This window comes from Asparagus officinalis, chromosome 8 (assembly GCF_001876935.1).
Source record: "Asparagus officinalis chromosome 8, Aspof.V1, whole genome shotgun sequence".
NCBI classification, from domain to species: Eukaryota; Viridiplantae; Streptophyta; class Magnoliopsida; order Asparagales; family Asparagaceae; genus Asparagus; species Asparagus officinalis.
This window is the reverse complement of record NC_033801.1, coordinates 48,166,327-48,238,415: the sequence shown is the minus strand read 5'-3', so window position 1 is coordinate 48,238,415 and position 72,089 is coordinate 48,166,327. Positions and strand designations below refer to the sequence as shown.

Genomic DNA, 72,089 nt, shown 5'->3' with positions numbered 1-72,089 from the left:
CTGCAAAAGGTCGAATACATGCTTCGATCGATCTCATCGAGCCTTGATGCCTCTAATTTCCTCTTCCTTCCCATTTGAATCTCGATCGAAATCCAAGGATCGATTCAATTCAAAAGTCGAAACCCTAGAACTTTACGAGAGAGAGAGAGAGAGAAGATTTTATTGCTGACATCGGGTAATCGCTGGAGCTTGCAGATGGATTTGAGAGAGGAGGCGGTGGGAGGCAGGGAGGGAGTGGGAGAAAGAGAGAAAGAAATAGGGTTAGGGTTAAACGGCTGAAGGGGTTTGTAAAATTGGGGCTTGTAATGGATTATTATTGCGGTTAGAGGATGATTAGGAGTTAAGGGGTTTGTAAAATTGGGGCTTCGGGTTTTAATGTGGGGTTTCGGGTTTTAATGTGGGATGTGTTAATAGCAATAGGTTAATTTTAGTCTAATTATGATTAGGAGTCCCATCAATGAAGGTAATGGATCCCTTCGTTTTTAAGGAGACCCAATAACGACGGTATTAGGATCAAATCAACGAAGGGATTAGAAATCCGTTATCCCATATCATATTATTTCTCTAATATTTGTAATTACTCGACGAAGGGATTAAAACCCGTCGTTATTGTATACACATTAATGACGGTCAACTGGTCCCTTCACTAATTTTGGTCGTTAAATACCAGATTTCTTGTAGTGTTTTCCCTTAGGAATTCACTTCTATTTGTGATTCCTTGTATCAAGGATCTTCTTGATTACTTGTTGATGAATGAGAATTCTGTTTGTGTAAGGATTCTATTTTTGATATCTAGTTCAATTAGGATTCTGTGATTCCTAGTCGAATGGGAACCCATGCATGTATCTACAGATACATCGTGACAGAGAGAAAAAAAAATGGTTGCTTGGAGATCTCTAGGATTTTAGAAAGAGTTTTGTAAAAAGGTGAGAATTATTTCAAAGGGCTTTTCGTGGAAAAGTGGTGATCCAAATTTTGGACTCTTCTTAGATTTATTTTCTGGAAGTATTATGTTTTTCTTCAAACGAATGTCTTGTATTTTCCTTTTTTTATCTGAAGTTTCTCTATTGATAGAAGTTGCAGCATTGTTGGTGGTACTTATTCATGTGCCTAGTGACATTTCTCATACCAAAAGGAGGCGTCTTTTCTGTGCTACCTCTAACACCCTACAATATGTCATGATACCATAACTTTTCAAATGTGGATGATATTTCCATTCAAGTGAATATGATAATAATACCTAAAAGATCAAATGTGAGGCATGCTTCCATTAAAAGGTGAAATGGAATTAATACCTGAAAGAGCTTGGGTTCCAGTCAACAGTCTAATTTCCTCTTGTCTTCAGATTGCACTAGCAGAGATAGTTGGTCATTCCAGTCGATGATTTGGTCTTCAGAGGCGACAAAGTCATTCCCATATCCTTCCAAATCGAACAGACCATGCTTTAAGTTGCTATACTTTTGTTTCTCTTTGACTGGAAGCTTAAAGAATTTTCTTGTTATGTCCTGCAACTCATCGAGAAAAGAGGGTGAGACTATGGGATAAATAACAACAAATCAAATACCAAGATGTAACAAACTAAAATAATCAATTAATTAATTGTTAAAAGTTAGTTTTCTCACGTTCTCATGAACCTGAGGAATTATTTAAGGCTAAAAGATCTCTTTCTTCTTCATAACAGGATTTTTTTTCCTTATAAAAAGACCCTGTGAGGAGATAAAATATATACAGAAACTAGAAACTCCTCATTTCTTTTTTTTTTATTCCTCCATTAAATATTTGGTATAGTTTTTTGGCTGCTTACGCAAGGGTCTTCATCCCCAAAGTGGTCATGCAAACTAGGGTTCCGGTAGAGAACGGATCGTACCGCTAAGGAGTATTTTGCCTTGGCTGATCACACGAGATCGATAGATATCTCTTTAGGGTAGTGGTTCGTCACACTTTCCCAGAGGCCTATAAAATTGTTCATTTAATTTTCTCTAATAAATATCAATAATTATGATTTCTAGTCCAACAATCTAAAGAGATATTCTGATCATTCGAAATTACTATTCATTCATAAATTTATTTTATTCAAATTCAATGTTCATTACAAAATACTATTTATTCGTGCCAACTTTTATTAGCAGGAATCACTGTTCACTCATACGATTACTTTTTATTCGAATTACTGCTCATTAGCATAAATTGCTCTATCGAATTTACTTTTCACTCATATAATTTATTGTTTGTTCGGCTTTATTATTTATTCTCTGTAATTACTGTTCATTAGCATAAATTGCTTCTATCCGAATTTACTATTAATTTGGAATTACTGTTCATCCGTGTAAGTTTTACTTTCATATCGAATTACTGTTCATTCGCGGTTACTGTTTATTCGTAAAAAATTGTTTGCTCGAAATTACTGTTCACCCGAATAAGTTAGTGTTTATTCGTAAAAAAATTGTTTACTCAAATTTACTCTTTTATTCGCAAAGGTACTGTTCATCCATATAATTACTATTCATTCAATTTTGCTATTCGGTCGTGTAATTTAGTGTTCATTTGTGAAAGTCACTGTTTGCTTAACAAACTTTAGATGCATAATATTTGTTTATTGCTTTTATTAACATCTTTAAATAAAAATGATGAGGATTGTAAAGTTTGTTAGCATCTTTAGAATTGGCATTAACTTTATTATCATTCTGTACAGATTATTTATTTTCCATTAGACCTTAATTTTTGATCTTATAAAAATATCCCCTAAGGATGAAATTTTAAGTGCTAAACCAAAAATAAAAATAAAGGGTTATATTTTAAAGATGGAAAAACCAATTGAGATTCTGGTTAACTACTCTAGATCTATACTTACCTATAGAAGGATCTACATCTCAGGGACAACTGTATCTAGTTCCCCTATTACACCTTCACCTGCATCTAAATCAGCAACTCCCTGTTCTAAACCAATAACATCTGAAGATATTGACTAGCATTGCTCCTATAGGATCTTGAGTGCTCTTGATGATTAAATTTACGATAAATATTGTAAAATAAAGGGCGCCAAGGCACATGGGATGCTCTAGAATCTAAATATGTTCTTGATGCTGCAGGAATTGAAAGGTTTAGCTCCTCAAATTTTAATTGATTTGTGATGGTAGATAACAAGCCTATAAATGAACGACTTCATGAGTTTTAGAACTTCATTAGATATATTCAAGCTAAGGGTGTAATATTTTCTGAAGATCATAAAGTGGCTTGTCTTATTGATAAACTCTCTTCTATTTGGTCTAATTTTGGTTGAGAGCTTAGACACAAACAAGGAGACCTTACCTTAATCCAAACTAATCAATCAATAAGAATTAAGGATGAACATAGAAACAGAAATAAACCAAAATTAAGAATAAAGCCAAAATAAATCTAACTGGAAATAAGCCTAAGAAAATTTAATATCACTTCAAGCCAAATCATAATAAAAATTTCAATAAGCATAGCAAGAATAATTATAGGAACCAAAATAATAATAATAGAAACCCAAATCGGCAAGGTAAAAATCCTAGGGTTTCCAATGGAAAGAATTTCTACCTCATTTGTGGTCAAATCATGCTTTTACCGTAAGACTGGACCTAAAAGGCCATATAAAAAGAATGGTGAACTAAAGCCACAAACCAATATGATTGAGACTGAAACTTCTGATCCCTCCTTTAGGTCTACTTCTACACCTCCTATATGTAATTTTACCTCTTATTTTGATTGGTGGTTAGACTTTGGAGCAAATGTACATGTGTGTTATGATTGCTCTTGGTTTACTAACTTTCAGGAACCAAGTGGAGGAGGTATGACTTTAGAAGATGATATATCTGCACAAATAAAAGGGAAAGGACAAGTTGACCTTAAGATGACATCTGGAAGATCCTTACCCTTCATGATGTTTTATTCATGCCAACCATTAGGAGAAATATTGTTAGTGGATCTTTGCTGGCTAGGTTAGGCTTTAAAATTTTCTTAGAAATAGATAAAGTTATAATCAAATAAAGTTGAATCGATCCATTCCATCTAATCCAGAACTTTGGCATCATTTATTAGCTATGGAGGAAGTCTATTGCTCCCCAAGGGTGTTCATATTAAACCTACTCATACGAGATATTTTTTCACAAGCCCATAAGCATTAGATCTTTTGGCTAGTAACAACGCAAAACACCGATGTCATGTTCATAAGTAACTCAAGTGCAACTACAAAACCTTGGCATTTTCTCAAAACCCAAGGCTAGAGAATCATTGTGTATGCCCCTATCATGAAGGCGAGTCGGCCAACAATCTAAGATTCGAAATCAAGTCATCTCCATTTCAAACGCTCAAAGTATAATTCAACATAAAGAACGCAAGATACACATCTCTGATTGGCAAAACAATTCTTCTAATTCATGTTCTCCAAATGATTACAATACACAAAAAGAAGAAAAGAAACAACAAATGACAAAAATAAAGATACAAGAACTAAGAAGCAAGATTTGGGTCGACACCAAGATCAAAGGACGAGAGCGAAGAAGCATTGACAGTAGAGGGCACTTGAGTCGGCTGAACTTCAGACTCAGTGCCTCCACTTTTCTTCTTTTTTGGCAAGATCACCCAACTATCTTGAGTGCTTGACCAAGCCCTCACCTGCCTTCCAGACCTCTTTGGCAATGCCCTAGTCGGCCTCATTGTCCTCCTCCTCATCCTTGGCTCCACTTCCGCCACATAGCTCAAGTCGCCCTCCCTATTTATCTATCTCTAAGAGCGCCTCCAGTCAGTTAGAAACGCTTGGAGGGTTGTAAAAATAGTTAGGATCGCTCCTCATATTGGTTGGAAGTTGTGCCTCGAGATAATCGTATCCCGCCTTGTAAGCCAGCGCCACCTCCACTTCCCAATAACATTGTGGCGATAATCCTCAACGATCTCAAACTGATGAGCTTCAGAATCCAGATGAGTAAGGTGGTCTTGAAAAGCTCAAACTGTTGTGAGGGATGACTCACGGTGTGGCTTAGCCAACAACGTGGCTTGAGCACTTTCCTCTTGAAGCGCCTTATGGGCTGCCCTCTCCTCCCCCAGCTCAGCTTTCAAGCGTTAGGCGGCATAATGATCTGACTTAACTTTTTCAAAGCTCGATCCCTCTCTCACCTCCCAAGTGTGACCTCCTCAAATAAATATCTTATTCTCTTATTTTGTTTATCGATCTCGCACTTGTGCTTGTTGATCTCGGCCCACTTCTGGCTGTCTAAGGACTTCAAGTCGTCAATCATATTCTCCCGCACTTCCATCACTGGATGCTAGTTGCCCAGTTCATCTTCATTAGATGACAACTATAGGCACTAAAAATGCCAAGAAATAAAGTAGGGTTGAACCTCGCCACATACATGACAAGGGACATCACAATAATGAACCTCGTCTCAGACAACAAAGCTTGTCATTGGAGGTGAATTATGTAGCTTGTCATTGGAGGTGAATTATGTAGCTCGTCAGTTAAGACGAAGCTCAAACTCATCGATGAAGACGAAGCTCAAACTTGTAAGTGAAGACGAAGCTCAAACTCGTCAGTGAAGATGAAGTTTTCTCAGAAGACGACGTTCACCATATAGTGAAGCTTGTTTTGTTGGACGAACCTCACTACGTATCGAGGTTCATTTTGTCAAACAAACCTCGTCACGCAGTTAGGCTGGTCATACCAAGTGAGACTCGATGTAAGGCGGTTAGCGGCCTTAAAGACCCAGTCAGCCCACGTGGGCTAAACTTGAGGAGTCGGTTACGCCCTGACTCCATGATTTTTGTGAATCAGTTACACGCTAAGGCCTATAAATAGCCATGAGCCGCTATGAAGAGTCTAACTTGGATATTCACACAAGGAGCACTTTGGGAAGAGCCTTTGCATTCAAATTTGAGATCCGAACCTCGGTTCTTACGATCTAAAATCAATAGTAGCCACCATCGGCAGCTCAAGCCATCAACAGAGGTTGATTCTCCTCTCGAGTTGAAGCGATCTTGTTCTGATCATCAACGGGAAGCAAACTCGATTCAAGCATCGAGTGAGGCATCCTTTCGCCACACAGAATCCACGTTAAACAAAGGAGAAGTAGAATCAACATTCTCCTCTTCTGTACTCGAAAAAGAGCGATTGTAAAGAGATTCTTACCAAGCGATAGGATCTTGTTTTCGAGGCTAAAACAGTTAAGAGAACCAATCTTTGTTTCAAATCTTTTTTTTTTTTGGGAACCTACAGATGACATGTTCGTGAAGAACCCAAAGCATGATAGACCTTTATACTTCACGGGGTATATTAGCTCTGTTCAGGTAAACCGAATCTAGGTTGACCCTGGTTCTGCCCTAAACATCATACCTTTGTGGCTTATCCATTATCTTGGGGTCCCGCTCCACCGTTTGTCAGTAACAGGGACTATCATTTATGGCTTCAATACCTCCAACACCCGTCCTCTTGGCAAGATCAAGCTCAAGTACCAAATGGAAGACTTGAAAACGGATGTCACCTGTTATGTCATCAATGTGGAGCCATCCTATAATTTTCTATTGGGTCGACCATGGATCTACAACAATTTGATTGTCCTATCCACTATTCATTAGTGCATGAAATATGTGGATGAGAACGATGAGGTTGAAACTGTAGTCGCAGAAAAGTAACCATTCAAGGGGGGTAGAGAATTATTTTACTGATTCTATCCACTACCTAGACATTGAGCCAACCGATGCATCACTAGGTGAGGACATCGACAGTGGTAATGAGGCTGATACCGTGCCGGAATATGAATTTCTTCTGTTTGGGCTGGGTGTTGAAAATGTCAAAATCGACGAATTCATGAGCTATAGCCCACTGTTTCTGACCAATTTGGGCTGTTAGACGGCCCGTGTCAAAAAAATTTTGCCGAACATGAGCTTGTCTTTAATGACATTTATCCCGTTTAGATTGGTCTTGAGAGCCTGGATGTAAATGACACTGTTGGTGATGGCGACGAAGTTATCTTCAATAATATTGATAGTTTAGCTTACTTGTCGTGCATTGAAACTAATTCTGATGTATCAGGTACAAGTGCCAATGCATCGTCAAATCCTCTATCATGACTATACACTGAGTTAGCATTATACATCTCGATTCATTCGTCCTTCGCAACAAGTCAGCGACGCATCGAGTCCTCGCAGATCATCTTTGTGGTTCCCGCTAGAAAAAATAACCAAGAAGATATCATCTTCGGACAAACGGAGGTTCCGCTACAAACTCTTTCGGATGAATCCAATGAAGAAATAGGAATCCCTCAATTCTCGCACTTCAGGCCGACAACACGCCGTATAATAGAGAAAATGGGGTATGACTTTTCCCATACATAATGCCTCAATTTTGAAGAAGGCCGACACACTCCGCTAACCCCTTTTGTCCTAAAAGGGAAACCTGACAATTATTACGACAAGACTCGCAGGGGATTGGGATATGTATCTCCACCGCCAATGCAATGCTTTGAAGCTAGTGAAGAGTCAAACGACTACTTTGTTAGTTCTTCTTCTGAATCAGCCTGTTGGGATTCGGACACTAGTACAGGAGCCATGTTCAAAAAACTCATGGCTAACATGACCTCAGCCCTCCTAAGTGAAACATAAGAGGATGATCAGTTACCTCTATTCGAGGATCCATTGAGTCGACAACTTAGCATGCAGTGAGAAAACTACTTCGAATAGCGTGAGCCTCCTACTGACGATAAGGTAATTCAAGTGAACATAGGCGATGAGTCTAACCCTATGCCCATATTCATAAGTGATAGCTTATCATCCGAAGAAAAGGAAGACCTTATCGTTCTTGTATGTGAATACATTGATGTCTTCGATTGGAATTATGAGGACATGCCAGACCTTGATCCTCAGGTGGCCATGCACCGCCTTAACATCAAACCAGACACCAAGTTTGTCAATCAACAGCAACGACGATTTCGTCCACAGATCACAGAGGCAATCGAAGCCGAAGTTAAAAAGCTTATTGATTCAGAGTTTATCCGAGAGGAGCAGCATTCGTATTGGGTGGCCAATATCATTTTGGTTTTGAAAAAGAATAGGAAGGTTTGAGTTTGCATCAACTTTCGAGATTTGAATTCAGCATGTCCAAAAGATGACTTTCCCTTACCCATTACAAATGTCATTATTGACAACACGTGTGAATTTGAAAGGATGTCATTCATGGATGGATTCTTAGGATACAACCAAATTAAAATGTATCCAGAAGATGAGAAACACACTTCCTTCCGAACACCTTTAGGGATATACTACTATACAGTAATGTCCTTCGGATTGAAGAATGACGGTGTCACCTATCAGCGTGCTATGAGTACTATTTTTCAGGAACACTTGCAGAAGACTGTGGAATGCCACGTCGATGATTTGGTTGTTAAAAGACATAGCAAAGGTGATCATCTGCATGACTTGAAGATAATGTTCGAATTTATGCTATCACATCGATTGAAGATGAATCAAACCAAGTCCTTCTCGGGAATGGCCAGTGGCAAATTTCTTGGATTTGTGGTAACAGCTAACGGAATCCACCTCGACCCCGATAAAGTCAAAGCCATTCAAGAACTTCCACCTCCCAAATATCTTAAGGAGCTTCGTGGTCTACAAGGACGTTTGGCTTACATCTGTAGGTTTATTTCCAACTTGTCGGGCAAATGCCAGCCATTCTCAAAACTCATAAAGAAAGGCGTATCCTTTGTATGGGATGACGCCTGCCAAAAAGCATTTGAGGAGATCTAATTATACCTCTCTAGTTCGCCAATATTAGTTTCACCGAAATGAGGGAAGCCATTCCTGATATATGTCTGAGCTATCGAGCATGCCTTAGCAGGACTCCTAGCGCAAGATGATGATAATGGCCATAAGTAAGCTATTTATTATCTTAGCAGAACTTTATCAAGAGATGAACACCGCTATCCTCCCGTCGAGAAGGAATGTTTGGCCTTGGTCTTCGCAATTTCAAAAGATGCGATACTATCTAGTTGTGCAGACCATATATGTCATCTCCAAGGTAAATCCACTACGGATATTCATAATGCAGCCCGGCGTATTGAATTGGTGACTTGTGAAGTGGGCATTGTTGCTGTCCCAGTATGACATCTACTTCACACCATAAAAGGTGGTAAAAGGTCAAGCTATCTGCGACCTCCTTGCCAATCACCCCTTGGAAGAAAAAGTTGATTTATACCAAGATATGCTGGACGAAACCAATGAAGCTAATGTGGCCTCAAGAGAACAGGTACGAAAGCTATTGTTCAACGGCGAATCAAGAATAGGCCCTAAAGCTACAAGCATCCTTGGAGTGGGGGTAGTCTTGGTTTCTCCGCAAAATCATGTGTTACCTCAAGCCATCTCTTTGACAGAGTCGTGCTCTAACAATATAGCAGAGTATAATGCTCTGCTAATTGGCCTTGACCTAGCCAAGAGGTTGAGGGTAAAACACCTAGAAGTATATGGCAACTTCAAGCTCGTCATTAACTAATTAAAAGGGGAATTTGAAGCCAGATATGAGTAGGGGTGGGCAAAAACCAAAAAAAAAACCGGTTCAACCGAAAAAAACCGCCCGAAAAAGCGGGCCAGTTAACCGAACCGGATTAAATGGATGAGAAGAAGACTCTAAATCGCCCGAACCGAATTAAACCGGTTTGGATCCGGTTTGAACACCTGAACCGCCTGAAAAAAAACCAAACCGAATTTTCTAATTCGTTCTTTGTCGGATATTCATATTGCTCAAAATGGGAAGGACTTCGTCGTTCGGAATTCGGTCAAAATGGAAAGGACTTTTGGTTCGGACGAACTCGAATGGAATAGCTTTCTTATTAGTGAGTCGTCACTTGAACATTAAGCTATATAATTGCTCGGTAATTTGATTGTTATGTTTACATACATGTTTATATTGTATAGTTCCTTTTTCATTGGGCCTGCTAGCGTATATGCCCGCATTAAAATCGGTGAAACCTCATATAAGCTTTCAAATTCTACTAGAGGCATGTTAAGTTGTTTTCCAAGAAATGAAAGATAACCTTTTGATTATAGTTAATTAATATTTGAATGTTATGTAACCATATGTACTTGTTGATATGGTTTGCGCTCATTTCACTGATTTCGGTTTTTTGTTAGCTGTGGCAATGATGTTACTTCAAACAAGCTCCACATTTCATTGTTTGGGGGAAAAGTTAAGTAGACAAAATGGACAAATAATGATACTTCATCAGAAATTAATAGGTAATGATCTCAGGTGTGGGCAGATTTTTGTGAAATAGTATTAATTCGGTCCAAAACCAAAACCGATCCGAACCGATCCGAATTTCGGTTGGGCTGAATATTCGGATGAAGGGAAAAAATTTGGATCTGGATGAGAGTTTTGAGAATTCAAAAAATTCGAATTGGATGCGGATTGAGCTTAAAACCGATCCGAACCGAATATGCCCAGCCCTAGATATGAGGACCTAGTCCCTTACCATGAAGCGGCCATCACATTGGCCAATTCTTTTGAAAGCTTCTATATTGATTATGTGCCTCGTCTCAAGAATACATATGCCGACGCCTTGGCATCACTCACAGCCACACTAGCTTTGCTCGAAGATATTACTTAGCAGATCACTGTAGATAGAAAACAACTTTTTCGACCTAAATATACATTGCAAGTCGACGCGATCGGTGATGGGCCCAAGGCATTCGAACCCATAGATTAGCGATTCCCGATAATCGACTATGTCTTGTATGGTCTGTTGCCTGAAGTCATTAAAGAAAGAGAATTTGTATGCAGATGAGCACCAAGATTCTATTACGAATCCCTGTCGCAGACCTTGTAGAGGAGATCGTACGATGAGTTATTTCTTTATTGTTTGTCTAACCAAGAAGTAGAAGAAGCCCTTAAAGAAGCTCACAACGGCATTTGTGGAGCTCACCAGTTAGGATCTAAACTGTGGGACTAGCTGCGTAGACTTGGCTATTACTGGCCAAATATGATCAGAGACGCTGTCGCTTACGCCAAACTGTGCCATGCCTGCTAAATACATGCTAATTACATGCATCAGCCGCCGAAGCATCTTCATCCTTCAGCCACTTCATGGCTATTTGAAACATGGGGTATGGATATTATTGGCCTAATTTCCCCACCTTTTGCAAAAGGACATCGCTTCATCTTAGCGATAACCGACTACTTTTCCAAATGGGCCGAAGCAATCCTATTGAGATTGGTTAAAACAAGTGATGTAATTAAGTTTATCAAATATCACATCATATATAAGTACGATGTTCCAAGACGTATCATCCATGACAACGGACCCCAGTTTGTCAGCCAGTCCTTCACATAATTCTGTGACAAATTCAAAATCATAAACTTGGCATCGACAACCTATAACCCTGGGGTAAATGGACAAGCAGAAGCTTTTAATAAGGCCATCATCAAGATTCTCACCAAGTTAGTCTCCACAAGCAAATGAGACTGGAATGAGAAGTTAAGTCAAATCTTATGGGCGTATCGCATGACAATTCGTACTCTAACAGGTGCTACGCCATATTCCTTGGTGTATAGATGTGAAGCTGTATTACCATTGGAAGTCCAAATTTCCTCCCTTCGCATAGCACTTATGACTGGTATGTTGACGAAAGAAAGTCATCGTCGACATCTTGAAGAACTTGAAGTGCTAGATGAAAATCGACTGCAAACTCAACAGCATATCGAGTTCTACTAGGCTCGAACCTCTAAAGCATTTGACAAGATAGTCAGACACCGTATTTTCAAGTAATGTGACTTGGTTTTCACCGTCTGACGCCTAATAATTTTGAACATAAAAAAGAAAGGCAAGTTCGAACCAAAATGGAAAGGACCATTTGTAGTAGAGATGGTCTACTCGAATGAAGCATATCGCTTAATCAATCAAAATGGCGATAAGATCATAATACCTATCAACAGTAAATTTCTGAAGAATTATTACCCGTAAGCTTCTCAACCTCTGACTCCCAAAGGGAAATTGAGGTAAGGATTTTATTTCTTGTCCATTTCCTCCAAATTCACCCACCAATCCCCTTTAATGGGATGGCAGGCCCATAAAACTATCATGTTAATGATTACCTCTGATAGTCAATTTCCCACCAAATTCTCTCATCAATCCTCTTCAATAGGATGCTGGGTTCATAAAATACTATCATGTTAATAATTAACTCTAATAGTCAACTCTTCACCATCCATTTAAAATACTCTATCAAGTAGTGGCCTACCATGCGATGATCCCCTACTTGTCACACAATCAGGATAGTGATCTACCATGCGATGATTCATTATCTAATCTTTTTTTAATGTTCTATGTCCTTAGAATGATCGAAAATAACGGCCTACCATGTGATGTGTCTTTATTCCAATCACAGTCGTTATACTCACATGTCACTAAATGGCTTGATTATTTTCACATCATCATTCCTACAAATGACATTGTTCAAGTAGTAGCCTACCATACGATGAGCTCCTACTAGTCATTCAATTAGGATAGTAATCTACTATGCGATGATTCACTATCTGATCTTGTCCGAACGTTCTATCTCCTTAGAGTGATCGAAGATAGTGGCCTATCATGTGATGTGACACTATTTCAACCATAGTTTGTTATACTCCCATGTAACTGAATGATTTGGTTATTTTTACTTTGTCATTCCTACAAATAACGTTGTTCAAGATAGTGGCCTACTAAGTGATGTGCCCCTATCTATCCCCTTATTTCCAAATAGTAACCTACCAAGCGATGAGTCACTACTCAAATTTGAGATTGTTATTGTATTAACGATATCATCATACTCCTCTGGTCATTCCCACAAATGACCACTTCTTAAAATAGTAGGCCTACCATGCAATGAGCTTCGTTTTCAAATTTTTAGGTTGAGCTGTTATACTGAATGGCAAAACCAAACTTGATTACAACTTAACTATTGTAATCATGCTCAAACACTTAATCCAACGCCTTGAATGGCTAATGATAGATGAGAAATCTCAGCATTAAGCCTGAGAGAAACTTCTTGACAACTTATCATGCTAAGGATAAAAGCATGGCTAGTCCAACTCAAACGGTGGTTGGTAAAGATACATCAAATCCGTTGATAGTTAGGGATTTGCTAAAAATCCTAAGTTACGATTATTGATTGTACAGAAGAAGTGAAAATTGATGAATAGAACTACAATTTTATTCATTGAAGCTACAATGAAAAAATTGAAATTACACGGATTGAACTCAGAGGAATGGAACAACATTACGAAATTCGCCTACAAGTTCATCTGATGATCTTCGACACTTTGCTTCGGTGTCTTCCAACACCTTCTTATGCAACTTATCATTGTAAAACATCATCGAGTTTCTGACGATAGTATCAAGCTTCCCCTTCACCCAATTCTTCAGTTCTTATTGTTAAAATTCCATCTCCCATTTCTTGGTAAAAATCATCACTATTTCCCGACTTTCAACTGGGAGAATCGTAAGTTCACTAAAACCATTGAGCTTCAGATTAATTGAAAGAACTATGACCCTCAGAAGGATACACATATTTCGAAGCCCAAGATGTAGGTTTGCATGCTTGGGGATGCTCAACATGTTGAAGGGGGTAAACAGGATTGGACCTAGAATATTTCCTCGGGGTTGCATTCGAAAACCCAGCAAGTTGCTGAAGCACTTCCTGACTTCGATTCTGAAAGATTGGGAGATTCTCAAGAATAGGATGGTGAAGCTGATCCACTCTGGTCTGGCTACATCTGAACCAATATCACAATGAGAAGAAACAGGAACAGGCAGATGAACAACTGCAAAGAGCAAGATAGCTCAAAAGGGCTAAATTGGGCTACAAGACGAGCCTCACCTAAATAATGATGCGAGCTTCACCTATCAGATGAACCTCGTCAATAAGACGAAGCTCATCAGCCAAACGAGTATCGTCGAACAGATGGACCTCATCAAACACACAAGCCTCGTTCGACAATGAACTTCGTCAAAATTGACAAACTTCATCCATCAAGCGAATCTCGCCTATTTGACGAACTTCGTCACATAAGAACTACACTGAGTGGTTAAAGGAGAAACTGTTCATCTCCTAGAAGAAGCTAAGCCACAAGCGGTAGATTAACCTTCCAATCATAGGAGGTTCAAATGTTCTAGCACAAACTTCACGCTCGTGTGACTGAAGTCCGATTGGATGAGGATCTTACCTAAGATGATGGGTAGAGCGACGACGCCACCTGAAGAACCCATAATTTTCATGCCCTTTACCCCTACCGGCGGCAAATGCTAGAACTATGGAGCTTAACGAGATCAGAATAGCTTAAAGTTTTGGGGGAAAAAAGGGGAGAAGACTGTAAAGCAAGAGCCTTTCTAAGTCATTTTGACTTAGAGATTGAAGAAGAAAATGATAAGTCTTCTCTAGAATCAGTTGCCTACATATAGGCAGAGTGTCCAACTCAGCAGCTACAATCTGCTACGCAGATCTCCAAATGCTAGATGGCCAAGAGCGTTTGACCCGAAGAGACGTAATAAGTAAGTGGTACTTAATGCTGATGAAATTCATTGGCAGATTCACATATATCAACAAAGACAAAGCAACGAGGCTTGCTAAATTGTCGAACCTTTCTTCAAAACATTGAGACTCGTTTGAAACAAGTCTTAAAATTCCAAAGCGATGAAGCTCGCCGAACTCTTGAACTTCGCCTTAAAACACCAAGAATTGCCTGGCACAAGTCTCAAAGTTTCAGAGCAGTGAGGCTTATTAAATTGGTGAACCTCACCTCAGAGCGATGAGGCTCATCTAGACAACTCCAAAAATGTCCAAGTATTTTGACTCGTTGAATTAAGTCTCATTGCATCACACGAACCTCGTCAAAATAAAAATGGTGGGAAAAATCATGATTTTATTGATAAAGAAACTACTACGACAAAGGCTAGGTTACAAAAGTGAAGCTCAAGGATATTCAACAGTCTTGCGAATTTCTTCCACAAGTTTGTTCAGTGATTCTTAGTACTGCGCTTCGACTTCTGCCATTCCCTTCTTACGCAGCTCCTCATCGAAAGACACCTCTACCCTGCTTATAGCGTTTTTTAGCTTTTCTGACTCATTGAGCTCGACCTGAAGCGATGTCTGATGTTTCTCCTGCTTGGCTACCAGTATCTGCCACACTTCCACCATGGCCCTCAAATTATTTTCTACTTTTGCCAGCTTAGCTTGGAGATCAGTAACAGTAGCCCTGTAAGATTCAATCAGGAGCTATTAATTTTGCTCAGCATAAGCAACCTTTTTGTCCTCACTTGACAACTTCTCGCTCATCCCGTCAAGCTCTTTCACTCCTAGCTTCTTTTTAAGCACTTGACGCTCAAGCTCGAACAGAGAATCGTCCCTTTGCCTCAAATATTACATAGTCCCTTTGAGTCTCATTCCATCACACGACCCTCGTCGAAATAAAAATGGTGGGAAAAATCTTGATTTTATTGACAAAGAAACTACTATGATAAAGGCCAGGTTACAAAAGTGAAGCTCAAGGAAAATTCAACAGTCTTGCGAATTTCTTCCACAAGTTTGTTCAATGATTCTTAGTTCTCCGCTTCGACTTCTGTCATTGCCTTCTTACGTAGCTCCTCGTCGGAAGACACCTCTATGCTGCTTACGGCGTTTTCCAGCTTGTCTATTGTTCCACAAGTTTGTTCAATCATTGAGCTCGGCTTGAAGTGATGTCTATTGTTCCTCCCGCTTGTTTACCAGTATCTGCCACACTTCCACCGTAGCCCTGAAATTATTTTCTGCTTTCGCCAGCTTAGCTTGGAGATCAGCAAGAGTAGCCCTGTAAGATTCAACCAGGAGCTGTTGGTTCTGCTCAGCAAAAGCAACCTTTTTTCTCACTGGACAACTTCTCATCGATCCCATCAAGCTCTTTGACTCTCTGCTTCCTTTCAAGCACTTGACGCTCAAGCTTGAATAGAGAACCGTACATTTGTCTCAAATATTGCATAGTCTGTTCTTTAGCTAGAGGGATAATGGATCAATTACGACGATCATGCCATCTTCTGAAGAGGTCTTCCACCTTTTCCGTATGCAATCTATATGGAACCACGGCCATACCACTGGTCAAACTCTGCATTAAGTTCAAAAGAGCTTCTAGCACCACCTTGATCCTAGTGAAGTAACCACCTTGATCCAATACTTGAGAAGGAGATTCCTTTAAAATTGTAAGGAAGTTCTCCCGAACCTTCAACACCCCAAAGTTTTTCCCCAAAACGAAAGAGGAAAAAGGTATGGCTCTAGAAGGAACCATCTCTGAGTGACCGGTAGAAGAGCTTATTGCTTCTATGGAGACTAACGACGAAGTAGATACGGTGGTTACAACAACGGCAACTGGGGCAACAATCATGACAACGGCTATTTGAGATTCCGTTGAGAGAGTAGGGCTGGTTGTGACAATAGCTGTTGTCGCTTCAATTTCAATAGCCATGCCATGAACAACTGTCGCTTCAGTTGAAACAACTAAAAAGGATGTTCACCCCATGATAATCCTATTAGAATAATTAAGAAAGGCAATAACATATGTGAAACTATTTTACCTGGGGGACGAGTGGCATCCTCGGTGCTCACACTGGGTTCAGGATGTAATCTAGTATGACATCGAACCAAAGGATCATCCCTAGATTCCGACTCCACTTCAGCTGTGATGTGTTCCATCAATGGGGCGATAACCACTTAAGATTCTCTCTGTGATTTCTTTTGTGACGTGTTTCGTCAAAGGGGCGATAACCACTTGAGATTCTCTCTGTGATTTCTTCAAAACAAGACACTTTGACTTCCTAACCGGCTCGTGTCTCTTGGACTTCTGTCCCACTTGCCTTGATGCTCCATCTTCTTCGACATATTCTATGAAATCATTAGAAGATAAGCGTAAGAAAATGATAACTCAAAGTTCAAAACAATGAGTTAAGGTTGACGTACCAGTGGATTCCATAGCTGGAAGTGTTTCCTCAAAGGCAGCTGACATCAGTATTGTTTTCATCGAAAGTTACTTTTTCCATTACTGTTAAACCTGTTACATTGTTTATCGATTACAAGTTCAAACTAAAAAAAAAGTCGATCTATTTATAAGATCTTCTTATAATAAAAAAGATAAAAATTACAACTTCATCAAACAAAACGTAGCAGTAGTTTATCTCATGTTGCTTTGCGTGGGATTTTTGCCTATGCTAGGGACGCGTTAGTCCATGGACCACCACAAATCAGATCAGGTTGACAAAATAGTTATCCTCTTGCTTCATGAAGGAAACAATCACGACAATGACAATCACGACCAAGCGGGATTATGGCTCTTCTCGAGATTAAAAAAAATTTAATCCGGAGGAAGAGGGGAGAGAATATTGAATCTTTCGAATGGTTTTTCTTTATTAAAAAGTTTGCCAAGATTTGCTGATTCTTGTTTGTGGAAAATTTGCAGTAAAAGAAACAAAGGAAAATTGATTTGTATTCCTTTAATCTCAATTATAATTGGACTTCCTGATTACAAAAGAGAAGAGGATTGATGCAAATCCTCTCCTTTGTTTAAGTCTGGGTTCTTCACGGTGGCGATGGAGTGCCTCCCTCGAATGCTCGTATTGAGTTTGCTCTCCGTTGACGATCCGCACGTCTTGATTCACTGGAATGGTATCTCCTCCTCACGATTTGACGTTGTGGAGAACTTGCGTGATAAGTCTTAGAACTCTTGATGAGTTGATTGATCTTAACCGTAATTTGTTAGACAAGCTAAGGATCTCTTCTTTGCTGTCCAAGGAGCAGGATCTAAAAGCCAGCCTCCAAAATCTAGCCCCAAAGATTCAGCCCCGAACTAAGTTGATTTCTTAGTTATTTATAGAGTATTAAGGGGTGTAACTGCCCCCTTAATTCGCTCCTAAGTAGGGCTAATGGGATGTAACTGTCCCTTAAATTACTCCTGAGTGGAGTTGTGATCCCCTCAGATCGTGGGAAAACAGTTGTGAAATCGTTTAGCTCATATTTGAACGAGTCAAACGCAAAATCCGCACTCTGGCATGAATTCTGTGTTCAAACGCAATGTTTGGAAGCTCAGACGCAACAATTTGGAAGCTGCGCTGGCATCTTGTTGAAAGCTGCGTTTAGCAGCGATTTGAAGCTGCGTTGGGCAGCAGTTAGAAGCTGCGTTGGCAGCAGTTGGAAGCTACGTTGGGCAGCGGTTGGAAGCTGCGTTGGTAGCGATTGGAAGCTACATTAGCAGCAGTTGGAAGCTACGTTGGGCAGCGGTTGGAAGCTGCGTTGGCAGCGGTTGGAAGCTGCGTTGGGCAGCGGTTGGAAGCTGCGTTGGGCAGCGATTGGAACCTGCGTTTTGCAGCTTTTAGGAGCTGCGTTTGCATAGCTTTGACTCTGGAATGAGACCACTTGTGCTTCAATGCTGGTACGCGGGGAGGACTTCCGCGTCTTGGTTTGAGGAGACCGTCGATTTGTAGTCTCTTTCTGTCAGAGCGTTGCAAAGATCGTCGTTTTGTAATCTTTGCTTTAGCTCTTTGATATGTGAGAGTCGTCAGATTATAACTCCTGATGTTGATTGTGAAGGTTGTTGATTAGAGCTTTCATCAGTTGTTGTGAAGGTCGTCAGATTGTAACCTTCATCGATCTACGTGAAAGTCTTCAAATTGTAGCCTTCTGGAAATCATCAGATTATAACTTCCATCATCGGTGTTTGATGGGGAATCAGCTATCTATTGTGATTTTTAGACAGCCTACAGAACCCCCTCTAAAGTTTTCAAAAGTTCGCGGTTGACTGGGACGAATTTTCGAAATACTTTGGATCTTAACTCTGATCTTGGAGCTTTTGATTCCTTGTCATAAGGAATTGTTCTTTGCACCCGCTTCAAAGGTATCTTAGTTGAAGGGATTTTCCACGCATGACCTATGTTATGATGAGCTTCAAAGAGAAACTGTAGTGACGGTACAAGTTACTCATGAGCAGAAGCCATCAAACGTCACGTCACGGCTCACCTCCATTAAACTGATAGGCTTGCAAACATGCATAGGATTTTTAGCAAACCCTCAGCCATCAACGCATTTGATAAGCTTTTACCGACTACCGTTTGAGTCAGGCTAGCATGTGGATTATCTAAGTCCGTTCCACATGTAACGTTGTGCTAAGAGAATGAACCCTCTTAGACTTGATGCTATGATTTTGAATACATAGACTTTATCATTTTTAAGGAAAAATACTAACCGGCAACGCGTATTAGGCGTAGGCTTATCCCTACTTAGGATTTAGGATAAAGTTCCCCATGCGTGAAAGACATGGATTTTTGGTGCTATGATGTTGAATACGTAGACTTTGTTGTTATTTCTTCCTATGTTACTTGAAACACTAAAAGAAAGTTGGAAGTGCCAGAGGTGTAATATTAACTTGGCATGAATTTTCACTTAGAGTGAAATTCAGAAATTTTCTTTATTATCACTAGGATAATTCCAGGAAATCTTTAATCCACTGGGGATTTTATAATGACAACTTGCTATTCTTATTGAAAAAGGATTAACAAGTTTATTAGGAGGTTTGACTATTAGAGGTGTGATGTTAACCTAACAGTATTTTTATGGACCTATCGCTCCGTTGACGAGAGTCGATAAGTGGAAAGTGTTGCGATCGGAGTAACTTTGAGGACCTATCGCTCTATTGACGAGAGTCGATAAGTTGATTTTGTCAGATGTGTTTGATATTAACGTGACAAGAGAATGTTGCGATCGGAGCAAATTTATGGACTTATCATCCTATTGAAAAGGATTAATAAGTGGATTGTCAGAGGTTTGGTGTTAACATGACAGGAATTTGTTACGATCGGAGCAACTTTGAGGACTTATCATCCTATTGAAGATGATTGATAAGTTGGTTTTGTCAGAGGTGTTTGATATTAACGTGATAAGAATTTGTTGCGATCGGAGCAACTTTGAGGACTTATCATCCTATTGACGATGATTGATAAGAGGGTTTTGTCAGAGGTTTAGTGTTAACGTGACAGGTTTTGTGTTGCGATTGGAGCAACTTTGTGGACTTATCATCCTATTGAAGAGGGTTGATAAGTGAATTTGTCAGAGGTTTGGTGTTAACGTGACATGATTTGTGTACTCGTGATTTGAACAAGAATTTGGGGACTAGCGTCTCGCTGGGGAGAATTGCTAAGTGAGTTTATCATCAGGAGCGATGAATTTTGATACTAAGATTTTGAAGACTTAGTGTCTTGCTAGGGAAGATTGCGATTTGAGCAATTTTTAGGACCTATCATCCTATTAAAGAGGATTGATAAGTTGATTGTCAGAGGTGTATTGTTAACGTGACAAGTTGGGAGTAATGCAAACTGAATTCATACTCCGTGGGGGTGATAATCGTCAGAAGTATAATGTTAACTTAACGATGTGAAAGATTCGCTACTCTTAATCCAGTAGATTCCAAGTAACCAACCCCCAGTCTTAATTAAGACTTAGCAGGGGAAGAAAAATAGGGGTAGACATGACATACCGCCTTGTGGGGCACTATCCATGAAGTCGGAATAGAAGCACATCACCTGGTAGGCCATTATCTGATGAGTTTGACTATCAGAGGTAACTGTTAACGTGATAGTTTTGTGGACCCGCCATCCTACTTATCAGAGGTAACTGATAACGTGATAGTTTTGGGGACCTGCCATCCTATTTAAGAAGATTGGCAAGTTGATGGACTATCAGAGGTAACTGTTAACGTGATAGTTTTTATGAACCTGTCATCCTATTTAAGAAGATTGGCAAGTTGATGGACTATCAGAGGTAACTGTTAACGTGATAGTTTTTGTGAACCTGCCATCCTATTTAAGAAGATTGGCAAGTTGATGGACTATCAGAGATAACTATTAACTTGATAGTTTTGGTGGACCCGCCATCCTATTGAAGAGGATTGATGTGGGAATTTGGAAAAAATGGACTATCAGAGGTGATCATTAACGTGATAGTTTTGGTGGACCCGTCATCCTATTGAAGAGGATTAGTGGGGGAATTTGGAGGAAATGAACTATCAGAGGTAATTATTAATGTGATAGTTTTGATGGACCCGCCATCCTATTGAAGAGGATTAGTGGGGGAATTTGGAGGAAATAAACTATCAGAGGTAATTGTTAACGTGATAGTTTTGATGGACCCGTCATCCTATTGAAGAGGATTGGTGGGGGAATTTGGAGGAAATGAACTATCATAGGTAATTGTTAACGTGATAGTTTTGATGGACCCGCCATCCTATTAAAGATGATTAGCTTCAGTGGCTGTAGTATCTTCTTCTTCTGACTGAGAAGATTGGGTTTGGTCCGATTGTTCAGGTTGATCCTGCATACTTTGTTCTTCAGCTTTGATCCTGGCAATAATCTTTTGGGACTGTTCTCCTTGAGAGATTAGTTGTCTCCAAGAATGACATCCTGCAACTCCTATTCGGGCTAGGAGGTCGGTTTGCAAGTTGTGTCGATAGGTCTCTACTAGTGTAGACTGTATCATACCTAACGAATATCGCAGAGCCATGTTTCGAAACCTCTTGACGAAGGCTTTGACGGACTCTCTCTTCTTCTGCTTAGTGGTGAGAAGGGTATGGATGGAGACTTCTGTATCCTCTTCAAAGAATCTCGACAGGAAGAGTCTCTCTAGATCCGCCTATTTTTGGATACATCCCGCAGGTAGTTTCCTGAACCATTCAAATGCAACTCCCTTTAGGGTGCCAATGAACAATCGAGCCAGTATGTCGTCGTTTTATATCACATTCCCAGTCTGTGACTTGAAATGATAGATATGTTGGTTCGGTTATCCCGTTCCATCAAAAGTTTGTAGCGTCGAGACTTTAAATTTTGGAGGATAAGGGGCTGCATCCCATTCGGCAGGATAGGGTCTGATAACTCCCTCGTCTTGGAGCTCGCTTCTGTTGGTAATAACATTGAGGCAGGCTTCCAATTCTTTCATTTTGGCAGACTAGAGATTCTGTTCGTTCTCCGTCTCTCTTCCTTCATCAGAGGAAGATTCTAGGTTGTGGGCTTCTTGGTCAGAAGCCGTGTCATCAACCACTTTTTCCTTCCCTTTGCTTGTGTGAGGTCGGGATGAAGACGTTTTTCCTCTCCGGGAGGATTCTTGCCTAGGTGGCGAATCTGTCTTCTGAGATTTGGCCTTGTCTGCGATGAGTTGATTCAACAGGGCCATGAGTTCAATGATGGCCTCCTGCTGAGATTTGAGCATGGCCTCCTACTCATCAAGTCTCTTCACGAGATCTTCATGGTTTTTCGTCATATAAGCGGAGCTCTCATGTTCAACAAAAGAGCTTGATGATTGGGACTCTGCAATAGCTGAGTGTTCATCATCGGAATTGGTTCCTCTAGCTAGCCTCCGATAGTTGATAGGGAGAATGGCTCCTGTTCGCATCCGAGTGCGTTGGTAGACTCCTTCAAACTCGTTAGCGATTTTTATGACGTTCGGTGAACGACTTGTCTCAGAGTCATCGGAACTAGGACCTGAGGCTTTCCCTCTGCCGATCACATTGATAGTGACCCCAGGATACTCGGTCTCTGGAGACTTCTTCCTGTGCGAATGTCATCATTGGTTAGGCAAAGCAACGTTTGTTAATTGGTCGAACACCAACAGTTTGGCCGCATATAAGCAGCATTGATATGGCAAAGCAACGTTTGTTAATTGGTCGAACACCAACAGTTTGGCCGCATATAAGCAGCATTGATATCCCAAGAGAACCGTAGGAATCAGTCGTTCACATTGGAATGAACGAATGACTTGTTGTATCGGTCTTTCTCTCGATATGAACTCTCTCAAATCTGTTGTAAAGATTCGAGGAGAATTACTCACTGATCATGAGGTTTGAACTGGAACCCCCAGTCTATGATTGGACATGACTGGCTCTTGGTAGACATGAATCTGGTTGAGATGCCTTGAATCCATGGACTTTTTACATCCACCCCTCAATCTAGTCACGCTATGCAGAGTATTCGGGGGTCTCGCCCCTGGTTGGGGGGTCCGGGGGTGGAGTACCCCCCGGTGGGGTTCGGGGCAGCGCCCCGAAGCTCCACGATATACACCAGGTTCGGCCCGGTGGGGTTCGGGGCAGCGCCCCGAAGCTCCACGATATACACCAGGTTCGGTATTGAATTTCACCACCCAAACGCATGCTTGAGCTCCAGGTGTTGCTGGTGAAACGCAGTCCCGAGATCTGCTTTTTGGTTTTGAAATGCATGATTGAGAGTTGCGTTTAGTTAATGGAACGAACTCCTGAAGGCTGCGTTTTGACTGTACAATGTACCACTAAGGGCAGCATTCAGTCTTATTCACACAGAGCCTATGTTTGGGCTCATAGACATGAGGCTTGCATTCTGAAGAAAAATCGTAGAGCACCTGGTCGTGTTTAGGCTCACGAACGCGAAGCTCGCGTTGGTTGGAGGATCGATTTTCTCGAAGTTGTGCTCGTCGTCGGAGGATCGATTTTCTCGAAGTTGTGCTCGTCGTCGAGATCTTCTTCTTCGTCGAGCGGCATTCTTGTTAGCCTGTTTTAAGGCCTTTGCAGCGATGTCGTCGACAGAGTTGGTCGTTGTTATGGGCCTTTCGTGACCCGAGAAATGTCGTTTTGGCACGAACGTAGAGCCTTCAACTCGGTGGACGAGTTTGGCCGAAGCTGAGCCCACTCCTTCAGAGGAGGGGCCGTTCGAGCATTCTTGGTTGAAGGAGAAGGCTTCCTTCGGCATAGGAGCAAAAATTGGGGCTAAGGGATCCGGATGAGAGAGCCTCCTCAAACTTGGCTTGATCAAACTCAACAAAAAGAGTTTCGACGGTTGTTCCAGTGAAATGAACATCGGATTGCGCCACCACTTCTTCGTCAGAGAAGCTATTCCCTAGCGGAGTGGCCATCTTTTGTTTGTGGAAAATTTACAGTAAAAGAAATGAAAGAAAATTGATTTGTATTCCTTTAATCTCGATTACAATTGAATTTCCTGATTACAAAAGAGAAGAGGATTGATGCAAATCCTCTCCTTTGTTTAAGTCTGGATTCTTCACGGTGGCGATGGAGTGCCTCCCTCGAATGCTCGCGTCGAGTTTGCTCTCCGTTGACGATCCGCACGTCTTGATTCACTGGAACGGTATCTCCTCCTCACGATTTGACGTTGTGGAGAACTTGGGTGACAAGTCTTAGAACTCTTGATGAGTTGATTGATCTTAACCGTAATTGGTTAGACAAGCCAAGGATCTCTTCTTTGCTGTCCAGGGAGCAGGATCTAAAAGCCAGCCTCCAAAATCTAGCCCCAAAGATTGAGCCCCGAACTAAGTTGATTTCTTAGTTATTTATATAGTATTAAGGGGTGTAACTGCCCCCTTAATTCGCTCCTAAGTAGGGCTAATGGGATGTAACCGCCCCTTAAATCACTCCTGAGTGGAGTTGTGATCCCCTCAGATCGTGGGAAAATAGTTGTGAAACCGTTTAGCTCGTGTTTGAACGAGTCAAACGCAAAATCCGCATTTTGGCATGAATTCTGTGTTCAAACGCAGTGTTTGGAAGCTCAGACGCAGCAATTTGGAAGCTGCGTTGGCATCTTGTTGAAAGCTGTGTTTGGCAGCGGTTGGAAGCTGCATTGGCAGCAGTTGGAAGCTGCGTTGGGCAGCGGTTGGAAGCTGCATTAGCAGCGGTTGGAAGCTGCGTTGGCAGCAGTTGGAAGCTACGTTGGGCAGCGGTTGGAAACTGCGTTGGCAGCGGTTGGAAGCTGCGTTGGGCAGCGATTGGAAGCTGTGTTGGCAGCGGTTGGAAGCTGCGTTTTGCAGCATTTAGGAGCTGTGTTTGTATAGCTTTGACTCTGGAATGAAACCACTTGTGTTTCACCTCTGCGATGCAGGGATGAGTTTTGCGTCTTGGATTGAAGAGATCGTCGATTTGTAGTCTCTTTCTGTCAGAGCGTTGCAAAGATCATCATTTTATAATCTTTGTTTTAGCTCTTTGATATGTGAGAGTCGTCAGATTGTAACTCCCGATGTTGATTGTGAAGGTTGTTGATTAAAGAGTCGTCAGATTGTAACTCCCGATGTTGATTGTGAAGGTTGTTGATTAGAGCTTTCATCAGTTGTTATGAAGGTCGTCAGATTGTAACCGATTAGAGCTTTCATCAGTTGTTATGAAGGTCGTCAGATTGTAACCTTCATCGATCTACGTGAAAATCTTCAAATTGTAGCCTTCTGGAAGTCGTCTGATTATAACTTCCATCATCAGTGTTTGATGGGGAATCAGCTATCTATTGTTATTTTTAGACAGCCTACAATTCTCCTCTGAATTTCATGGTTCACTGTTCAATTCAACAGCACCTCACCCTCTGATTTTAGATCCTCTCCAATGAATACCCTGGGCTTTTATTTATAGGCTTTTGTCATCGCGTTTTCTGATAAGATTAAGTGTTTTGACATTATCTGCAGTTGATAACCGCCCAACAGCACTTAGAGATAGCTTCAAAACATTTGGGGAGGTGCTGGAACAAAAAATCCTTAAAAACATCGAAACCTGTGTTTTAGGAAGTTTTGGGAGTAGATCACCACCTGGTGGCTCGGAGCTGTGCGAGCCACCAAATGGTTGCTCGCAGCCTTGTAAGCCAGTTTGTACCACCTCGAGTATTTTAGCTCTAACTCACTCGTCCGATCTCGGAATGAGTATATTTAAGATGCGTTAAAAATCAGACGAAAAGACCTACAACTTTTGTCTTTTAAGTTTTTTTAGAATTAAATCGCATCATGATAGAAATGTCACTTGTTTATGCGAGCCACCAAATGGTGGCTCGCAGCCTTGTGAGCCAGTTCGTACCATCTCGGGTATCTTAGCTCTAACTCTCTCGTTTGATCTTGGAATGTGGTGATTCAAGATGCGTTAGAAAGATGATAAAAAGATGTACAACTTTTTTTTTGAGTTTCTTTAGAATCATAACACATTATGGATGAAATGTCACTTTTTGTGCGAGCCACCAAATGGCGGCTCGCAGCCTTGCGAGCCAGTTCATATCACCTCGGATATTTTGGCTCTAACTTTCTCATCCGAACTCAGAATGAGGTGAATCAAGATACGTTGGAAAGATGATGAAAGGACCTATAATTTTGTCCTTTAAGTTTTTTCAGAATCAAATAATATCATGGAAAAAATGTCACTTCTTTGTATGAGCTACCAAATGATGGCTCGCAGCCTTGCGAGCCAGTTCGTACCACCTCGGGTATTTTGGCTCTAACTTTCTCGTTCGATCTCGGAATAAGGTGATTCAAGATATACAACTTCTAATAGGCGAGCCACACATGGTGTGGGTGAGTCACACATAGTATTTCACCCCTTTTGGGCAAAATACAATTCCTAGGTGAGTTGTTTTGCCATTTCGCGTGTCACGTTGACTCGTACGCTTCACTGATTCACTTTATATATTTCGTTTACTTAGAGGTGATAGGTAAGCATGCAGGCTATTTGGAGTTGGTCGGTGAGCGTGTGGGCCACTTAGAGGTGGCTGATGACCGCGCGGACTACTTGGCAGTAGCTGATGAGCAGGCGGGCCACTTGGAGGTGGCCGGTGAGTGCGCGGGTCACTTGGTTTTACATTCCGATGCTTGTTGCTATGTCATCACAACTTCACCGATCCTCTTTATGCACTTGTTGACATCAGATAACCCTTATTGATTTGGATAATGACATTCATCATCTTCTCTCCGTCTTGAACTACGTGCATGAACCTATAGGTAATTTTTGACGCCTACAGATACCCCCTCCAAAGTGTTTCAGTCTTGCTTCTTTTATAGAAGAGCCTGAAATACTTTGGATGTGATAGGCCCAACCTTCAGTCGGTGTGAAAAGACCTATAATTGGCTTTAGTTCTTGATTTCTTTATTTTTTAGTCTATTCAGTATTTTGTCGAATAGTTGAGATTCTACCGGTGTTGCGTTTATCGTCTGACCGTTGTTGAAGCCTCGAACTGAATTTAGTGTATTGTTTTTTGATATTAGCTCGTGTCATTGAGTCGACGTTGAACTGATTATTTTTGTTAGGAATTCATATCTGAATTACAATTGAACTCCCTTGGATCATCCTTTGACCTGAAATTGATCCGAGTCTTGTTTTGGCAAATCTATCGATGCGTTGACCGGCGTTATCACAGTTTATACTCATATGTATTTGAGTCTACACAATTTAAGATTTTAAGGTGTTGGAGCATGGCGGTCCCAAATGCTGGGGCTGTAGGACCAACCATTAAAGCTGATTCATCTGTATGTATGGATCTTATCCTGAAGTTGTCGGATCCTTATGTCACGAGACCAACTAATGGAGCTGGTACGTCAATGACTCTCACATTTATAGGATTTTTAGCAAACCCTCAGCCATCAACGAGTTTCAAGAGCCTTTACCGATTACCGTTTGAGTCGGACTAGCATGCAGATTGTTTAAGTCTGTTCTGCATGTAACGTTGTGCTAAAAGAGTTAATTCTTTTAGTGCTACGCTATTGAATACGTAGATTTCGTCTTTCTCACAGGAATAGAATATCCAGCAATGTGTGTTAGGCATTGACTTATCCCTTCTTAGGATTCGGGATAAAAGTCCCTAGACTTGGATACTGGTATATTTTTCACTCGGTGAAAGACTAAACCGGCAATACGTGTTAGACGCTGACTTATCCCTATTTAGAATTCAGGATAAAATTCTCCGTACGTGTGAGGCATGGATTATGGTGTTATTAATAACAACCTGTCACAATGTCGAATATGTGGGATTTTGTTCTTTTTTTACGGTCAAGGACTAACCGGCAACGTGTGTTAGGCACTGACTTATCCCTACTTAGGCTTCGGGATAAAATTCTCAAGACTTGGATTCTGGTGTTTTTTTCACTTAGTAAAAGACTAAACCTGTAACGCGTGTTAGGCGTTGGCTTACCCCTACTCAAGATTCAGGGTAAAATTCCTCGCGCGTGTGAGGAACGGATTCTGGCATAATTAATAATAGTCTGCCACAATATCGAATATATGGGCTTTTATCCTTTTTACGATCAAGGACTAACCGACAATGCATATTAGGTGCTAACTTATCCCTACTTAGGCTCCGAGATAAAATTCCCCAGACTTAGATTCTGGTGTGTTCTTCACTCGGTGAAAGACTAAACCGGTAACACATGTTAGGCATTGACTTATCCCTACTTAGGATTCAGTATAAAATTCCTTGCGCGTGCGAAGTATGGATTTTGGAGCTGAAGGATGGTGTCTTCTCTTGGGGCAAAGATGAACCCGATGCTGGGGAGGAAGAATTTTATATTCTATCTCCTGCTGTAAAAGAGACTCAAAGTGGGATCTCCACTTTAAGAATTCAGGAAGATAAAACTAAGAGTGGGATCTCCACTCTGAGGATCGAAAAATGTTCGGGTAATCCTAACTGTCTTAAGGTTTGATTACCGAGCTAAAGGTTGGTTTCTCATCTATCGAGAGTGAAGTGCAGTTCTGGCCCTAACTGTAGGAAGGTATGACCAAGTAGGAGTTTGAGGCGACCCTAACTATAGGAAGGTTTGATCACTCGATTTGAAAGTGGACCTCTTATTCATGAAAGGAATCGGGAGGAGATTTTGGTTGTGGTCCTAATTATAGGAAGGTTTGGCCAAGTGGGAATGGAGGAACAACCTTAACTGTTTTAAAGGTATAGTCGCTCAATTTGAAAGTGGACCTGTTGTTTGTGGAAGGAATCGAGAGGAGATTTTGATTGTGGTCCTAACTGTAGGAAGGTTTGACCAAGCTGAATTAATGGGAGTGAGAGTGCAAATCACAGTGGAAGTGTTGATTTGTAAAAGTCGCTCAGCAGAATTTTTCAATGTTAAGTGATAATAATTTAATATAAAAGGGGTCTGCCGCTTGCCATGAATTTACAGCTAAACTATGAGAACACTGTATTAGGACTTAACCTTAGGCGTGCTAAGTGCGCAAACGTAGTGGGAGTTTGAACGGATTTGACCAAAAGGACTCTGATAGGCTCACTATCAATTGATCTGATCAGTAAGGAACAGTGCGAGTTTCGTATTTATACCTGTTTATAGTAACCGGGTTATCCACCCCCAGCTTTCCTTACGAAACTGGGTCTAATGAGGAATACTTTGTATTCAGATGAATGGTCAGGTTATCCTTAAGAATATCACATACGATATTCTTCCAAGAACTTCCATTAAAATTAGGAAATAGTTTAGACTCGTATACCTATTGGAGTATGCAGGGAGTAGTTTACCCTCATGCACCTATTGGAGGACTTAGAAGTAGTTTATACTCGTATACTCTTCTGAGTGTTGAGAAGCAGTTTATACTTGTATACTCTTCGGAGTGTTGAGAAGCAGTTTATACTCATATACTCTTCAGAGTATTGAGAAGCAGTTTATACTCGTATACTCTTCAGAGTGTATCATTCTCATTCGGCTCATTTCGGCGTTATGATGCTAGCATCGACCAAGGCTTGGATGTTGTTCTTGAGAGTGAACCAAGCCTTGGTGAGATGAATGATCCTCCTGTGGTACGCACAGTACTTTGGATTCAAAGTGTTATTATCTTCCTCCTGATTCGTAATAGATGGCAGCTTGATTTTGTTGTTTTCAAGAAGGTATTTGAAGATAGCCGGAACCTCTTCATTCTTGAAGGAGTACTCTTTTTTGAGTCTAGGATCCAGAGTCTTTCGTTGTTTCTGAGGCTGCTGTTGTGATGTCTGATTAGCGTTAATAACCACTGCATGTGCCTTTCCATTACCACGAGAAGAAAAATTCGAGTACAGGGGGTTAGTCGGCTGTTGGCCTTTTTCAAGCTCTTTTCTTTTGAGAAAGCGTTCAGCATGTTCCCCTCACAGTTTTAATTCTTTCTATATTGTGGATGGTGCTACTCCCATAACTTCCAAGATATCAATGGACAAGTTATTATGACAGTTTTGGAGGATGAAGCCCTCTGTGATCGGATCTCGGCAATTCATCGCTTTATTCCGGAAGCGCTTGACGAAATCGTCAACTGCCTCTCCGTCTTCCTATTTCTCCTTAAAGAGTATCCTGATTGATACCTCGGGGTCATCATCAAAGAAATTGTCGAGAAATGAGTTTTTCATGTCATCACAGCTGTTGATGCTTCCAGGCTTGAGATAGCGGTACCAATCGAAGGCAGCCCCACGAAGGGTGCTCATGAATAACCGAACCATAAAAGCTTCATTATCAGAAATCATGCCTGAGTGGGACTTAAAGTAGATCAGATATTGAGTAGGTGAGCCCTTTCCGTCGAACGGCGTGAAGTTGATCAGGTTAAACTTCGCCGGGTACGAGATCGACTTCCACTCTCTTGGGTAAGAACACGAAATACCGGACTTCTTCACCTCTCGAGCAGACATCAGAGTATTGATTTTTCTCTTAAAGTATTTTATCTTTTCATCCTCATCTGTATCATGCTTTGGATGATTTCTGAGAGGAACAACGCGGCCACCCCCGACATTATCATCTTTGGTGGGACCACCCCCAACATTATTGTCTTCACTGGGGCCACCCCCAGCATTCTGGTCAACTGGAGGGTTATCTGTATTGAGATGTTCATCCATGTTTGAATCACCACCTGTCCGGTAGGCATTGTTGTGATGACTAGATTCCTTAATCTGATTAGACAAAGCCCGAATCTATTGGTCATGTGTTTCCCTCATCTGCTATATAGCCATTTATATTTCAAATTTAAAATTCTCTCTCTGCTTGGCCAGAGCATCTTCGAGGATTTTAGCCATTTGTTCGACCTTGATCATGAACACCTAACGAGATTGTCCTGTACTGGACACCATATTGTCGGAAGCGAGTGCAGAGTTGACATCTGATAATTCATCATCTGAGGATAATCCTCTATTCATCCTTTGATAGTCCCTACGTCTAGTAGTCCCCACGCTTAGTCAAGTTAGACGATGTGATATGAGGGGGTCAGAATTGGAAGATCGAATCGACTTTCCCTTATCAGCCATGTTAATTATGACTTCTGGAAGTTCGTTATCTTGAATGGCCGATCGTTTCTTGTGGAAACACCTTGGCTTGGTTTTTGACACTTCAGAAGAAAGTCTTTGGGATACCGAGACCCTCTGTAGAGCGGCCTTGGGGTAGCTACATACTGATAATACTGTCTTGATAAGCTTGGTGCACGGACAATGAGAAGCCGCTTCCCAAGTATTTTCCTTCCGAGTCTTTTTCATACTCGCGGTTCGATAGTACAACTCATCGGCATAATTACTAGAGTAAGCTATCGTATGTTGGTCATCTTCTTTTGGTGAAGATAATTCCCCAAGAGTCACACATTTAAAACCACACTTTCGTGAGTGTGGGACCTCAATGGGCTCTTGAACTTCAACTCGCAACCCGAGACGATTAGTCGCAGGTACTATCTCTGTATAAGTAGCCTTCAACCTATTGAAAAGGTGCGTATATCTCCCAATCTAGCGTGTTGTGCATAGCTTATTTGCTAGCCCTGGACGCTCTCTTGCTTGGGTTTCATCTTGATTTTCATGCAAAGGACCGAGACGGTCCGTGACCTTCACTCTGAATTGAGACAAGTCCACGCTTTCATGAAGCTTAATCAGAGACTCCGAACTTGTGGGGACGAGAACAGAAGCCATCAGAAGCTTTGAAATAACTGTGGGAACTAAAATTTCTGCAACAAAAGGTTGGCCGGGTTGAGACTTAGTTCCAAACGAACAAATATTTTGTGGTTCAGATCTGACTGAACCAGTCTTTAGCGGTTCAAGTCTGGCTGAACCAGTTTTTGGCGGTTCAAGTCTGAATGAACAGTTTTTAGCTGTTCAAGTCTGACTAAACCAGTTTTTGGAGGTTCAAGTCAGACTGAACCAGTTTTTGGCAACCCAGGTCATGCAGATTCAAATTTTGGTGGCTCAGATCCTGAACTAGTTTTTAGTGGTTCAGGTCTGACTGAACCAGTCTTTTGTGGTTCAGGTCTGGTTGAACCAGGAATTTGTGGTTCAGTTTTTCTAGACTTCATATTGAATCTTGGCCTCCAAATTTGGCATAGTTTTGACTGTTTATTTGGCGTGTCATGCCTCTGTAACTCCTTAGCCTCCTGTATGAGGCTCTCTGCACGTGTAAGCAATGCGTGGCGTTTCTAGATTCGCTCTTCAAGGGTTGAACGAGTCCTTTTGACGCAGGTCCACTTGTTAGTTGTTGCTGTAAAAGAAGAATATTTTGTACGCTGCAGTAGGGTTTGATATCGCTTAGGCTCCAGGTTTGGCTCATGATGGATTATATCTACCAATTCTAAGGCCTTTGCAAATTGACGCACAAGGCGTTAGCGTTGCCTTTGACATGGTCTTTTTGAGAGAGTCGGCACATTTTCAGAAGTGAGCTCCTTGATTGAAGAGATGTAGTTCGTGGTCTTGGCTTTATCATACGCCAGGAGGCTATTGCGGGGTGTATCTTGGGCCACCGCGAGGTGAGCATCCTGATTTTGGTCCTTCAAGTCTGAGTACCCCCAATCTTCCTTGTGGAGTAACTCCTATGCTTACGAGGATAGGATGATCTAGAAGATGAGAATAAGTATTCCTCGTACTTTGCTTGGTCGAACTCATACTCGACCTCTTCGTCAACCGGGATGATAATCTTTGGCTGCGATACTACAGCTTCGGCAGAGAAGCTGTTGGCTCCTACTGTAGTCACTAGTTTGTTTTCGTCAAAAGTTGCTTTTCCATTGCTGTTAAACCACTACATCGTTTATCGATTACAAGTTCAAACTAAAACAAAAGTCGATTTATTTATAAGATCTTCTTACAATAAAAAAGATAAAAATTACAAGTTTATCAAACAAAACACAGCAGTAGTTTATCTCCTATTGCTTTGCGTAGGTTCTTCACCGATGCCGGGGATGCGTTAGTCCGTGGACCACCGCAGATCAAATCCGGTTGACAAAATAGTTATGCTCTTGCTTCACGAAGGAAACAATCGCAGCAGCGACAATCACGACCAAGCGGGATTATGGCTCTTCTCGAGATTAAAACAAAGTTTAATTCGGAGGAAGACGGGAGAGAATCTCGAATCATTCGAATGATTTTTCTTTATGAAATAGTTCGCCAAGAATCGCTGGTTCTCCTCTGAAATTCATGGTTCACTGTTCAATTCAACAGCACCTCGCCCTCTGATTTCAGATTCTCTCCAATGAAGACCCTGTGCTTTGATGCGACATAATTATGTACCAAAATTGCAAGTGCACAATTTATCAAGTTATAGTATAAAAAGATATCGATCCCACGAAGAAGGTGATTTTAAGAGATTATTAAACTTGGTTCTTATATTTTGTGCGTGACAATTAGGAATAAAGAATAAGTGTGATTGTATGAGTGGTTGTTTTGATTTATATGCAAGAGGTAATAAATTGAATTTTAGAGGAGAGAAGGAAGAATTAAAGAATAAATGAAATCATAAGGCAAGAAATATGAATTAATAAAATCAAGAAATAAAACCAAAAATGAAAAGAAAATTTAAGAAAGTTAAGATGAAGGATTCAAAAGAGGTAAGAAATCTAGAATATAATCCACTAACCAATTTCAATTACAAAATATAAACTATTCTCTTTTTATCATATTTCAACTTAGATTTATTAAGCATAGATTATCAAACCATTTAAGGAAAGTGTAACCTATCAAATTATCATCTAAGTTAAAATTACTATTCATGATAAGAACAACAACATGATAATAATCCTAGAATTCATAAGCATAACCTATCAAACCATTTAAGGAAAGCATAGATTATCAAATTCTTCTTCTACCGATTAGTTCTCTAGTTGATTATCCTAAACATGAACATTTTAAGTGCAAGAGAATAATTCATACAATATAAAGGAAATTAGACTAGTTTCATACAATTCCAAGATTCTTACAAGAATTAAATTCACATCTTAAGAAATAAAAGTAAAAAGAAAAGGAACTAATTACAAAAATAAAAAGAAAAGAAAAATCTAAACTATGAACAAGAATCAATCTAATTACAAAGAAAATAAAAATCTAAACTACAAAAGAAATTGCAGAAATTAAATACAAGAAAAATAAATCTACTCTACAAATTAAAGTGCAAAAAGAAAATAAAAAAAGACAAGAAAGTAAATCTACACTACAAGCATGAATTTAAATCTAACTAATAAATAATAAAGAAATTACTAAAAAGAAATAAAAGAGAAAAGAAATGCAAACCTTCAAATTGCTCTTCATCTCCATCCTCATCATTCCACAAAGAGGAGAAAGAACAAATTTAAAGAGGAAAAAATTATTTTTATTAATTGCAACTAAAGTTACAATTTTTGGAAGGCCTTCTCAATTAAGAGTAGCCCTCCTCTCCAAAAGGAGTTTACAAAATTTTCACACCTCTAACCCCTCACTCTCTACCCCTATTTATAGTAATCCTCAATGAATATGAGCCATTGGATTTGTCTTGAGCCCCAAGCAACAATCTCCACCTTTGAATTTGCTTTTTTTTCTTCTCTAATCCAACATAAGAGGCCTATTTTGATTTATTTGATTTTCCATATTTGCAGCGACCCAAATGCATTTCCAAAGTCCGGTCCAACGTTTGTTTTTTTTTTTTTTTTTTTTGATTTTCAAAACAATTCCAAGACCGGCCCATCTTTGTTAAAAGCTCAAAGTCCGGTCTTCTTTTAACAGCAGCTCCATGATTTTTTGAGAAAATCCAAGCAAGTCCCATGTAGTATTCATTTGGCCCATTCAAGCTTCATTTGATTTAAAAATCAAAGCCAAGTTAAGTCAGCAGTCCACCGGCCCATTTATGATTTCTATTAAAAACATCAAGCAATCAAGCCCAAGTCTGCAGCACAACTAATGAAACCGGCCTCCATCCGAATTTTTGCATCCAAGCCCCTTTCATTCCAACTCTTTGCATCCATGTCCAATTTGAAACTTTATTTGTGTATTTATTTGTTGATGGGCTTTGGGCCTTCAAGGAGCTTGATTTTGTGGCTTCAAAAATGCTACAAAATAGAGAAGAGAGATTTTTAATGGGTTCTTACATTTAATAATATTTATTTATATTTTCATTCAATTATGTGCAAACTAATCTAACAACAATTATTAATGGTATAATTATTCATGTAAAATAGATAATGAGGATATAAAATTGTAATAAAAATATGATTATCATGCTTCTATTTATAGGCTTTTGTTGCTGCGTTTTCTGATAAGGTTAAGTGTTTTGATGTTATTTACAGTTGATAACCGCTCAACCGCACTTAGGGATAGCTTCAAAACATTTGGGGAGATCCTGGAACGAAAGAATCCTTAAAAAACATCGAAACCAGCGTTTTAGGAAGTTTTGGGAGTGGATCACCACCTGGTGGCTCGGAGCTGTGCGAGCCACCAAATGGTGGCTCGTAGCTTTGCGAGTCAGTTTGTACCACCTCGAATATTTTAGCTCTAACTCTCTCGTTCGATCTCGGAATGAGTTAATTTAAGATGTGTTAGAAAGCTGACGAAAAGCCCTACAACTTTTGTCTTTGAGTTTCTTTATAATCAAATCACATCATGGCTGAAATGTTACTTATTTGTGCAAGCCACCAAATGGTGACTCGTAGTCTTGCGAGCCACCAAATGGTGACTCGCGGCCTTGCGAGCCAATTTGTATCACCTTGGGTATTTTAGCTCTAACTCTCTTGTTTAATCTCGAAATGAGGTGATTCAAGATACGTTAGAATGCTGACAAAAAGATCTATAATTTTTGTCTTTTTAGTTTTTTTAGAATAAAATCACATCATGGCTGTAATGTAACTTTTTTGTGCGAGCCACCAAATGGTGGCTCGTAGTAGCCTTGTTAGCCAGTTCATACCATCTCGGGTAATTTTGGCTCTAAGTCTCTCTTCCAAGCTCAGAATGAGATAATCCAAGATGCGTTGAAAAGCTGACAAAAAGACTTACAACTTTTATCTTTTGTATTTTTTTAGAATCAAATCGTATCATGAAGAAAATGTCACTTCTTTGTGCGGGCCACCAAATGGTGGCTCGGAGCCTTGCGAGCTAGTTCGTACAACCTCGGGTATTTTGGCACTAACTCTCTCGTTTGATCTCGAAATGAGATGATTCAAGATACGTTGGAAAGCCAACAAAAAGATCTACAACTTCCAATGGGCGATCTACACATGGTATGGGCGAGTCACACATGGTGTTTCACCCCTTTTGGGAGAAACACAATTCCTAGGTGAGTTGTTTTGCCATTTTGCATGTCACGTTAACTCGTACGCTTCACCGATTCACTTCATACATTTCGTTAACTTAGAGGTGACCGGTTAGCACGTGGGCTACTTGGAGCTGGACGGTCAGCGCGCGGGCTACTTAGAGGTGGCTGATGAGCGCGCGGGCCACTTGGCGGTAGCTGATGAGCAGGCGAGCCACTTGGAGGTGGCTGGTGAGTGCGCGGGCCACTTGGTTTTCCATTCTGATGCTTGTTGCTACATCATCAACACTTCACCGATCCGCTTTATGTGCTTGTCGACATCAGATAATCCTTATTAATTTGGATAAAGATGTTCATCGTCTTCTCTCCATATTAAACTACGTGTATGAACCTATAGGCAATTTTTGACCCCTACAGGTATTCCCAAAGACGAAATGCGTGTTTCCGAGATAAGGGGCTCCTGAGACTCGAAGTGAATGGGTGACCCCTCTCTAGAGCTTGGAATGTTCAAAACTTCAGTTGGTGGCTGAGGAAAGCCTTCTACAGCGTTACCAACAAGTGTGGGTATACCCTCAGTAATGTCATGCTGAAGACGCTCTGGCGACTCATCGACACAAGCAAACCCTACTGGTTCACTAGCAGTAGCTTCAGCTGAAGAATTATTGGGTGTTATTCTTCAGCCTAAACTAAGTGGCCCTGATCGGCGCGAGAAGGCCATACTCTTTGAGGTCGTCATAATTCTCCTACAAGATAAATTCAGTCATCTGGGGCCACCACTGTGTAGTGCTTGAACATGACCATCCGGGGGTTCTGAAGTCCTTGGCTGGAAATTGCCCCTCAGCCTTGAAGAAAGAGTTGTAGAACGTGTTTGCCTCTGCAACCATCTCACCAACGGGTAGCTCCCTCTGAACCAACCCAGGATGTAAACCAGTAACATGATGGCCACCACTGTCTACTCCGACACCACGCTTAAAATTGATTCCACATGTGACCCCATCCTATGTTGGGGTTAAATCCCAACCCATCTTTCAGGAGACTAAAGTCGCTTTGAGGAAAGTGAGGGAGTGGTCACATAGCATGGGAGGCGTGAAGAAGCGTCGCTCGCCCACCATCCTGAGCCACTGATATGTCCCAAGGTCTAACATATCAGGGTTGGGTGTGGAATCGCCAAACAAGAAGATAGGTTTTGGAATTTAGTTTTGGTCGGTCGTCTCCAAATATGCGTCAGTGATCAAACACCTTAGTGTAGAACTTAAGGGCTCATAGAGTTGGCAGAACACTTCTCAACTTCGGTTCTAGAAGATAGGGAGATTCTCAAGCATGGGGTAGTAGGGTTGGTCCATTCCTATCTGAACGGTGTCTGATACGATGTCGCTGCGTGAAGAAATCAGAATAGATGAATGCAGAACTACAAGAGGCAAAATAGTGGAGTTAGCCCAAATAAGTCGATAGGGTAAATCTTAGCTAAAAAATGAGCCTTACCTAAGAAAATGGCACAAGCTTCGTCTAGAAGATGAGCCTCATCCAACAGATGAACCTCATCCAATAGACGAACCTCGTCCATCAGATGAACTTCATTCAATAGACGGGCCTCGTTCAATAGATGAACCTTGTCAATCAGATGAACCTCGTCTTAATAGAGGAAACCGTTCGTCTCCTTCAAAAAATCAAGCCCAAAATAGGCAAAGTTCAATTGTTCTAAACACAAGCTTTGCATTCGATGGCACTACCTGAGATAATGGGCAAAGCAGCAGCCTCGTCGAAGGAACTCGCCGTCTTCTTGCCCTTGCCTTTGCCGGCGGCGGTTTTTAGGGCTATAGATCTCAACGAAAACTTGAAGTTTATGAAGGAAGGAAATATTAAAGCTTGAAGGCAAAAGCTCTGTCAAAATCGAAATGACCTAGGGCTCAAAAAATTGAAGAAGACGAGTCAACTTTGTCAAAGGCAGCTGCCCATTTATAGGCAGGAAACCAAATCAGCGGCTGAGATTGCCTTCACGGATCTCGAGGCCCCTAGCTAGTGGCTCTTTATCAAGCCTAAAAAAGTGCTATGATGGATACATATAGCATTTAATGCTAACAAGACCTAATTGTCAGTCCCATGTGGGTCTAACGTAGTTAACATAGAATGACGAGACTTAAAACAACCAAACCTTGTCTCGAAGATCAGAGCTCACCCAAAAAAACGACAAATTTTGCTTCGAACCATGAAGTTCACCCCCAGAAGGCCAAGCTCACCAAGGGGCCAAGCTCATCATGCAAACCAAGCTCGTCATAGACAAGAAGGTTCAAAGTATTTCAGACCCCATACAACCCAATTCAGGTCTAAAAACTTTGAAGGGGGTCTTGTAGACAATAAAAAATCCAAGAAATAAAGCAGGGTTGAACCTCGCCACTGACATGACAAGGGTCATCACAATGACAAACCTCATCTCAGACAACAAAGCTTATCATTGGAGGTGAAGTTCGAAGCTCATTAGTGAAGACGAAGCTCAAACTCATTGGTGAAGACAAAGCTCAAACTCATTAGTGAAGATGAAGCTCACACTCATTAGTGAAGACGAAGTTTTCTCAGAAGATGAAGCTCACCATATAGAGAAGCTCGCTTTGTTGGACGAACCTTAGTGCATACCGAGGTTCATCTCATCAGACAAACCTCGCCACGCAGCGAGGCTCATCATACAAAGTAAGACTCGACATCAGGCGGTTAACAACCTTAAAGACCCAGTCAGCCCACGTGGTCTAAACTTGAGGAGTCAGTTATGCCCTGTCCATGATTTTAGTGCATCAGTTATACGCTAAGTCCTATAAATAGCCATGAGCAACTATGAATAGGCTAACTTGGATATTCGCACAAGGAGTACTTCGGGCAGAGCTTTTACATTCAAATTTAAGATCTGAACCTCGTTCTTAAGATCTAAAATCAATAGCAACCACCGTTGGCGGTGAAATCCATCAACAGAGGTTGATTCACCTCTCGAGTTGAAACAATCTTGTTCTGATCATCAACAGGAAGCAAACTCAACTCAAGCATTGAGTGAGGCATCCTTTTACCACACAGAATTCACGTTAAACAAAGGAGAAGTCGAATCAACCTTCTCCTCTTCTGTACTCAAAAAAGAGCGATTGTAAAGAGATTCTTACCAAGTGATAGGATCTCGTTTTCATAACTAAACAGTTAAGAGAACCAATCTTTGTTTCAAATATTTTTTGGGAACCTACAACAACGATAGAAGAGCTTTTTCTAGATTGGCCTTTTGAGCTTCCGACTCCTCCAGAAGCTTGAGGTAGGAAGCTCAAACTTGTCCTACCTGGCTGAACAACTCCTATTCCACCAGAGCTCTGCGAACCAGGTAGCTCCTGAGGCTCGAGTGAAGATCGACATCAGTGACCTCCCCTAAAAAAATTTCATCATAGGGGAGATAGAATTGCTCCATCGCTTTTGACTGGGTGAGCCGAGACTCAAGAACCAACCCCCTTCGTCAAGATAACGAGTGGGCTTGTGCCTATGCTCTAGGGTTGGCTCCTTGTCATGACGAGGTCCGACTCTGAAGGATCCTATCAACAACATCCTTAGCCTCTCCCACCTCTCTAGCTCAATCTCATCGATGCGATGAGGATACAGCCATCCTAATTCCTTAGAAGGAAGCTCCCCCTTTGCGACTGGTTCCTTCACATAGCGATGAGTCAACTCAGTGAGAGTCTCCGTCGGATCTCATTTGCCCTAAGGGCATCGACCTCGACCTCAGCCACCCAAAGGTTGGCCACTCTTCTCGTGCTGAGGGCCCATCATCAATATTGATGACTTTAATCTCCACCATCTCGGTCGTCTTCTTGGACCCTTGACTACCCACCTTCCTCAACCTTCTCTTCTTTTCGGTATGAGCAGTCACAAGCTCCGACCCGCCAATCCAATGGCTACCTCAACCACTTGAGCTTAAACCTCCATCGCCTCCAAAGGGACTAGATCCTAACGAAGGTGCTTTGCTGGCCTCGTCGAAGGCCCTTCATCAGGCCTCTCCTGAGTTTCAACAGGTGGAGCCATCTGCGCCTTGATGGCTTCCTTGGAACTCAACGTCAGCATTGCTGCCCTCGCCTTGTCCTTAGCTGAAGGAGGCATGGAGGAGATACTGACAACTTGCAAGACTGAGTTATCAAGTAAGGCTTCCATCTTACAAGAACCCGTGTACACCTTAATCTTCTCCAACGCACATCTCTCAGCACTGGACAATGGCCCCATCTTCAGAGCCTCCCTATAGATCTTAGGCCAATTAGAGTAGCCCAAGTTAGAGTCGTCTCCTAAGACCCATACAAACCTCTCCTTTCAGTCCTTGTTCGACTCAGGAGGGTTGGAGATTATCTTGTATCCCCCTAGCAACCAATGATGAAAATGAGCCTCATGCTGATGCACCTCGACACTAACAATGTTGCTAAGAAAGTTTAAGGTTAGTTCCCCCTAACCAATTATGAATTATGATGGCAATGAACCCTATTAGGGTAACAATCGAATTTGGCTTCATCTACATCGGTGATACCCCCAAGGCCTTAAAAACATGACATAGGAAAGGATGAAGGGGTAGGCATAAACTATATTCCAAATGCTTCACATACACCAGAGCCTGACTTGCATTATGGTCAAAAACTGCATGTGACTTCACTGGCACCATCAAGGTGAAAGCTCAAGGAATGTCGAACTTCTTATATAGCGCCCTCAACTATGGCAAGGTCACCTTAGAGTGAAAGTTCTCCAACTGGCCCTATCGAACTTTAACAGCAGAAGCAGCCATCAGAACTGTTTCAAAGGTTGTCGAAGAAGATGAATGATTAGAATTTTCCTCGATTAAGATTTAGAAATCTTCAAAAGAAATAACCTCCCTCTTATTATGGCAACCATATATGTAGGCACAGAAATAAAAAACTATCAAAATCCTAATGGTTGACTCCCTGCCCAACCAATGGTGGAGATCAATTCTAAAATTTGAAGAGACCACTCCAGAATCAAGGCACCCAAAGCCTTAATTAGCCCACAATCATACCCAAAGAGCGAGGAGATAGCAGCCAAAAATTATACTCTGACATCAGCAACATCCATCTAAAAAGACTTTTCAGTCACTCTTCATTAATGCACCTCGAGAGTTAGTAATCGACAGCTATTTAATCTTCCACCCGTACTTAGCTAACCGAGCTCAAGTGAGATGGGGCCATCTGTTATAGCCAAAAAAATCACCAAGTGCTAATCTCCCTAGAGAAGCCGACACATATCCTACCCCACACCTAATCAGACGAATTGAGGCTGAGATGACTCAAACTACTCATACGACCAATACTATGAGCCGACAACTTGTGTGGCCGAGTCAAAAGATGGTACTTGTCATCCACCTCACCCGATGGACCTTACGAACAACCCACACTCAGCCTACTGTATCAGCCGACAACATGCGTAATCGAGTCAAAAGGCGATACATGTTATCAGATCCAGATTAGCTCTACAAGGAACCTGCACTCGACCTGCTACATCAGCCGACAACTTGCATAATTAACTAAAAGACGTTATTTGTCGGCCATCTGTCGAACGGTTAAAGAGGTGGTAGTTTTCTTGAACCTTGCACCAACAGCTGTCTGCCCTCACATTAAATGCTCAGGCAAAGTCATCATGGCTCATCAACCCCCAAAAAAGTCTTTGCACTAACCACCTGGATGACCATCTTCACCAACGGCTACCACCTGTTATCACACTGATGACTCATATCACCCACAGTCGACACTTAGAAATTGTTTACTAATTTAACTACCTTACTAGACTCGGTCATAGTTCTATATTTAGCCCTCTCACCTGGGTATAAATATGGGCTCATCGCCTACTAACAAAGGGGATGCTTCAACCCTAGGGGTAAGTATGCAAATTATGCATACTTAGAACTACTTTCAGTTTATTAGTCATTGGTATCTTCTCCACTTAAGCTCAAATACTGACTTGACCGTCATAGGGACCATTAGAGAACCTAACTCCGGTCCTCTAACGAGTGCTATTATGTAGCTCCCTTATGCAGACAAGGGACCGAGAGAGATGAGGGAACCCACATCACAAGCTCCCTCGCTTAACTCAGGATTACCCGCTAATCTCATTCATGTCTGATAGCTAACATCAACAATGTTGTTCATTGAATTAAATTAGGATGTTTGAAACAAATAAGTTCTTTTGAAGTCTTGTATGACCCATAGAGTACTTATAAGATTGAGGGGGGGATAAATCTATAGGACAATTATAAGAGCAACAATGCTTTATAAATAAGAATTCATAACCACGAGAAAAATAATATGTGTTATTTTATTAATCTGAGTATATGATACAAATATAAATAATACATGACTCCTAGTTGTGATAGGACTCATAATCATAGACAAGACATGAGCCTGAGTGGGTTAATATTGGCCATGTACACATTTAGATATAAATTATTTTTTAACCCCCTTGCAAACTTAAGGTGAATCAAACACCGAAAGTTTGGACAAAAAATAAAGTAGCTAAGCAGTATTTTCTGTATTAGTGAACATATCCCCAAATTGATCTTTTAATGTTATGTAATGTAGAGAGATATGGTGAGAACTATGATCTTGTCAGATAATATGTCATTGCACCTCAATGTGTTTAGTGCACATATGAAACATGGATTATAAGCAATCTGAATAGCACTGTTATTGTCACAAAGTAGAGGAACAAGAGAAGGATTAGAGATAATTATATCCTATAGAAGATGACATAGTCAATAAAATTCAAGAGTAGTGTCAGCAATAGCATGATATTCCGCCTCAATACTAGACCAAGAAACTATGTGTTAGTGCTTGCTACATTAAGAGATAAGAGATGAAATAAGAAAGATGCAGTATCGAGTGGTAGATCAGCTAGTGTTAGGATCATCAGCCTAGCTAGCATCAGTGTATGCTCCTAGAATGGGAGGTGAATCAAATGGAAATGACAAGAAGCGAGTCATAGTACCCTAAATGTAGCAAAGAAGTCTGACCAAGGCTACATAGTGAATAGTTGTTGGTGTGGCCATAAACTAACTAAGAGCGTGAATAGCATAAGATATATCTAGATGAGTAGCAGAAAAGTAAATAAAGGCAACGACAATTTTCTAATATCGAGTAGGATTCAGTAGAGGATCACCATCTGATTTACAAAGTTCAAGTGAAGCTCCATAAAATCTATGACAACAGATGAAGTTGTAAGAGAGGCATCGGTGAGAGTGGCTCGCTTAAGAATATCTCAAATATACTTATGTTCAAACAATAGATAGCCACGAGGAGAGTATGCAATCTCAATCCTAAGAAAATAGCGTAAATATCTAAGATCCTTCATCTCAAACTGACTTCGGTGGTGTCGGTTGAGATTCTGGATAATAGATATATCATTCCTACTGATAATCATATCATCAACATACAAGAGGAGAATGATTTGACCCTGAGAAAAGCTACAATAAAACATCACATAAATCGCTGAGTTTTTTTGTAAATTCAATAGAGAGAATAGATTTTTAAAAGAACTCGAACTAAGCTCGAGGGGCTTGTTTGAGGCCGTAGAGAGCACGCCAAAGACGACACACATGACAGGAAGGAACATTAACTATGGGTGGTGGCTGTATGTAAATGATATTTATAAGTTCACCATTAAGAAAGACATTATTCAAATCCATCTGATGTAATTCCTAATGACGACTAGCGGTAATAGCAATAAGATGTGATTTTGACTAATGGTGTACTGTACTCATGAGATAATCTACAAGCAACAACATGAGCTTCGTGACGCTCAATAGAACCGTCTGATTTTTTTATTTTGAATATCAACTTACAACTAAGCAATTGGGTATCATGTTGTAAAGGAACAAGATCCCATGTATGGGTACGTTGAAGGGCCTATAGTTCTTCTTGTATAGCTTGTTATCATTCAGAATACTTAACTACCTCAGAACAAGATTGTGGTTCCTATAAAGAATGTATAAAGCAAGAAAGGATGCAAAATAGGATGAATAAAAATTAGTTATACAAGAGTATTTTGGAGGGGAATGACGATTTCAAGCAGGATTGGTCATGGTGGGGTTACTGGTAGGGATGCCAACGATGGTGGTGGTGGCGATGACGATAATGGTGATAGTGTTGGCAGTGCAACAATCAGTGAATCAGAAGCAGGAGTAGCCATGTTCATAGTATCAATTGAATTTATTTCATGAAGGGGTGAAGGTGACTCAAGAGATGAGGATGGAACAAGGATATACGACGGCATCGATAATGTTGATGTCGATATAGATGAATAGAGAAAGGGTAAATCTAACTCTTTGTTTGATGATAGTAGTAAAAGTTTTAAAGAAGATGAGATGACATGAGATTCTTCAATTATTTGGATCATAACATCTATAATCTTTGTGACATGGATTACATTTTAACATGATGCATCGAGCTCAGCAAGGACACAACTTATCTCATTCATTTTATGGAAGAAGAACAAAACAGACATAGTCAAAAACTCGAATCAAGGAATGATTAGATGAGTTTTGTGTGGTTGAGAGTATGTACATGTGTATGTAAATAAGAATGACGGGTAACATTGGTTTAAAGGATAGCAATAAGAAGAGCCTTAGCCAAAAAATATCAAGGAACATGTGTCTTGAGCATGATAGTATGTATAGTTTCAAGTGTTAGGTCTCATGTTTACGTGTAATAATTCTAAGTTTTAAGATAGATATATATAAGAAAAAGTATATGAGCTTTCATGTAAAATTAGTTAGAGGGTTATAATAGCAAAAAGAGACCTTTATAAATACCCAAACCCTACCCTTCTTTCCCCGTCAGCCATTCTTCCTTCTTCCCGTCTTTTTCCGCCGCATGCATCCGCCGCTCACCAAAAAAAAAAAAGTTAAGATCTGCACTGAGAAAGTGGGCGGTTATTATTAACACAATAACAAGGTATAAGTCTATCTCTACTTCCATCAGTTTTATATGGACTAGAGTAAGCATAGTTTCATGTTGTGCAACAAATTTTATTTTAACATATTTGGATCTTGTCTTAATTGATGGTTCCACGTCCTAGGTGATAGGCCTTGCTTTTGTGGCCATGGCTATTTTCCTTAATCTAGTGTAGCATTTTCCCGTCTCCTCTTCTTTTGTTTCTTTTAAAAAATTATTATGCATGCAATGTTTAACCGTGACTATAGGGTACAATAGGATATGTTGATTGATTTTAGTATAGTTAATTTAAGTTAGTATATCCTAAACAATTTTAATAGGCATTCGCGTCATAGATTATACAGAAATTCTGATGATTATTTATAAATATTATGTAGAAATTCCAAGGGACTTCGAGGAGGCGTCGTGATTGGTATTCCGATAGTCTTTCGGATTTGAGTAAGTGGTGAATTTATGCATTGTGCGCTGTGTTTTTTTTTATATAATTATATCAAGTATACTTGGATTTGTTCCTGACGGATTATATTCTTCGTATGAATACTAGTATATTATTTGTTGATTGGTTTGATTTTGTGTTGCTCATGGATATTTTGGTATAAGCCTATGCTTATTTTCTTTATCAATTGTTATGTCTTTTCATATAGTGATAGGTTGAGATGCATATGTGTTTGATTTATTTCACTATTGGTTGGCCTTTGGCATTTTTGTATGATGTGATTAGCTTTACGAACTTTGTTTATTGTTAAAGCATATGCATCTCAAGTCAATATACCGGTATATGTTGGATATAAGCAAGTTATTAACACAGGGCTCAATGTGCCTCTATGAGGTTTCTATTTTAGCTCTAAGAGCCCAAGTTTGGGTCTCATCGTCCCTACCACGGGCTTTATAATAGTGGGGTTTGCCAAGTCAACCGGAGTATCGAAGTGTTGACCGCATTGAAACATGACCTGCTTATTTCCATTGCATGTATATATTTTAAAAGTGTTGCATTATAGATTTTACTATTTTAATATTTCGCTTATCAAGTCAATTTATTTTAGTTTTGCTAAACCAGTGTTTAATGTATAAATTTATCCACTTATTGAGTTGTGAACTCATTGTGTTGTTTTCATTCTTTTCAGAGACTCAGGATTAGGTGGAATTGAGGATTTGCCAAATTCTTAGAACGAAGCAAAGAATATAATTCGAGTTTGTTATTGTCTTCTAGGCGAAGGTTAAATAAAGTCTTTAATGTTTAGTTTGATGAATTGAGAGTTTTGTAATAATGAGAATTCTTTCTTTAGGTTGAGATTTATTTCGAGTTGAGGAATATTTATTTTTATCAAGTTAATTGGCTTAGTTTGACTTTTGGGATTATAGAGAATATTTGTTGTTGGTTTTAGTTCAATGAAGAGATTTGTTTTAGTGCTCTTTTAATGAATGTATATTTTGGAGGACTTTTCATAGGTTTAGTCCGACTCTAATATTCCTTTGAGGTTCGAAAATTGGGGTCGTGACATTACGAGCCTACTATCTAATCTAGTTTTAATGATTAATATATAATTCCTAACAATGTTTGTCGAGTGTTTACATTTGATTGTTAGGTATTCTACACAAAGACCCTCGGTTGGAGGTTGGTTGGATTGCACCTACATGATCAGATCCATTGGATGTTGGAAGGAGAATAGGAATGAAGCCATCACTATTCAAGTTAAATACGAGTTCGTGCTTCATACCTTTTTTCAAGATGGAGGATTGTCCAAGATCAAGCTTAGCGAAGATTTCCATCTTGGGTATATTAGTCTAGGTGTATTTACTTTGTGTACTTATACTTAAAGCTCAAACTATACACACACATTGCTTTCCATTGTTATTGCTTTCAAGTTTAACCACATAAATATGAAATAAATAGACATAATCATATACACACACATATTTGTTTCATGTTTATATAATGATTTTATTAAAATCAAGCTTGACATATTCATTCAATGAAATCATGTTTATCATATTCATATTTTTGTAAATTTGCAAAATAATATGTTTATAGATTAAAGACTTAATTATACTATTTTATATCTTTTCTCAAGTTTATTAATCTATTTAAAAGAAGTTTGAAACTTGTTTGAAATCATTTTGTCAAAATCATGTGTTTTTGAGATTTCGTATTTTGACCAATTTTGTAAAATGATGAGTTTTCACAAATGGGAAATATAATTTGAAAAATTCCTCTTGTAACATATTTATTTTCATGTTTATAAATATTTTCCAAATTTTTATAATTTTTAAAATTTATTTGCTATTTTTTAAAGGAGTTCAAAGTTGATTTTTAGTATTCATAACATGTTGCGTGCACGTTATCAGTCGACTCACTACAATGATCAATTGACTGATAAAGTGAAGCGCAGATAGTGGTTTTCGTCTGCTCAATCGACTAATAACGTGCCAGTTGATCGATGAAGGCATCAGTCGACTGACGCATGTAATCAGTCGACTGATGATATGGTCATTGTACAGTAACGACTACTTTTCAAATTTTGTTGTTTTTATCTTTTTCTTTGATTTTTAGGGTTTGTTTTGTGAACATATATATACTCCTTACCCTCAAACTTTTGAACCTACTCAAGAAAGTTTTAAAATAAGTTTTACAAGTATTTAAGGGTGTTTAAGAAGTTTTTCAAGTTTGTTTGGTGTGAAGAAGTTTTCACAAAGAGGATGCTTATATTTTCGGTTTGAGGAATTCAATCTCATCTCTTCATCTACATCTCTTTGTGATTTTGGAGAATTTTTCTAAACTCAATTATCTAGCTTGTTTATTCATATTTACACTTGCTAGATTAATTTGAGTTAGATTTCATTTTTACTCATTGATCACACACATCCCTATTGAGCTTTTAGTATTTTCATACACTATATTATTAGGTAGTGAGTGTATCATTGAGAGTGAGCTTACATTGATTTCTCATCCATTGTAGAGAACAAACCCTTGTATTTGAGCTTTTATTGTGAGATCACATTGTAATACACAAGGACACTGAGAGGAGTGTGTGGTAAGAGACGGGGTTGATTCCAAGAGAAGTGGCATGGGTAGTAAAGCCTAGGGAGAGATTGTAAATCTGAGCACTTGAGGAAGTTGACACGGGCCAGGCTAATACTTAGAGGGTGTATTGTGTGATTGTATTTGTGTGAGTTGTGAATGTTTTCGGTGAGCTAGAAAACCGATTGTGTGAGATTGTGAATGTTTTCGGTGAACGTTGAAAACCGGTTGTGATAGTAGAGATTCTCCTTGAGAGTGAGGAGCGGAGATGTAGGTCGAGGGTGACCGAACTCCGTGATCATATTATGTGTTTGTGTTTGACTTGGCGTATTATTCTTGTGCTCATTGCTTATTATATTTCTATATCGCCATTGTCTCATAGTTTATATCACTCTTTTGTTTATTTGTTATCATTGCATATATCCCATTGTATATCATAATTGCTATGATATTGTTAATAAGTTTTAATTTGGCATTAATATCTAATTAGATTATCATATACCCTATTCACCCCCACCCCCTCTAGGGTAATTTCATTTAGTATCAGAGCTTGGTGTTCTTGATTTATGGCTTAACGCCTAGAGTCAAATATCCAAGCTATTATATCTTCTAATCTAGTTTTGAGATTATTTTCATATTGTTTGCATATATATACCATGTCTTAACGCTTAGGTTATGCTATTAATATTGCTCTAAGAATTGATAATTTTCCTTATGCACAATGGTGTGTAAGATTTAAACTTTTTGTTAGATCTAGATATTTTTATTTGTGAGAAATAATTGATTGTGCTTATATTGTACCCACTTTGGAGAAATCCAAGTGGAGTAAAAATAATAAAAGAATATTTACAATGAATAAGCTTTTGTTAGAATTTTTGCATAATGCATTTGACTCTACTATTTCTAACAAGCTTGCTCATTCTGATAGTGCTTACAAATTATAGAAATTTATAGAAGCACATCAAGAAAACTTAGAGAAGATCTGATAAGCCTTGGCGGATTCCACTTCAAGTACAAGTGGAGCATCATCATGCACACGGCCACTAGGCGATAGCCCTAGTGAGGTATGCGAGTCCGATTCCGAAAGTGAAATGTCTATTCATAAACTCGCTTGTGCATATGAGAGATTAATATGTATCTATAGGCGTCAAAAATTATTTATAGATTCCCGCACACAGCTCTAGACAAAGAGAAGATGAAGAACGTTGATATCCGAGTCAAAGAAGATCATCTGATGTCAAAGGGAAGCAAAGGAACACGTAAAACAACGGAACAACGAAGCAACAAAGCGTGCAAATCGACAAAACGGTGAACGAGAAACAACCAATGTGTCTTGAAACCCAAGACAGACATTTGTGTCTCGGGACCGAGACACACATTTGTGTCTCGGGGCTGAGACACAAAAGTGTGTCTCGGGGCCAAGACATAAAAGTCTGTCTCGCACAGGCAGATTCCCCCAAACCGTGTTTTTGATAAAATCTCAGGATTCGTTCTATCCAGTGCCTCCCTAACTGCTTTAGGAACATCCCTAAATGCTGGAAAGTCGTTTCTAATTGAAGATAAGATCAAATCACGAATTCTTATCCGAAAACACAGCTTCCGAAGCCTATAAATACACCCCTAGTGCCCCTATGCACGGGTGATCTGGAATTTTGGACTTGGAGGCAATTTGTTGACCTTGTGAGAGGAGGGCCATGAATTTCAGATCTAAAGGTGAGATTTTGACAAATTTTTCAGCATAAAGAGGGGGTTTTCGAGAGATCTGCAGCTTTTCCATCTTCCCTTGGGATCAAACGTCGTTTTGATCTCAATAAGAGTATTTATCTCATATTATTGAGATATTTACTTCTATTCTTGTGTCTAAAATGAAACAAGAATAGCGAGCCTTCATTACGATCAACATGGATCTGATACTCGGCGGTCCACGAATCAAAGCATCCTTGGAACATGCAAAGATCTCACACAAGCAGCGATCAATAAACGATCATGCGTGTGTTTCTAGGAGATCCCACTGTTTGTTTTCATTGTGTAAGAAAGTCTTATAAAAAGACTAACTTTCTTTTTTTTTAATCTGTAATTGATAAACAATTATAATTGATACAGCAATAAAATCGATTTTCGATGCAAACAGTGTCCTCAAAGCTTATAGTTGGGACATGGATCCCAAGGTAGTACTGGACAATCTTGCATAAGATGACCTTCAAGCTTGCAGTTACGACAAACTCTAGGAGAAAGTTCAGAAGAGGAAGGCACGTCTCCTTACAAGTAAACTTCACAACAACATTTGTAAGTTACAAAAGTGGTGATCTGTGACGAATATGAGCCCTCAACGACTCAAGTCAAGGTGCAACTGCATCACAAAATGATATAGATGCTGACGATCACGCTGGGCCTCAAATTCTCAAGCAAAATCAAATAATGATACAAGGACATTCTCCTCCAGCAGGTTGAGTTCTTCCAAATAGTTAGAAATAAGAGTATAGAAGTTCTTGTTTCCCAAAATAAAGAACAAAGCATAAGGAAGACTTGGAACTTTCACCCATTTTCCATCTTTGAGAACTTGAAGTCCCTCTACCTCTTTATCAGGCAACAGAAGGGTCATCGCTGCACCATCAGAGTTAGGCCTGATTCCATACATGAGATCAGGCCTCGAGCAACTCGGATAACAGTTCAATCTTGCAATCATTTCATCTCTTTTATCAAATAGGTTCGTGAAATGGTTTTCCTCCAATTTCAGTATTTTTGACAATGTGACAAGAAGAATATCCAATTATGTTCCTTGTTTTCATGGTACACTCATGCAACAATTCCCTACAATTAACAACATTATTAATTTGAATATTAATTAGTATGTTTTGATACCATGACGTGAATGATATTTCAATTCAAAGGAAAATTGAAATATTGGAATTTTCAATATTATTTGAAAATAATAAATGTGTACAGAATTATGTGCAATAACAAAAAATTGCAAAAAGTGTACAAAACTGCAAAAGACTGCAGAGTAAACTGTAGAAAATTGTAGACACCTCAAAAGATACTGCAGAAATCCATCTCTCTGAAGATTTATAAAGACGAGAGAAACCATGAACGTTAAGACAGAAAAAAGGAAGCAATCTCCTTGAAATCTTTCTCCCACTATTTATGTGTTAATGAAATTTCGGAATGATTTTCTGCCGGACAACGAGTAATTACTATAGTGCACCCTGGAACTAAATTATTTTGTAAGACAAATAAATGAGTGTCAACCCTTGCAGATATTGGATTGCGGACACTATCTTAAGAGGCAGAGGAAATTCAGTCTCTTGATTCTAGTGTTAAAAATATTACATCCCGGGTCTACCATAAACAACCGAGACTCCAAGAATAATGCCTAAAAGAGCTTGCGTTCTCCGGCCAATAGTCTAGTTTCCTCTTGTCTTCGGGTTGTACTGAGAGATAGAGGCGTTTATTCCAGTCCATGATTTGGTCTTCAGAGACAACAATGTCAATCCCGTATCCTTCAAAATCACCATCCACGTTGCTATACTTTTGTTTCTCTTCGAGCGGAAGTTTAAAGAACTTTCTTGTCACATCCTGCAACTCGTTTAGAAAGGAGAGGGACGAGTCATGGCCGATGACCTGCAGGCATAGAAAGATATCGGCACCTTTGAAACAAATATGAGAATGTACTCAAAGATGAAATAGATAGTATCATCGCATGAGGGACGATAACATTTGCAGTGATAACAAGATGAATCTGTAGGGATGTTCAGAGAAACTATATAGAATACGATATAGGTGAAATTGGATATATTTATTTTCTATGTGAGAGGAAACAAACTGAAATTTTGAGAATTTGAGTTTGTTACCTGAAAAATGCTCCAATATTCTGTTGTGCACGGCGCCCAAATTGTTGTGCTTCGAGGAACCAAACCAAAACGTCGAGATAGAAGGCTAAACAATCCAAGATAACGGCACAAACACAAACAACCAATTTTTACGTGGTTCGGCAAGTTGCCTACGTCCACGAGGCAAGAAGGGGATGGGTTTTTACTAATAAGGTAAGGTCGCAGAGAAAAGTCATCCACTTGGGCAAGCAACTACCTACTAATGAAGAGGAGCTGAGAAGTCTCGCCACTCGTCCAGGTGCGCGCACTCGGCTATTTACTAAAGCCAGCCAGGTGCTCCACGGCACAGAAGAATCTGCTGACGTTAGCCTCCGAAGAGTCGAATTTACGTTTGTACTTTGCCACCTTATTTTGATGCTTGACCGACTCTTCCTTCAGAGCCTTTAGTTTAGGCACAGTTCCGTCATTCTCTAAATGGGGGATTGAGGGGTAGGAAAGAAGAATACAAACTGAGATTACAAATCACTCAAAACAATCAACTAATCTTACCAACAAATCTCTAATTCTCTACAAATAAAACCCTAACTAATAGCTCAGAAAATACCTCTTTTTTGTGCTCTAAATATCCCCCAATCAATGCTTAATCAAAACCTAATTAAAGCAAAAAAACCCAAAAAAACGTGTCTCTATTTATAACAAAAATACAATCCCAAACAGATTGGGATTCTAACAAACGAATCTGCCACACCCCTGAAAACATGGCAGACACCACACCCCTAAAAACATGCCAGATTCTGTCATACCTAGTTGTGGCAGACATCACACCCTTGTCAATAGGGACAATTCTGCCACCTGGGTGTGGCTAGGGGTGTCCAAAAAGCCCGGAGCCCGGGCCCGGCCCGGTGTCCGGCCCGGTGTGGCTAGGGGTGTCCAAAAAGCCCGGAGCCCGGGCCCGGCCCGGTGTCCGGCCCCGGGTCGCCGTGGGGGAGCCACGTCCGGGCCCGGCCCGGGCCCGGAATAGTGCCCAAAAAATGGGCACTGGGCTTCGAATGGCCGGGTCGGGCCGGGCTGGGCCGGCCCGGCCCGGCCAAAATCTCACAACAAAACTCATCTATTTCTCTCTCTACTACTCTCTTATACAATCTTATACTATCTCATACTAATATACTATCCTATAATCTTTTGTATTTTCTAATACTTCCAACAAATGGCTTCTGGGTCTGATTATGAAGAGCAACATGCAACTCCTACCGATCCAGAGATGAGTCCTCCTACAACAACTCCTCATCCTACCGGTGTTAATCCTGAATCTGGTGGCGACGAATCTACGGCACCAAGAGCTCCAAAAAGGCCGAGGTCTGATGTATGGAATTTTTTTGAGAAGATAGACGTCACCAAGGATGAACACGGTAGGATCATCTCTCAGAATGCGAAATGTGCGTTGTGCGGCCAGATATTCAAAGCTCATCATAAGAGCGGCACCAACCATCTCAAACGGCATATTGAAAAACACAACAAAGGCCAAAATCTACAAGGTGATATCCGGCAGTCTATGCTTTCCCAATCATCCTCTTCAGGTACCCTCGGCAGTTGGAATTATGACGCTGCCCGAGCCCGGAAATGCGTAATCAGGTTTATTGTTCTTAAAAACCTTCCTTTTAAATTAGTAGAAGATGATGAATTTGAAGATTTATTTAGAGATGGTTTTTATCCTGCATTTACAAAATTTTCTCGTCAAACCTGTCAACGTGATATTTTAAAATATTATGTTGAGGAACAGGGAAAAATAATTTCTTATTTTAAAAATTTAAACTGCAAATTTTCTTTAACTTCTGATATTTGGTCATCTAGAGTGCAAACTGGTTATTTATGTATAACAGCACACTGGATTGATGAAAGTTGGAAAATGTTTAAAAGAGTTGTTTCTTTTATTGCAATTGAAGAGTCACACACTGGTATTAATGTTGCAAATTTAATTGTTGAAGAACTTATGAAACTAGAAATTGATCAAAGAATATTTACTCTTTCACTAGATAATGCAAGTAATAATAATGTAGCTGTTGATTTTCTGAAAATAACTTTGTCATTGCCATGTCATGGTGAGCTTTTTCATGTTAGATGTATCTGTCATATTTTAAATTTAATTGTTCAAAGTGCATTTTCTGAAATTAAACCCATGATAGAAAAAGTTAGAACAGTTACTAATATGCATAATGCTTCTGAAATGAGAATTAAAAGATGGAAACAATGTTGTAAAAGAAAAAATTATAAGCCTAGACTAATTCCAAAAGATGTTGACCATAGGTGGAATTCCACCTATGCAATGTTATCTGTAGCAATAGAATATAAAGAAATTATAAATGATTTTATAAATTTTTATGCTTCTAGTTCTAGCTCTGGTAGTGCTTATGGAATAACTGAAGATGAATGGACAGTTATATGTAAATTAAATGAGATGTTACAAGTTTTTTATGATGCTACTATGTTATTATCTGGTTGTTATTATCCAACTATTACTTTAGCTGCTTTACAAATTTTAAATATTCAAAAAAATTTTACAAAATATCGTATGGATGATATTTTTGGAAGTATAATTTTTGAAATGGAGAGTAAATTTAATAAGTATTTTAGGCCTATTCCTCATATTTTTGGTATTGGTGTTCTTATTGATCCATGCTTGAAGGAAATTGGCCTTCGAAGTTTGTTACAATCATTGTATGGTGGACAGATTATAGACTTAGATGATGGATCCACCCTTACTGCTACTACTCATTATTTAGCTATTAGAAATTATTTTCAAACCTTATATGATGAGTATGCAGCTAGATATGGTGTAGCTACACAACAGTCTTCAGCTTCGGCACCTTCAGCTTCGAGCACAGGTCGAGGTAAAAGTGTAAGTTTTGATAGGTATGCAATGGTAGCTGAACTAACTGGTGGATCTGGAACTTCATCAGGATTAGATGTTTCTGAAATAGATGAATATTTTTCTGCTTCTTTAGTTAGATGTCAAGGAAATGCTTTAGATATTTTGCAATGGTGGAAAGTATATGGATCAGTTTCATATCCTATACTTTCCACCATGGTTCGTGACTTACTATCAGTGCAGGTTTCGACTGTAGCCTCGGAATCCGCTTTCAGCACAGCAGGACGTTTGATCGACGACCACAGGACATGCTTAGATCCGTATACTGTACAAGCGGTGATGTGCTTACAGGATTGGTGGAGATACGAGAAGCGAACACAAGGCATCGAACGGATTGCTATGATTGAAGATAAATTTGAAGAGTTGGGACTAGCAGATAGATATAATGATTAGATAATATTCATAAAATTGTAATTTTTATTTCTTAGCTTTAAATTTGAATTAAATTATTTCGAAAAAAGTTGCAAATGATAGTGATATGGGTGAGTAGGTGCCAACCTAGTTGGGATGTACTCATCTATTGTGATGCGACGAATTTCGAAATAAATTTATACTTGTAAAGGATTTACCGATTATTAATAAAGAAGTTATTTTTATCATTTTTTGTACTTGTAATTTATGTCATTTCATTTCAAGTTATTAATTAAATTTATGACATTTTTTATAATAATTTATGATTTATGGTTTTGTTAAAATTTTAAAAAAATAAAAAAAAACAAAAAAAAATTCTTAAAAAAAAAATCAAACCGGGCCGGCCCGGTGTCCGGCCCGCTCAGGCCCGGGCCCGGCCCGGACCACCCCGGGCCCGGGTCCGGGCTTGGGTTTTGCCCGGCCCGGGCCCGGTTTCCCGGGCCGGGCCGGGCCGGGCCGGATGAACAGCCCTAGGTGTGGCAGACACCACACCAGGGTGTGGTAGAGCCTGTCTTGCTTATTTTTCATGTTTTTCTAAAATTCCTTCGTCGTTTTTATAATTCTCCAACTCGACGAAGTTTTTCCAAAACTGAGCCCCGCACCAACCAAATCAAACATCTCACTTGTTGCTAGTACGAAGTGGAATAAAACCACGACAATGGACTTAATCCACAACAAGTCGAGAACCCAAACGGGAATGCGAACAAACTCCAAATGTCGGTATCAACTCATCAAACCGGTCGCATCATAAATGGCTGCCTACGTATCCTCTTGCCTAAGGAATCAAGCCTTCATGTAGTTCACCCAACGGCCTCCAAAGGCCCTCAATCAACTAGAAGAGTTCGTAACCCTTCTCTAACATCATCAACAAATCTACGGCTGATAGCTCTCCAAATGGCCCCAAAGTGAAACAATCTAAACACCTCCACTTGAGGTGAACCAACGGCCATAACCAAATGTGAACTATGTCCACCAGCTGCACTCGAATCCAAAACCAACTCATCATCTGCATCTAAATCTAAATGATCCCCAAATTATGTCACCTCAGCTGAAATCCCAAACGATGCAGTATCATCTGGAGTATGTGGAGTAATCTCCACCAAACGTGGAGTAACATCACTCTTCACCCGCTGCGATATCCCAACGATCTGATCAACACTCTTCACCTGTTGAGAGTCGAATGTGATATACATGCTCAGAACAAAATCAGAGTTTCCTAACTGATAACCAAATGAGCCTTTAAATCCTAAATGTGTAATCGGATCAAATCTCACATCCTCGATGTGACCAAATGCTGGGCAATCAAACATCCGACACAACCCAAAATCTGAAGTAGCTCCACCAGATTCAAAATCTTCATACACAGCAGTCGGCAACCCATGAACAAGATGACCCAAATATGTCGAAGCCCGAACACCAAAACAAATGCTCGACATCAAACGCCGATCCTCCTCCTGAAAGGAACGACCAATCAAAAATATCATCTTATCTCGTTACCCTAATTTTTCCTCTCTAATAAATTGTCTCCAACTGTTATGAGCTCGGTACAAACGCAATAAAGGACCCCTACCAAAACCAAAATGACGGGTTATCTTTCTGCTAATACACTTCCTCCACATGTTGTTGACTTCTAGGACTTCAAACCAACAGGACTTGGTTGCAACCCACCAATGCCTAGAATAATCACCAACTACGGAAACTAAATATCGATTACCTCCCAATGATGCCTCCTTGGAAGGCCCCCAAATACCTGAATGAACACCACCTAAAAGACCCCTTGGTCGATGGATAGAAGTATCAAACTCCACCTTAGTCTTCTTTCTCATACCAATGTGCTCACAGGACTTCAATCTGCAGGTGGAAACACTCATCAACAAACCATGCATGGCACAACCAATCAAATACCTCAATCTCAACAAATGCCACAGTCTAGCCAAATCTAAAGAAATCGTCAGTTCTTTACCAATCATCGTGCTTCCAATCAAATAATACAAATTTTTCCTCTTGACGCCCTTCATCACAATAATTAATCCAAATGTGACATTCAAACATGCATCCTCTAAGGTCACCCTATACCCTGCTGCCTCTAAAACTCCAAGCGAAATAATGTTCTTCTTCAACTGGGGAACTAACCTCACTTCATCCAACTCCCGAATCACCCCGTCACACATTCTAATCCGAATGGTACTAATACCACCAATAGGATATTCATGATCATACCCATGAGCATAACATCCCCTCTTTCCAACTCCTGAAAGCTGGAGAACCAATCCCTCCTAGGACAAATGTGGTATGAAGCACCCGAATCCAACATCCACTCTGTAGAGTCGGCGATACAAACTGACGGTAGTACAGATAACGAGTAGTCTAAAGAATCCGAATCTGAATTATCGCTACTAGCATTGGCAACATTCACCTCTAAAGCTTGAGTAGCTTTCTCTTTATTCTTCCCGGCTTGATCTATCAACTTTGGGCATTCGGCTTTTCAATGTTCATCTTCTTTACAAAAGGTACACTGATTCCTACAAACTCCAGGATGTGCCCCTCTAAACTGCAACCTCCTATTCGGTTTGGACTTTTTGCTCTTGTTACCAATGTCTCTGCTACCGGCTCAACTGAAGTCTCTTTATCCTTCTTTCAAAGCTGATAATTTACAAGTGCAGCGGTGACCTCACTATACGAGAGAGATGGTTTCCCATTAATAAGAGTAAGAACGAATGTCTCATATTCCTTGTCAGGCAAGAAACTTAACAACAACAACGCCTTGTCCTCATCTTCAATCATCACATCTACATTCGCCAAATCCGTAAGAAGCTTCGTGTAGTGGTTCATGTGATCACCAATGGAGGTTCCTTTCTTCAATGGAAGTAGTAAAACCTCCTTTTCAAATGCAAGCGATTCTCCATACTCTTGGTCAAATACTTTCTCTCAAGGATCTCCCAAATCTTCTTAGCCGAAGTCTCATTGATCACATCATATTTCAAATCTTGAGTCAAACAAGATCTAATCACACCACACGCCATTCTATTCATCTTCTCCCAAATCTTTTCCTTTATGTCGTCCCGTTTCCCATCCAACTCTAATGTATCCTCTAAATTTTGCGCGTTATGCGAATCCAAGAATTCGCATCGCCAAAGTCCAAAATTGTTAGTGCCATTAAATTTCTCCACGTCTATCTTCATAGAGTGGATATTCAAACTTTAGACGGTCTTCACGCTGGAAGTATCATTCATAACTCATTCTTTCTCGGCCATCTATCTCAAACCACCAACAACCTAATGCGGAACAAACAAAAAATAGATCCAAACTAAAAAAAAGAGATTTTTACCTTCAAATTTAAATCCTAACAAGAGCCTCCGAAAGATCTCACCCCCACACGACGGTAGACAAGATCACAAATAGTAAAAATCTCACATTTATCACCAACTGAAGCTCTAGACGAACTTCCAAAGCGATCTACTCCTCCAAATAGCCTAAGCGTAGCCCGAGCTCTGATACCACTTGTTGTGCGCGGCGGGCAAATTGTTGTGGTTCGAGGAACCAAACCAAAATGTCGAGATAGAAGGTTAAACAATCCAAGATAACGACACAAACACAAACAACCAATTTTTACATGGTCGGCAAGTTGCCTATGTCCACGGGGCAAGAAGGGGATGAGTTTTTACTAATAGAAAAGAAGAGTACAAACTGAGATTATAAATCACTCAAAACAATCAACTAATCTCACCAACAAATCTCTAATTCTCTCCAAATAAAACCCTAACTAATAGCTCAAAAAATACCTCTTTTATGTGCTCCAAATATCCCCCAATCGATGCTTAATCAAAGCTTAATCAAAGCTAAAGAAACCCTAAAAGTGTCTCTATTTATAATAAAAACACAATCCCAAACAAATTGGGATTCTAAAAAATGAGTCTGCCACACCCGGGGGTGGTAGACACCATACCCCTGAAAACATGACAGATTTTGTCACACCTGGGTGTGGCAGACACCACACCCCTGTCAACTGGGACAGATTATGCCACTTGGGTGTAGCAGACACCACACCAGGGTATGGTGGAGCCTGTCTTGCTTATTTTTTACGTTTTTCTCAAATTCCTTCGCCGTTTTCACAGATTCAGCAACATATCTGAGCTTCTCAACCTCAACATCTTTCCAGTCACATTGAACCAGTCCGCGGATATCAATCATCAGAATATTGGATGCCATAGGAGGATCTCAGTTCGGACGGTCTTCCTCACGACATACGTTCAACTGGGCACTCTCTCCACTTCCTCACCCTGCTTCAGCTCAAGCATCTTCACCTCCTCCTCTCCAAACTTCTTCAGTTGAAATCCAATTACTGGATGTATATTCTCTCAATAAGGTTGAAAGTCAAGGAATCCATAGAGCAAATGGGTTGATGACGCAAATACAATATAGTCCTTGGAGCAGTTGAGTTGTCAAAGAACATGCGTTAGTGGAGCAATGTCTTATTACTACTGCAGTATCTTAGCCTTTCGGCACTTGGCATATGGCCTATTACGTATGTGTCCCGTTGCCTATCTCCTTGAGAAGTCAAAACCCATATCTGGAACTTAATTTGTGTCGTTCAGAAAATGCAAAATGATTGTTCACAACATTTTTATATAATCAAAAGATAAATAGACTTTTGCAACTTAATTACACATTGACATGGACTGATACAGTGAAGTGCTGATTCGATGCTACCTTCTCCGACTGAGAATTTACAATAGAAATCTTCAATATAACTTACTGATCCTTCGAATTTCCCTATTGGGTAGACTTCACAACCCCCCCTCCCCCCCCACCCCTTGAAGTTTGGGGGTTTAAACCCCCTGGACTTTTTCCCCACTAGATCCCATGAACTTTGTCTAACAGAACCCCTTAAACTTTCAATTTTCTATAACGGATCCCCCTAACGGTGTTAATGGCTNAGGCCATTATTTTGATTGTCTAGGAAAATAAGTGTTTTTTCATAGATTAACATAGTTGTGTGTCTGTGGGAAATTTTGAAAGTTTAAGGGGTTTTGCGAGACAAGCCAAAAATCAAGGGAGTTCGGTAGGAAAAAAAGAAGTTCAACGGGGTTTCTTGGGAACCTCCGAAAGTTCAGGGGGTCTTTGAAATTTACCCTTTCCTGATTAGATATTTGCCCACACAATAGTACACACTCCTATTGCATATCCTATTGTGATACCCCCGTTAAAAAACTGAAAATTAAATCCCATGTATCCTTCAAATAATTCAAAATGATTGCACACAACTTTGCTATATAATCAATGAAGATAATGCTGATGCAATTTTACGCCTTGACATTAACTGATACAATAAAGCAATGATTGCATACTACCTTCTCAATCCAAGAAGTTTAAACAGGACAATCCTCAATATAATAACTAATTCTTCTGGGTTTTTATGATCAGATCCTTGCCCACTCAATTGTACTAACTCCTTGTGTATATTTTTCAAAGAAGATGTTGAGAAAATCCTTTACCCTCATCTTCTTGTACAAACATGGCCTAGTCTCATCCACCACGCCTTCTGCTGCCTCCAACGTCTTTTCTGGTTCAAGCGAATAAAACATTGCCACAGATATCCTGTCCTTCTCAGAGTTAGCCGTCACCCTGTGCACAGGGCTCTTGAAAATCCCATTGCTCATTATCTGCAACATTTAATCGATGATGTCTGAATTAGGAAATCAGAACTTTAATAGAAATTACATACATTCACAGTGTAGCATCCCACTGACTCAAAATTTACTCCCACATCGGTGGGATTATAGAAAAATAAGTGGTTTATATAGTGAAGCTAAAGACTCAAGTGTAACATCGACTAGTCGATTTTGGCAGTGGTTTGAGCCAAATAGCACGTTACACTCGGTGGGTCCCACGGCTTGCACACGCCAACGGGCCCGCGGGCCCGGGACGTGACAAATGGTATCAGAGCAGTTGCTAGCCGGAAGTGCGGAGCTAAATACTATGCGGGGCGGCCCAGGGCATGACACACAGAAAAAGAGAGAGAACAAATATAACCAAGAGTCAACGGCTGTGAAGTATCCCAAATATTTCGCCATTTTTCAGATAAATGCCCTGAGATATATTCATTAGAGGACATTAATGGTATATTGGGACGATTGTTTTCATTTAAGGTAAAAAACGTCTAAATGTCAATGTGTATTTCACTGAGTGATATCTTAACGGATTTTTGATGGAAAGACGTTATCAGAAGGTATCAATCTTTAAAGTGTGACAAAGCTTGACGTATTTATTCATAAACAAAACTTCATAACACCTATCCAAGAAGAAATTTTAAGATATTCAAACGGCATGTAATCATATAAATAACTATAAAAGCCTCTTAATTCATAATGTGACTCAGATGTTTTCACTTGGTTCCTCAATTCATATTATCACTTCTAAATCAAAATTCCTGAAACCTATGAAAACTAACAGGAAATGTTACCTGTATCTGATTTCCCAAATTAATGAGCAGGGCATGAGGAATGATCGGGACCTTGAACCAGTCACCGTCTCTGAGCACTTGAAGGCCCTCCACCTCTTTGTCAGGCAATAAAATGGTGATCAAAGAACCATCAGAATGTGGATTGATTCCCAAGACAAGATCAGGCCTTGAACACCGTGGATAGTAGTTGAATCTTGCACGTACTTCAGCTGTGTCACCTAATTGGTTAACGAAGTAATTTTTTTCCAGTTTCAGCAGCTTTGCCAAGGCCAAAAGAACAAGTTCAGCAACTTTCCTTGTCTGTATGGTATATTCATGCAATATTTCCCTGTAATATGTTCAGAAGGAAAATGATATGAACTATGTACCAATTCAGTAACATGAACAACTGATAGTCCTCCAGCATTAGAGAGGCCTAGCTTAACTTTATTGATAGAATTGGGAAGGGGAAAAAACATTATGGTTGTTATAAAGATATGACCTAAGTCAAAGGGAGGTGCATGTTTTTATTTTAGAAAGATACTGTGGTTGATGACGATCAAGGTCTTATTTAACTTATGTTACTCATTACCTATAAGATGAATGTAATTCTCTATCGATAATAGCAGTAAATAGAATACCTGAAAGAGCAAGGATTTTCTGGCCAAAGATCTAGTCTCCTCTTCTCTTCAGGTTGCACCGAGAGATAAAGCCGGTCATTCCAATCAATTATCTGGTCTTTTCTTGCAACACCATAGTTCCCATATCCTTCAGGTTCCAACTTCTCACCCTTTAAGTTGCTAGATTTCTGTTTAACGTCCATTGGAAGTTGAAAGAATTTTCTCACAACATCCCTCACCTCATCTAGAAAAGAGGGTGACAAGTCATAGCCAATAACCTGAGCATATAAATTAACTTCGAGTCTCAAAACTCAAAAGAAAATGAAAAAAAAAATGACAAATTTAGACTGGTCTGTGTAAAGAAGATCATATGGTATAATAAAGCATCAATAGCTTAAGAATAGATTATAGCATGAGTTGGTATTATTATGGGAGTCAAATGGTAGATGAACTCTGATTAGGAACTCCATTAGCAAATTTCTTTATTTCACACAAAAGAGAAAGTAAACAAATAAGAGACTTCAATGTCAGTTGTGCTTTTCTTATAATATATATTTTGCGATATGTTTACAGGTGGAGCCATGACAAAGGTTCTTCTATACTTACGACCAAAAGATTATGCACAGCCTTTCTCTTGGTTCCAGGTACAAGATTAACCATAGTGAAAGCCTCAGTTTCTACATTAATCTCCAGAGTTAAACTCTTAATCTCTTTATCGTTTTTAGGCATCAAGATCTCTCACTTTACTACATCCTTTTGTTGTGCCATGAGAAACCAAACCAATCGCCGAGAAAAAGATAAACCACAACCAAAATCAATAGCACAAACAATCAAACACCAGTTTTACGTGGTTCGGCAAGATGCCTACGTCCACGGGGCAAGGAGGGGGGAGTTTTCACTATTAGAAATCAAGAGGAACAAACTAGGGTTAAAATCTCTCACCAAAACCCTCAACAACTCACTCTTAATCTCTCCAATTGCTCCAACAATAGAAGCCCAAGAACTCATCCTCAATGGCTGCTAAAACCCATTGCTTACAAACCCTAAAACTAAGTTTGGGTATTTATAGAAAACCCAAACGAAACGGGTATGGAAAACAGACCCAGCCCAAAACCGCTTCGGCGGGCGACCGGCACGGTCGACCGCGATCCATCGCGGTCGACCGGCGCGGTCGACCGCCCTCCATCCAGCCGCCATCCAAAAAATCCAGAGAGTTCGGCGGGCGACCGCCACTGATCCAAACGCCCAGTAGCTCTGTGCACGGGAGTGCGAACACTCAACCCCAAACCAACTGTGTCTACTCACCAAACAACTGAGCCTACACCGACTACACCAAATGCCTCACTTGCTGAGACCCAAATGGGAGTGCAAACACTCACCCCAAATGTCGATGTCGCTCACCAAATCGGCTGCATCAGAAAACTGACTGCCTACGTATCCTCTCCAAGGAATCAAGCCTTCACGTAGTTCACCATTGGCCTCCAAAGGCCCTCAATCCATCTTGTGGCTGATAGCATCATCAACGACCCCAAACTGAAGCGATCCGAACACCTCCACCTGAGGTGAAACAATGGCCGTATCCAAAACGTATCCACCAGCTGCATCCAAATCAACCACCTCATCATCTGCACCCATAAATAAATGACTCTCACGCTGTGCCACCTCAGCTGGAATCCCAAATAATGCAGAATGACCTGGAGTATGTGGGGAAATTCCCACCCAATGTGGAGTAGCATCAACCTCCACCTGCTGCGATATCCCTCTGACCTGATCAATACTCTCCACCTGCCGAGAGTCCAAAGTGACAAACCTGCTCAGACCAAACTCAGAAGCTCCCCACTGATAGCCGAACAAGCCTCTGAATCCCAAATGCGCAATCGGATCCAATCTCATATCCACGATGTGACTAAGTGCTGGGTAGCCAAATATCCGACGCCAACCAAAAACTGAAGCAGCTCCACCAGATCTAACAACTCTATACGCAGCAGTCAGCAACCTCATAAGATGATCCAAACCTGTCAAAGCCTGAATACCAGATCCGCTGCTTGACAACCAATACCGATCCTCCTCCAGAAAATAACGGCTCACTAAATCCGCCATCTCATCACGTCGCCCCACTGTCTCCTCTCCTCTGAAGTGTCTCTAACTGCCATGAGCTCGGCACCAATGCAAGAAAGGACTCCTACTAGAACAAGTACGACTGGTAACCTTTCTGCCCATACACCTCCTCCAACTATTGCGGACTACTAGGGCTTTATACCAACGGGACTTGGTTGCAACCCAAATATGCCTAGTACAATTCCCAACATAGGAAACAAAATAATGATTACCTCCCACTGATGCATACATGGAAGGCCCCCCAATGCCTGATTGAACACCTCCAATAAGACCCCTCGATCGGTGGATAGAAGTGCTGAACTCCACCTCGGTCTCCTCGCTCATCCCAGTATGCTCACAGGACTTCAATCTGCAGGTCATAGCACTCCTCAACAATCTGTGCACGGCATAACCAATAAGATATCCCAGCACCAAACAATACCACAGTCTAACCATAGAAGTAGTCAGCGCCCTATCAACTACCGTGCTCCCAAGCAGATAATACAAGTTACTCCGCCTGACTCCCTTCATCACAATCATGGACCCCGATGTGACCTTCAAGCGAGAATCCGCCAAAGTCACCCTATAGCCTGCTACCTCCAATACCCCAAGTGAAATGATGTTCTTCCTTAGTTGAGGAACAAATCTCACATCAGCCAACTCCCGGATCATCCCGTCACTCATCCAAATCTGAACGGTACCAAAACCACCAATAGGGCATCTGTGATCATTACCCATGAGAACAGCATCCCCTCTTTCCAACTCCTGAAAGCTGGAGAACCAATCCCTTCTAGGACATATGTGGTAAGTAGTACCAGAATCTAACATCCACTCGGTGGAGTCGGCAACATCAACTGACGGAAGAGTTGGGCACGAATAGCCCAAAGAATCTGAATCTGAAACATCGCCACTAGCCTTGGCAACATTTACCTCTGAAGCTTGAATAGCTTTTCCTTTATTCTTCACGGCTTGCAATTTTGGGCATTCGGCTTTTCAATGTCCATCCTCTCTACAAAAGGCACACTGATTCCTACCAACTGCAGGATGCCCCCCTCTAGACTGCGATCTTCTCCCATGGTTTGGACTTTTAGCTCTTGTAACCAATGCTCCCGCAACCGGCTCAATGGAAGTCTCCTTGTCCTTCTTTCGAAGTTGATAGTTCACAAGGGCTGCGGTGACCTCATTATACGAAAGAGGTGCCTTCCCATTAATAAGAGTGAAGACGAAGGTCTCATATTCCTCGTCGGGCAAGGAACTCAATAACAACAATGCTTTATCCTCATCTTCAACAATAACATCTACGTTCGTCAAATCTGCAAGTAGCTTCGTGTAGTGGTTCATGTGATCACTAATGGATGTCCCCTTCTTCAATTGGAAGCGATAAAGCCTCCTCTTCAAATGCAAACGATTTTCTACGCTCTTCGTCAAATATTTGCCCTCTAGGACCTCCCAAATCTTCTTTGCCGAAGTTTCATTCATCACATCATATTTAAGGTCTTGGGTAAGGCAAGACCTAATCACACCACACGCCGTTCTATTCATTTTATTCCAAACCTTTTCATCAACGTCGGCCGGTTTCCCGTCCAACTCCAATGTATCTTCCAAATTTTGCGCATTTAGCGCATCCATGACTTCACATCGCCAAAGTCCAAAATTATTTGTGCCGTTGAACTTTTTCACATCTATTTTCATAGAATGCATATTCAAACTTTGGACGGCCTTCACACTAGAAGAACCCTTCCCACTTTTATCTTTTCCGGCCATAATCTCAAAGCACCCAAATAAACAATTGCGGAACAAATAGGAAATAGATCCAACTTAAAAAAGATAAAAACTTTACCACAAAGATCCCACATTTATCACCAATCGAAGCTCTAGAAGAACTTCCCAACTGATCTACACCTTTAAAAAAAGCCCAAGCGTTGCCCGGAGCTCTGATACCACTTGTTGTGCCTTGAGAAACCAAACCAATCGCCGAGAAAAAGATAAACCACAACCAAAATCAATAGCACAAACAATCAAACACCAGTTTTACGTGGTTCGGCAAGATGCCTACATCCACGGGGCAAGGAGGGGGGAGTTTTCACTATTAGAAATCAAGAGGAACAAACTAGGGTTACAATCTCTCACCAAAACCCTCAACAACTCACTCTTAATCTCTCCAATTGCTCCAACAATAGAAGCCCAAGAACTCACCCTCAATGGCTGCTAAAACCCCTTGCTTACAAACCCTAAAACCAAGTTTGGGTATTTATAGAAAACTCAAACGAAACAAGTCTGGAAAACAGACCCAGCCCAAAACCGCTTCGACGGTCGACCGGCACGGTCGACCGCGATCCATCGCGGTCGACCGGCGCGGTCGACCGCCCTCCATCCAGCCGCCATCCAAAAAATTCGACCGGGCGTAGCTTCTGTGCACGAATGCGGTCGACCGCACCGGTCGACCGCCAACCTGTCTGCTGCTCAGTAAGCCTGTTCCTGCCATATCTACACCTTTTTCTCTGTTTTAATCCCAACAACACAACAATAACATTTTTAAGCTTCTTCTTTTCGCAATGTAAGCTACCTGCATAACAAAGATGAAACCCTACTAGATATGATCAATCCGCATTTGCAATCTCATACTGGGTTGAAATGCAAAACTAGTCACATAATGGAATTGCTTTGCCAATTATCTTATATGTCGGTTGATACTCGTATCCAATCCATGTTCAAATCTGTTTTTGCCAACATGGACAATAAGTTTGATATCTGGATGATACCCGGCCGCATCAGTATAAAGGGAGCTAGAAAGTATATGTTGTAGAATAATTTGAAGCCAAATTAATTTTATTCATATTCCACACTATTTTATATAGGGAGAAATACAATCAATAGGTTAGGATACATAATCAAGAGGTTGGGTTGTAACAAAATTCAGTTGGATAGTTCATAACAAATTTTGCTTATAAAGAATATTATTGTTGCTAGTTTGTTGGATAGATTGGATTTTGTAACATATATGCATAAATAAGGGTTAATCGTAGATACAACACTGTAGTATGATGACATAGTCACATGTATCATAAACTATTTTACTAGCACTGATATCCCTGGAATCTGAGCCTGAGTTATTTTTCGCTGACAATTATAGGGTAATTTAGGCTTTTATCAGTTAAACTGGGGTATTAAAACAGTTCAAGTTATATAAGTGGCTGTCCGCAATTAAGCCTAAGCATAAACGGATGCATTATGGTTACCTGAAACAAACCCCAAGACTGAACAGCATACTGGAGCCTTTTTGCTTGATCATCCTCACATCCTGTTTCCCTGAGCAGAAGGCTGAGATCAATCACCGGAATATCCAACGCTGACGGAGAAGCACGATCCGGTCTCTGTTTTTCGGGCAGGATGTAGCAACCAGGTAGTGCCTGGCCGCTCTCCGCCAGTTCTTGAACCATCTCCACCACCTCCTCTTTACCCATTTCACCTTTTGATTGTTTATACCACTTATTTCCGTTTGCTGTTCAGTTTAGAAGTAGATTGGGAAGATATTTTAGTCTATATAGTGTCAGGCGCCTACCATCACCGAAAGCAGCCTCATATTTTTTGACAAGAGCACCCACCTTTTGACAAAGGAAAAAGAAAACAAAATGGTGGGGCCCACTGCTACAGTAAAATATTAATATTTTATTGTGCATAGATTTTTCAAAAAACTATAAATAGGGTTCCAAATCCTTAGGGGGGGTTAGTCACCTAGAACTTAAAATTAGAACTGTGATAATCAGTGGGATAAAATTTTAAGGCTAAACCTAGAACAAAATTTTAAGGTGTTAGTCACATAGAACTAAAACTAGAATAAAATTTTACAGTGTTAGTCAAGCAGAACTTTAACAAAACTAGAATTGGGATAATTGTACAAAATTATCCCACTTTTTTTATTTTTCTATAAAAAAATAAGAGTTCTAGTTTCTCAAATTATTCCAAGTTTTAGCTTGGAACTATGTGGTAAAAAACTAGAACTCGTATTTATTTTTTTATTTTTTATTTTTTTTCTTTACTTATTTCCTATTATGGTTATCACCATCATTAGACCATCATCATCATAATAATTGTCAATATCTTATAGTCTAACCAAAAGTTATTTAATAGTAACGAACATTCTTGTAAGCAATTATCAATTAATAATAGTAAGTTTAAAATACATAAATAGTATTTATATCTTCAAAATGCATAAATATATACTTCATGATTATAAAAATTTATCCCACGTTATTTTATCAAAATATCCCGCTTCACAAAATTGTTCCTAGTTATCCCACTAAAATATCCCACTAGCGAAATATTATTCCACTTTAACAATTATCCCATTTTGCATGAAAATGTCCCAATTGACTAACACCCCCTTAAGAAAATCTCATCCCAGAAACAACTTCTTATATAGAAGAGTGTGAGAGAAAAAATAGAGAGAGTTTCTCCTTGAAAAGAGAGAGAGTTTGTAACTCCAGAGTTTTTCTCCTTATAGTGGATTCTTCTATCCTTGCCCGTGGACGTAGGCAATCAAGTGCCGAACCACGTAAATCTGTGTGTCCAACATTTTATCTCTACTTTTGCTCTACTATTGCTGCGACTCTGCTCTATTGGGCCCCGGGTTTGTCCCAACAAGTGGTATCAGAGCCAACTTAGGGTACTTGTATATATCTACTTATCGTATGCTCTGTGGCTGCCACCAAAGGGGGATCCTCCACATCAGAAAATAAGTTAGGTTATCATTTACCCTTTGGAGGTGACGGGTACTATTCACGAGCACGGTACTGTTCACAAATACGGTACTATTCACGGATACGGTTACTGTTCATAAATACAGTACTATTTACGTGAAATAGTAAGAAGTTACTGTTCGTGGTAGAAGCAATGGCGGCGAAGTTCAAGATCGAGAAATTCGACGGGAGTAATTTCTCACTGTGGAAGTTGAAGATAAAGGCTATCTTGAGAAAAGATAATTGCCTGGCGGCCATTGGTGCAAGGCCGGACGACATCACAGATGATAAGAAGTGGAACGAGATGGACGAAAATGCTATTGCAAATCTCCATCTGGCATTAGCAGACGGGGTGCTGTCAAGCATAGAGGAGAAGAAGACAGCAAAGGAGATCTGGGATACTCTAACAAAGCTATATGAGGCGAAATCCATGCACAATAAAATCTTCTTAAAAAGGAGACTTTACACTCTGAGGATGGCGGAATCTACATCGATGACCGACCACATCAACACCCTAAACACACTGTTCTCCCAACTCACAACGTTGGGATATACAGTTGGTGCGAATGAACGTGCAGAACTTCTACTTCAGAGTCTACCTGACTCGTATGATCAACTCATCATCAACCTGACGAACAACGTCCTCACGGACAATCTAGTCTTCGACGATGTTGCAGCCGCTGTTCTGGAGGAAGAAAATCGGCGCAAGAACAAGGAAGACAGACAGACAAGTTTGCAGCAAGCGGAGGCCTTGTCGGTGACGAGAGGAAGATCAACAGAACGTGGCTCCAGTGGGAGTCATGCTCATGGTAGATCGAAATCACGAAGTAAGAAGAATATAAAATGCTACAATTGTGGCAAAAGAGGGCACGTTAAATCGGAGTGTTGGCACAACAAGAAGAGTGGAGATAAAAAGGCTTCAGAGCCATCAACATCTCAAGGATGCGTTGTCAGCACGTCAGATGATGGTGAAATTCTATTCAGTGAAACAACCACTGTTGATGAAGGCAGAAAGAAGTTTGCTGATGTCTGGCTTCTAGATTCAGCAGCCTCTTGGCACATGACCTCTCGGAGAGAATGGTTTCACAAATATGAACCTATCTCAGGAGGATCTGTATTCATGGGGAATGATCATGCCTTGGAGATTTGTGGTATTGGTACTATCAAAATTAAAATGTTTGATGGTATAATACGCACCATTCAAGATGTGCGACATGTGAAGGGCTTGAAGAAGAATCTTTTGTCTTTGGGACAATTAGATGAGCTCGGGTGCAAGACTCATATAGAAAATGGAGTCATGAAGATTGTTAGAGGGGCGCTTGTGGTGATAAAAGGAGAAAATATAGCTGTAAATCTGTACATGCTTAAGGGAGAGACTCTGCAGGAAGCTGATTCATGTGTGGCATCAACCAGCCGTGGAGAAGAACAAACCATGATGTGGCATCGCAAGCTAGGCCACATGTCAGAACGAGGCTTGAAGGTTCTCTCCGATCAGAAACTGCTTCCTGGACTTAATTCGGTAGCTCTTCCATTCTGCGAGCATTGTGTTACAAGCAAGCAGCATCGACTGAAGTTCAACACATCGAGTTCTAGAAGCAAGGCTATTCTGGAACTGGTTCATTCTGATGTATGGCAAGCACCAGTTACATCCTTAGGAGGAGCAAAGTACTTTGTGTCCTTTATTGATGATTACTCCAGGAGCATCGATGCCTGCATCGATACCTGCATCGATGCCGGCATCGATGCCAGATTACTGTAAGATTTCATCAACGGCCGAAATTGCATTCTTGGGGCTCAAGTTTGATCCAATGGCTCTCATTCACTGATTTTTACTATAAATAGGGGTTGAGAGTGAGGGATTAGAGGTGTAAAAATTTTTGTAACTCCTTTTGGAGAGGAGGGCTACTCTTAATTGAGAAGGCCTTCCAAAATTGTAACTTTAGTTGCAATTAATAATAATTTTTTTTACCACTTTAAATTTTTCTCTTCTTCTCTTTGTTGGATGATGAAGATGAAGATGAAGATGGAGAATTATTTGAAGGTTTGCATTTCTTTCCTTTTTCTCTTTTATTTCTCTTTTATTGCTTATTAGTTAGATTTATTTTCATGCTTGTAATTAGATTTTATTTTTCTTGTTAAATAGCCAAGAGGCTAGAACCCTCTTGCCTTAGATTTATTTCATGCTTATAGAGTAGATTTATTTTCTTGCATTTAATTCTTGTAATTTTATTTTGTAATTAGATTTTGCAATTTATTTTGTAGTTAGATTTTAATTTCTTATACTATTCACCTTGAGGCTAGAACCCTCTTGGGTTTAGTTTTTCTTTTTGTTTATTTTTATTTTGTTTGATTCGCCTTTAGGCTAGAACCCTCTAGGGAATCACCCTTTTCTAAGAAGTGGGTTCAATTTTAGATTATCCATATCTATAATTGAATCCATCATCTTTAATTTCTTGCATTTTTTTTATTCTAGAATTTTGTTCTTCATTCTTGATTTTTTATTTGTTTCTTGATTTTATTCATTTTTTCCTTCTCACCTTATTGATCATACTAATTCTTTTTTAAATCCACTCCCACTTACAATTGCACCTATTCACACACCACTTTCACTCTCTCGATCTCTTCACAATCACATTCACTCACCAATCTTATTTGTCACGTACACAACATAAAAACCGATTTTATATTTTCTCCTACAAAACACCTTCCTCGTGGGATCGATATCTTAAATACTATAACTTGACACGGTTGTGCACTTGCAACCATTTTGGTACATGTTTATGCCGCATCAAGTTTTTGGCGCCGTTGCCG

General features: G+C 40.1%; 2 protein-coding genes, 1 long non-coding RNA gene and 1 pseudogene across 6 annotated transcripts in view; 1 reads left to right on the top strand and 3 right to left on the bottom strand.

Moving 5' to 3' along the window:
- Positions 1 to 329, bottom strand: part of LOC109820012 — a 4,330-nt gene extending 4,001 nt beyond the window's left edge. Inside the window, exon 1 of one of the 4 annotated variants that reach the window (XM_020386048.1) lies at positions 1 to 329. This exon is cut by the window's left edge and continues 85 nt beyond it. In XM_020386048.1, coding sequence (XP_020241637.1) covers positions 1 to 37 — 37 coding nt within the window. In that variant the 5' untranslated portion in view covers positions 38 to 329. The other 3 variants (XM_020386050.1, XM_020386049.1, XM_020386047.1) reach the window with 3 other exon arrangements.
- On the top strand, positions 45,102 to 46,578 carry LOC109820013. The gene is made up of 3 exons (XR_002241685.1): positions 45,102 to 45,194; positions 45,572 to 45,632; positions 46,319 to 46,578. It is a non-coding gene; the product is annotated as an uncharacterized LOC109820013 (long non-coding RNA).
- LOC109821211 lies at positions 50,615 to 59,589 on the bottom strand (annotated as a pseudogene).
- LOC109822517 (probable 2-oxoglutarate-dependent dioxygenase At5g05600) lies at positions 60,622 to 68,063 on the bottom strand. Its single transcript, XM_020388735.1, has 4 exons — positions 67,779 to 68,063; positions 62,464 to 62,720; positions 61,844 to 62,171; positions 60,622 to 61,043 (listed from the first exon to the last, which is right to left on the bottom strand). Exons 1-4 carry the CDS (start codon positions 68,001 to 68,003, stop codon positions 60,801 to 60,803), a joined length of 1,053 nt encoding a protein of 350 aa, XP_020244324.1. The 5' UTR covers positions 68,004 to 68,063; the 3' UTR covers positions 60,622 to 60,800.

What these genes read in the sequence shown, in the direction of transcription:
- LOC109822517 (XM_020388735.1), bottom strand. Translation starts at nt 68,003, where the DNA reads ATGGGTAAAGAGGAGGTGGTGGAGATGGTTCAAGAACTGGCGGAGAGC. An exon ending in AGTCTTGGGGTTTGTTTCAG is followed by an intron (nt 62,721 to 67,778) that starts GTAACCATAATG and finishes TTATATGCTCAG; the next exon opens with GTTATTGGCTATGACTTGTC. An exon ending in GAAAATCCTTGCTCTTTCAG is followed by an intron (nt 62,172 to 62,463) that starts GTATTCTATTTA and finishes AACATATTACAG; the next exon opens with GGAAATATTGCATGAATATA.